Source organism: Ranitomeya imitator, chromosome 2 (assembly GCF_032444005.1).
Source record: "Ranitomeya imitator isolate aRanImi1 chromosome 2, aRanImi1.pri, whole genome shotgun sequence".
In the NCBI taxonomy this organism is placed as follows: domain Eukaryota; kingdom Metazoa; phylum Chordata; class Amphibia; order Anura; family Dendrobatidae; genus Ranitomeya; species Ranitomeya imitator.
The window spans coordinates 420174434-420245210 of NC_091283.1; the positions used below are offsets into that span (position 1 = coordinate 420174434).

At 45.9% G+C, this 70777-nt stretch overlaps 3 non-coding genes and 5 pseudogenes across 3 annotated transcripts; all 8 read left to right on the top strand.

The window, feature by feature from the left end:
* The first annotated feature begins 4453 nt into the window (after positions 1-4453).
* Positions 4454-4648, top strand: LOC138668070 (U2 spliceosomal RNA). The gene has a single exon (XR_011319066.1). It is a non-coding gene; the product is annotated as a U2 spliceosomal RNA (small nuclear RNA).
* Positions 4649-10866: 6218 nt separating this feature from the next.
* LOC138668096 (U2 spliceosomal RNA) lies at positions 10867-11055 on the top strand. The gene has a single exon (XR_011319079.1). It is a non-coding gene; the product is annotated as a U2 spliceosomal RNA (small nuclear RNA).
* A 6693-nt stretch (positions 11056-17748) lies between these two features.
* On the top strand, positions 17749-17921 carry LOC138668068 (U2 spliceosomal RNA; annotated as a pseudogene).
* Positions 17922-24522: 6601 nt separating this feature from the next.
* Positions 24523-24744, top strand: LOC138668137 (U2 spliceosomal RNA; annotated as a pseudogene).
* Positions 24745-31218: 6474 nt separating this feature from the next.
* Positions 31219-31436, top strand: LOC138668024 (U2 spliceosomal RNA; annotated as a pseudogene).
* Positions 31437-37673: 6237 nt separating this feature from the next.
* LOC138668078 (U2 spliceosomal RNA) lies at positions 37674-37854 on the top strand (annotated as a pseudogene).
* A 6125-nt stretch (positions 37855-43979) lies between these two features.
* LOC138668132 (U2 spliceosomal RNA) lies at positions 43980-44195 on the top strand (annotated as a pseudogene).
* Positions 44196-50520: 6325 nt separating this feature from the next.
* On the top strand, positions 50521-50710 carry LOC138668116 (U2 spliceosomal RNA). Its single transcript, XR_011319089.1, has one exon. It is a non-coding gene; the product is annotated as a U2 spliceosomal RNA (small nuclear RNA).
* The last annotated feature ends 20067 nt before the right edge of the window (positions 50711-70777 follow it).

Consider the following 70777-nt stretch of genomic DNA (forward strand, 5'->3'; position numbering starts at 1 on the left):
TTTTCTCAATTGGTGGGGAGAGAGGTTTTTGTTTTTATGAGGGGCAGCTTGAATTTTGCAGGAACTGTAACAAGTATGGACATGAGCGGAGTTGTTGTCCTCAGGAGGGGGAGGTGTGTAAAAATTGTGGTAGGACAGGACATAAAGTGAATGAATGTGCTGCAAAGAAGGTTTGTGATTTATGTGGAAGGGAGGGCCACTTTGCCAAGAAATGTGTGCTCTGGAAGACGGACAGATCCTTTGCTGATGTGGTGGGAGTTGGTCGGGAGTTTACACGTGCAAAAGGGGTTTATAGGGGCAGTATGAATAAGTCTGAGGGGAAACCAGGCGGGAGTGAGGTTAACAAAGCTGAGGGGGTTAAAACTCAGACTCTGACTCCCAGTGTGATTGTTGAGAATGTGGTGAAAGGTTTGGAGGAGGATGGGAGTGGTAGTAAGGCTAAAGAGGAAGACTGGCAGGTGGTGGGGAATAAAAAGTCAAGAAGGAGTCAGGGTGGAGCACAAAAAGGGTCTTCGGTGGCTTCTCAGAAGGTTGGGAGTGATAGTGTGACTGAGACAATATTTGGGGAAGTTTTGAATAGCTTCAATGATGGGGGTGATTGTCCTGACCCTGTTTCTAATGCAGATGAGATGGAATGCCAGGGGGAGGAAGATTCAGATGATGACCACACAATTACACCTGGACAAAGAGGAGATTCTAGTGAGGAGTGTTCAGATATGGAAGAAGTGTCTGAGTGGGATGATGTGGAGTCTTCCTCCAGTAAAAAATGCAAATGGGAAGAGGGAGATGTAGGTGCCCTGGGGAATTCTGGGACACCTGCTGATTTGCATGTTAACAGGGATTCTGGTGCAGAATCGCCTGACGTTGGTTTGGTATTGCAGAGAAAGGTGCTGGGTAGTCAAGGACAATCATAGGTTATTATGATGGCGTGTCTAAGTGTACTGCACCTTTTTGTGCTGATGAGTGTAATAGTTGCATCATGTAATGTGAGAGGAATTGGGTCAGTAGTAAGAAGAGCAGCAGTATTGGATGAGCTGAGGTCTGTGAAGGCTGATGTCATTTGTTTGCAGGAATGTGCAATAAAGTCAGCACCTTGTGAGGAGGAGTGGGCAGTGGGAAAAGCTTTTTGGTCTGTTTGCGCTGATAATAAGAATGAGGGGATTGGAATTTTACTTAAAAATAGTTATTTTAATGTCATAGAGTGTAAAGTTTTAGTTCCTGGCAGATGCATGGTTTTAGTCCTGGAGTTCCTGGGACACAGGATAAGAGTTTTTAATGTGTATGCTCCAAGTGAGAGGCGGGCACGTGTAACCTTTTTAGAAACTCTTAAGTTTTTAATGCCGGGGCGAGATTTTACAGTGGTGGCCGGGGATTTTAACTGTATTAGGAATGTCAAGGATCGTGAGAGCTCTTCAGACGTCAAGTTGGATGTTACTTCCAATATGATAAATGAGATTGTGAAGGATTTGCATTTTACTGACGCGGGACTTATGGTGAACGCTGATGAACGTTTCACATATGTAGCGGATAGTGGGCGGTGGCAGTCCCGTTTGGATTATGTTTTTGTGTCCGAGGGAATGAAGGTGGTCCAGTGTGAACATGTGAGGAGGAGTTTCTCTGATCATAAGATGGTCATAACAGAGGTGAGCGTCACGGATTCAGTGAGTTTTGGTAGAGGAGTATGGAAGCTAAATATAAGCTTACTGGAGGATGAGGAAGTGACTGAGGGCTTTAAAAAATTGTTTGGAGATTGTGTGGCAAAACAAAATGGCTTTAAGAATATTCTGGAGTGGTGGGACTGGGCAAAGGAAAGGTTTGCTGTTTTTTTTAAGCATATTTGCTATCAGAAAGTGCGTGAAAGGAAGGAAAGAGAAGCCAAGATGTTGAGTAGGTTGAATGTATTGTATAAATTTAAGAAAGCAGGGATGGAGGTGGAGGAGGAAATATGTAGGCTGAAAGAGGAACATAGGAAGTCATTATTGGAGAAGGGCAGAGCTATTGTGTATAATGCTAAAATTAAGCATATGGAGGAAGATGAAAAATGCACACGGTATTTTTTTAAAAAAGTTTTTTCTTCAAAAGGTTTTTTTAAATCTGTTTTAACGCCTGATGGGAGTGAGGTGGAGGGTACTGAAATGATGGAACAGATCTGTGACTTTTATAAAAATCTTTTCAATAATGATAGTAGAGCCACACAAGAAGAGATGGTGGATTATTGCAGGGTTCTAAGTAATGACATTCCTGAATGCAATGCTGGTTTTTTATCTGATGATGTTAAGGTGGAGGAAGTCAAATGTGCGATGGATGGTATGGCAAAAGGGAAAACTCCAGGGGGAGATGGGCTGCCTGTCGAGTTTTACATGGTGTATTGGCACATTCTATGTAAAGAATTTTTTCGGGTTGTGCAATATGTTTTTGATACTGGGATCTTGTCTCCCTCTATGTGTAAAGGGGTGGTAACTCTGATACACAAGAAGGGGGATAGACGAGATATTAAGAATTGGCGGCCGATTTCTTTGTTGAATGTTGATTACAAAATAATTGCAAAAATAGTTGCTAAACGGTTGAGTGAAGTAATTGGTTTTATGGTGGGTGACTATCAGGTCTGTGCAGTTCCTGGACGTAAAATCTCAGATAATTTAATTTTGTTGAGAGATCTGATTTTTTATGCTAATCTAAATAAGCAGGCATTGTTTGTAGAGTCAGTGGACTTTGAGAAGGCCTATGACAAGATCTCGCATCGTTACATGTTTTTAGTACTTGAGAGGCTGGGGGTTCCTAAGAAAATATTGAGAGTAATTAAAGGACTGTACACTGGGGCAAGTAGTCAGATTCTGGTGAATGGTCATGTGAGCCCTGGGTTTGGTATCCATTCGGGGGTTAGGCAGGGTTGTCCTCTCTCCCCATTGATTTTTATTTGTATGATTGAGCCTCTGCTGAAGTATGTACAGAAGGACAAACATGTGAGTGGAGCCTTTGTGCCTGGTGGAAATGGGAAGAATGTGAAGTCCTTAGGCTACATGGACGACGTGGCCTTTGTCTGTAGTTCTCAAGTGGATTTGAGAAGGAATAACTTGCACCTTAGAATTTTTTGTAGTATATCAGGGATGAGTATAAACTGGAACAAGTGCCAGCTATGCAATTTTGGAAGACAAGAAGATGTGGTGGTGGATGGAATCCGGGAAACAGAATGTGTGGAAATATTGGGGATGATTTTTGAGAAGGATCTGAGAGGAAAGGCGAGCTACAAAAAATTGGATGAAAGAGTGGAGACAAAGTTGAATTTTTGGAAGCTGAGGAGACTGTCTTTAAAAGGGAAAATTTTAATAATCAAGTCCGTTGTACTTCCATTGCTACTATACACCACAGTGATTTTTCCCCCTGGAGTTTTGTGGATTAGGAGGATGACAAGGAAGCTTTTTGTTTTCTTTTGGGGATCCAAGATGGAGAAGATAAGGAGGACGGTTGTCATGAGTAAAAAAGGCCTTGGAGGATATGACTTCCCCAATATTGAGACTTTTATTCGTTTACAGTATTTTTTAACAGTTTTTAAGATTTTACAGTGTAATAACCGGACAGCTGACATGTGCAGATATTTTGCAGGTTGGATGTTTGTCAAATGGGGCTGGTGTGAAAAAGACCTGAGGAGACCAGTGTCACAGATATTACCTTCATTTTATGTGTTTTTGAGGTCTTTTTATGATCAGAATAATTTGGGCCCTTTAGGCAAGCCTGATAAAAAGAGGATTATGCAGCATTTGAGAGACAAAGAAGTTTTAAGTGATGTGCCATATTGCACTTCTGCGCAGTCGCTGGAAGTATGGGAATTTTTTTGTGTACCTGGAGTTACTAATAGGCAAAAGGACATTGTGTGGCTCTCATTGCATCGTGTTTTACCTACAAAGTCTTTTTTGTGTGGAAGGGGGATTAAAGTGACGGAGCGGTGCCCAAGAGAAGGATGTGGAGGAAATGAAAATATTTGCCATGTTTTTTGGGAATGTTTTTTTGCAAAAGAAATTTTTATGCGTTTAAAGCGTTTTTTTTCTACACTGTGCGGGTTTAATGGCTTTGATTTTGAGCAAGCTTTTTTGGGACGAAATTTTAATGGACCCTCTAATGAGCGAATAACTTGGATACTGTGTGCGGTTTTTAAAGAAGTTTTATGGGATGTGAGGAACTTACTTATTTTTAAGACTGTTATTATTACTCCTGAAGAAGCTAAAAAGATTTTTTTATCCAGAGTTTTTTTGTGTTATCTGTGGGATAAGGATCGGTTGGGAGAAGAAGATGCTGAACGTTTTTGGTTTTTTCAAGATGGCAACAGCTGATGTAAGTACCCTCACTTGTTTTATTAGGTTTTGGTTTTGTTTTTGAGGTTTTTCCGCATGATGATTAATTGATCCTTGTGAGTCACAATACGTGAAATGATTAAGTATTACGCTTGTATATAAGGATCTTTTATCTGAGGAAAAAGAAAAAAAAAAAAAAAAAAAAATCTGTTCTTATCAGTTTAATATCTGATACGTCCCCTATTTGGGGACCATATATTAAATGGATTTTTAGAACAGGGAGCTGGAAATGGAGCTTGCTCTGTCCACTCCACGCATTGACCCGTTATTGCAGTATCTCCGGGAACAGTGCACCCCTTCTCTGATCCGGTTTCCAAAAACAGATTGAATTGAAATCAGCCCAGCAAGTTGTCATTTAACACTTTCTGAGAATTCTTTTCAGGGTCAAAGAAGCACGTTTCAGGTGGCAAATGTAGCAATTTGCTCAATTTCACTGGACCGTTTGCAACATTTCCTGTGCCTTGCTTTCACCTGTGCATGTTCAGCATTGGATTGCATCCAATATGCAATCAATCAAGCAATCAAGCAATCAATCAAGCAATCTTTGCTGGTTGCAACAGGTGTGTTAAGATGTAGGCCCGAATGAGGCCTTTGTAACAGTGTTGCTAATATATTGTGCCATCTACAAAATTAGGCCCCTGCCTGCTGTCTGTCAGCATGAAGTGTTTAAATTGAAGTATCCTACGAGTAGTTCGGCCATACATACTACATTTGTGACCGCATGCACAAATTCCTTTGTAAAACATTGGCTCCCTCTTGTGGACCACTACTGACTTTTAATTATGTGGTGTATGATATGTATTTCAATAAAGAAGGAAAAATGGTGTCTGTGATGGATGATCTTGAATGTGCTAGTCTTGTCTATTTTGTCTTGTACTGTGTGAGTAGTATTCTAATGCTTTTGACCAACTAGGTGCGCTGCTGCTGCCTGCCTGCCTGCCTGCCTGCCTGCCTGCAGTAGATAGAATCTGTGCACGGAACCTTCACCTGCTGCTGCTGTCACAATGGGGCCTTCAGCCATTGACTCCGGAACTCTCACGTGTCACAATGGGCTCTGGACCTATCTAAGGCAGAGAAAAATGGCGCCGTCTTCAGTCTGCTGCTGGAACAGCAGCAGACCACATGGTAGGGGGATTGTCTTTTTTTTAAAGGGGCAATTTGCAGACTTGCACTAATAGTTGCACTCTGGAGCGCCAAAGGGATGGAGGGTGTGTTCAGATGGGCGGAGTTATGCAGATCAGGCGGAGTTATGCAGATTAGGCGGAGTTAGGCAGATTTTTTAAAAACGCGTTGGGCCCAACTTGAACACACCCCCACACACCCCCACACACCCCCCACACACCCCCACACACACCAGAACTGCCATTTGAGAAGGTATCCAGAGTTTAGAAAAAAAATGTCTTCCCCTGGGCAATCATCTTTTGGGCTCTCTCCACAGTGGGTCCTGGTTGTAGGCCATGGGGCGTCCGGAGTGGCAAACCATTTCAGGCTATCGCTTCTCGGCCTTTTGGCACGATCTGTAGTGGGTCTGTCGGATGGCTGTCTGAGCGTTGACTCTTGGCCTTGTGGCATCGCCGTTTTACGGCTTAAGCCACATGCTGCTTTAGGGAGTTGACCAGAGGACACGACCAGCGATCATGGGACGTTTACGTTACGCAGGGCCCGGTGAGGCTCGTGTGAAATTTGGAATCCAAATCGATGTGGAGGAAGGAAAAGAAGATATCGTCAATCTCAGCTTTGTGGTGTGGAAGGTCCTGTTCGAAGTTCTCAACGTGAGGAAGGAGGAGATTCTGTGCCTGCAGCAGTTCAAGCGCAAGTATAATCTTGTTTTGACTTCCATGGCGGCATGTAATAATTTGTATGAATCCCTGAAAAGGAATCTGGAGCATTCATATCTGGATGGGCTGACCTTTGTCATTTTGTATGCTGCTAAGGAGATACCTCTGACAATTTTCATGTACAATCCCCATGTACAGCTGGAATTGATTTATGCCTTTTTAAGAAGGCATTGTTACATCTGTAAAGCTGGCGTTAAAGTTATGAATGAGGAGGATATATGGTCTGGAAAATACCGGCTAATGGTCACGTTTCGTGAGAGCCCTGATGAGCCAGGGGGTATCCACTATCCTCCTTTAAATTTTTCAATTGGTCGGGAGAGAGGTTATCTTTTCTTCCCTAATGCACCAATGTTTTGCCGGCATTGCAGGAGGTACGGGCATACACAAGAAGCCTGTAAAATAGATGTTATATGCAGGAAATGCAATGAGGAGGGTCATCTCTCCTCTGAGTGTAAAAACACCATTGTCTGCAACCTCTGTGGAGAGAAGGGGCACTCTTTCAGAGACTGTAAGTCACGTCCAGGTTCCTATGCAGCTGCAGCGGGGAGGAGGAGAGCACAGTCTCCGGCTCGAGCAGGTACATCAGCGTCTGCACCACTGTCCACTGCGGCCTTCCTGGATGAAGAGGAGGCACAGGTTTGTTTTCCTGAACAGGTTCGTGTAAACGAACGAGGAAATATGGAGTTGGCGCCTGAGCCTTTGGTACAGAAGGCTGTCTCTGTTGCCTCAGACGACAGCGATACTGAGACTGTAACTGGAGAAGGAGGTATGGAGGTATCCCTGGTGGGGGATTTTGATCCTGAAATGCTTGGCATGGCAGTCACATTGCAAGGGGAAGAGGAGATTGATTTGTCAAAAACACCAGGTGTTGATTGGGGTGCGGAGGTGTCAGACCCTGAGATGGAGGGAGGTCAGGGGGACTTTGACTTTCGGCGGAAAGACAGTAGCTCTGATGAGGAGGGAGGTTCTTCTAAGAAGAAAAAAAAAGTGGAGCTATCTTTTTCTCCATTGAGTGACTCCAGTATGAGTCCAGCTCGGGTGTACCCTACTGCATCTGTTCCCCAAGGTGACTCTTTTTTAGGGGAAGGTGCGATTCTCGACTTCTGCACATCAAGCGCCCTGCCTCCAGAAGGGCTAGGATAATGCATAAGTGGTTATGTTGTCGCACTTTGGGTCCCCAAATTGACAAATGGTGTCTCTACATTCTCTCAGCGTATTGTCACTGAATGTAAGGCAAATTAAGTCTGTGCCTAGGAGAGTGGCAATATTGGACTATCTGAGCAATCTGAATGCGGATGTGTATTGCATTCAGGAATGTGGGATTTCTGATCCCTTAAGTGACAACGTTTGGCCTTTGGGTCAGAGTGTGTGGTCTGGGTCGGTAGGTAATAAAAATTCTGGGGTGGGAGTTTTGGTGAATGGTAGAGGGGTTAAGGTGGAGAGTTACACCGTGGTGGAAGCAGGAAGGTGTGTAATATGTGAGCTCAATTGTAAGGGTTGGAGGGTGAGGGTGGTTAACATGTATGCACCGGTAGATAAGGGGGAGAGGCTGGAGATTTTTGAGAAACTGAGTTATTTTTTATCTGGGAAAATGCCAGTAATTTTTGTTGGAGATTTTAATTGTGTGACGGAGGGGGATAAGATGGATATTACAGGTAAAAGACTCAAGAGTCTTGTATCAGATTTTTCTTTTCAGGATGCTGCGGAGGTTATCCTTGGTAAGCCTCCTGCGACCTATAAGGCTGACAGGGGTGGTATAGAGTCTAGAATAGACCGTATTTTTTTCTCTCCAAATATTGTTTGTTGGGATTTCCAGCAGGAAGATGTCCCTTTTTCTGATCATGTGTATTTGAGAGCACGGTTGGAAGGTAAGTGTGATTTTGTGTATGGTGGAGGTGTGTGGAAGCTTAATGTGCGTTTGTTGGAAGATAAAAGAATTATGCGTGACTTTAAAAGGATGTATGTAAGATGGAGGAGTAAAAAAAGTGATTTCGTGAATGTGCTTGAGTGGTGGGATTGGTTGAAGTGTGAGATTGGTATTTTCTTTAAAAAGTGGGGTAGGCGGAATGCTGCTATGAATAGGGCAAAATTTAATGAGTTAAGTGTCAGATTGGAGTGGTTACGAAAGTTGAGGATAATTGGAGTGGATGTGGATGATTTGATGTGTCAGGTGAAAGATGAAATTAAGAAATTTATTGAAGTAAAAGGTAAAGAAATAATTTTTCGTTCTAAAATTGAACATTTGGAAAAAAATGAGAAATGTACAAGGTTTTTTTTCAAAAAAGTGCTTGGTAAGAAAATGGATATGCATGAGGTGGTGAATGGTGAAGGTGTGTGTGTAAGTGGTAAAGATGTGATGGATGAGGTTGTGCTGTTCTATAAGGAGTTGTATGGGGAAAAATGGTTTGATGATCAGATGCTGAAGGATGTGTTGGGGTGTTTAAATGGCCGATTGGGAGAGGATGAGTGTGGAATATTGGATGATGAAATTGTTTTGGATGAAGTTAAAAAAGTGGTTATGTCTGCTAGTAAGAATAAAACTCCGGGAAAAGATGGTTTGCCTGTGGAATTGTATGTGAAAGAATGGGATACGATTGGGGTCGACTTAGTGGAAGTGTGTCAGTATATGTTTAGGGAGAATGTGTTGAGTGATTCAATGAGAGAAGGAGTGGTGGTTCTGGTCTATAAGAAAGGTGATAGGAAGGATCTGGGCAATTGGAGGCCTATCACGCTTTTAAACGCTGATTACAAGGTTTTTAGTAAGTTGTTGGCTAATCGAATGAGGGAAGTGGTTGGTGGTGTGGTGGATGAAGATCAAGTGTGTTCGGTGCCGGGGAGAAGTATGACTGAGAATTTGGTTTTGCTGCGTGATGTGATTGGAGATTGTATGAGTCGTAAACAGAAATGTCTGGTTTTGTCAGTTGATTTTGAGAAAGCCTTTGACCGTGTGTCGCATAGTTTTATGTTTCATGTGTTGGCTAAGATGGGCTATTCGAGGAATTTTGTGAGCTGTGTTAGGAGTTTGTATAGTAATGTGACGAGTGAATTTTTGGTGAATGGGTGTTTGAGTGATAAAGTGAGAATTAAGTCTGGAGTACGTCAGGGGTGCCCTATGTCCCCTATTTTGTTTATTAGCGTGATTGAGGTGTTGATGTGTATGGTTAGGAAGGATAAGGTTATGAGAGGTGTGTTGATTCCTGGGAGTGGTGGGAGGGATGTTAGGATTTTGGGTTATATGGATGATGTGATGATAGTGAATGAGAGTATGGCTGCAATGAGTAGGGCAAGGTTGATATTAAGTCTGTTTTGTAGTGTGTCAGCCTTTAAGGTTAATTGGGCTAAGAGTTCTTTTAAATGTTTTGGTGATAGGAATGTTAGGATGGATGGTGTGAAATGTGAGGATGGTCCAATGAAGGTGCTTGGGATTAAGTTCAATGATGACTTGAAGGGAAATGAAAGTTGGGATGAGTGTGGGGAGAGAGTGGTGCGTAAATTGAATTTTTGGAGGTTAAGAGAATTGACTTTAACTGGGAAGGTCTTGATTATTAAGGCGGTTATTTTTCCTATTTTGTTATTTGTTGGGAATGTGTATCCTACTGCGTTTGTGAAAATGAGGAAAACTGAGAAATTGATTTTTAATTTTCTCTGGGGAAGTCGCATGGAGAAATTGAAGCGGGAGTCTGTGTATAAGTTATGTGTGAATGGTGGCTTGAATTTTTTGAGTGTTGAGTTCTTTTTGGGGATTAGTTATGTGAAAATGTTTGTAGTATGTTTTGGGAAAGGTAATAAGTGTGCTTATATGATGAAGTATTCAGCCGGATGGATGTTGTATGGTTTGAAGTGGGTGAAAATGGATGCAAGTGTGCCAGTTGCTTTTAAGTGTCCGATGTGGTATGCTTGTGTCGAGAAATTTGTTAGAAAGTATGATTTGTTGTCTGTTAGTATGAATGATTTTAGACAAAAAGGGAAAGTTGTTAGGATGGTGCGTGAGCGTGAGATTGCATGTGATATTAATGGATTGAGAGGTGAAGAGGTGCCAGAGATGTGGAAGAAATTAAGTATACAAGGTGTGACGAATAGACAGAGAGATATTGTTTGGATGATGTGGCATGATATTTTGCCTGTTAGGGATGTGCAAAAGAGGAGGGATTTAATTAAATCCGAGGTGTGTCCGAGGGATGGATGTGGTGCGAGAGAGCATGTTAGACATCTGGTTTGGGACTGTGATTTTGCGTATGCTGTATGGAAAGGTATAGGTGGTCTTTGTAAGGAATTGGCTGGTGTATCGTATCTTAATTGGAAGCTTGCTATGTTTGGAATGGGTGCATGTAGTAGGGTGAAGGATAGGATTTTATGGCTGTTGGTTGTATGTGTAATTGAAAGTATATGGGATGCGAGGAATTTGTTAGTTTTTAAAAGGAAGAAGATGTCTGTTAATGAATGTTTGAGTTTGATTCTGTCACGTATGTATGTGATTTACCTGTGGGACCAGAAACGAGGAAGTTTTATTGATGCTGAAGGGGTCTGGAAATTCAAGAAGTGGAGGTTTCTTGTGAAATTTAATTAGTGCCTTGTTGGTGTATTTGTGTTTTTATTTTGTATATATACCATGCATGATGAAGGCTGAGTATCATTTGAAGCTTTTTTAAGCGGATTTGATCGAGCATTGTGCTCTGCCTATCTGATTTGGTAAAAAAAAAAAAAAAAAAAAAAAATCTGTTCTTATCAGTTTAATATCTGATACGTCCCCTATTTGGGGACCATATATTAAATGGATTTTTAGAACAGGGAGCTGGAAATGGAGCTTGCTCTGTCCACTCCACGCATTGACCCGTTATTGCAGTATCTCCGGGAACAGTGCACCCCTTCTCTGATCCGGTTTCCAAAAACAGATTGAATTGAAATCAGCCCAGCAAGTTGTCATTTAACACTTTCTGAGAATTCTTTTCAGGGTCAAAGAAGCACGTTTCAGGTGGCAAATGTAGCAATTTGCTCAATTTCACTGGACCGTTTGCAACATTTCCTGTGCCTTGCTTTCACCTGTGCATGTTCAGCATTGGATTGCATCCAATATGCAATCAATCAAGCAATCAAGCAATCAATCAAGCAATCTTTGCTGGTTGCAACAGGTATGTTAAGATGTAGGCCCGAATGAGGCCTTTGTAACAGTGTTGCTAATATATTGTGCCATCTACAAAATTAGGCCCCTGCCTGCTGTCTGTCAGCATGAAGTGTTTAAATTGAAGTATCCTACGAGTAGTTCGGCCATACATACTACATTTGTGACCGCATGCACAAATTCCTTTGTAAAACATTGGCTCCCTCTTGTGGACCACTACTGACTTTTAATTATGTGGTGTATGATATGTATTTCAATAAAGAAGGAAAAATGGTGTCTGTGATGGATGATCTTGAATGTGCTAGTCTTGTCTATTTTGTCTTGTACTGTGTGAGTAGTATTCTAATGCTTTTGACCAACTAGGTGCGCTGCTGCTGCCTGCCTGCCTGCCTGCCTGCCTGCAGTAGATAGAATCTGTGCACGGAACCTTCACCTGCTGCTGCTGTCACAATGGGGCCTTCAGCCATTGACTCCGGAACTCTCACGTGTCACAATGGGCTCTGGACCTATCTAAGGCAGAGAAAAATGGCGCCGTCTTCAGTCTGCTGCTGGAACAGCAGCAGACCACATGGTAGGGGGATTGTCTTTTTTTTAAAGGGGCAATTTGCAGACTTGCACTAATAGTTGCACTCTGGAGCGCCAAAGGGATGGAGGGTGTGTTCAGATGGGCGGAGTTATGCAGATCAGGCGGAGTTATGCAGATTAGGCGGAGTTAGGCAGATTTTTTAAAAACGGGCCCAACTTGAACACACCCCCACACACCCCCACACACCCCCCACACACCCCCACACACACCAGAACTGCCATTTGAGAAGGTATCCAGAGTTTAGAAAAAAAATGTCTTCCCCTGGGCAATCATCTTTTGGGCTCTCTCCACAGTGGGTCCTGGTTGTAGGCCATGGGGCGTCCGGAGTGGCAAACCATTTCAGGCTATCGCTTCTCGGCCTTTTGGCTAAGATCAAGTGTAGTGACCATATAGTTGCTGCCTTGGTCTTGACTGGAAGGTGCCTGGGGTACCCGGCTCCTTGGCCTGGGGGGATTGTCTCACTTATGGTGGGACTTCACCCCCCTGCTGCTATTAGGGAGCTGGATTAGTCCCCAGGCAACGAGTTGCGATCCCCCGGCGAAAGGCCGAGCCCGTCTTCACGGCAAGCCTTAGCCAAAACTGCTGCGATGCCATGCGAATGGCAATTCTTGTCTGGCGCCGGCCAGATAAGGAACTCGATTAAAATCGAGGTTCCAGAAAACCATGTCGGGTACGACAACCCCCGAGAGTTCTACTTACAGGTTCTAAGGAATCTACTGGGCGTGAAGGAGAGTGACGTTTACTGCCTGCAGGAGAAGGGGCAGAACTCGTATGTCCTAACGCTGGCAACTAAGATTGTTTGCCAAAACTTCTATGAGCGAGTTAAGGGCGAGCGTTTCAGCAAGCTGTTGGATGGAGTGGTCTTCACGGCTCTGTATGGCGAGCTTGACGTACCCCTCGTAGTACATATGTTCAACCCTCATGTGTCCCGAGAGGATATTGAGCTCTACCTGAACAGATACTGCACGTCTGTAAGGTACACGGGGAACGTCAAAGGGAGAAGCGGTTTCTGGAACGGGAAACGGCGCTTTATGGTACGCTTTAGAGCTGACCCTGGGGGTGTAGAAGGCCTTATGCACCCCCCCTCCACAGTGGTGCTGGGGAGAGACCACGGCTATCTGTTTTACAACGGACAGCCGCTCAGATGCCGAAAGTGTGGCGACCTTGGTCACTTGCAAAGTGACTGTAAAAATGAGCGGATGAGTCAGTGCCACAACTGTGGTAAATGGGGTCATGCCTCAAAGGACTGCACAAACGAAAAGACCTGCAGTAGTTGCGGACGGGCTGATCACCTGTTCAGCAATTGTCCTATGCGGACAAGGTCTCGTGGTGGCTATGGGGCGTCTGCGGCTAGTTCCACAGGGGCCCCAGCTGATGCAAGCAGGGCAGGCTCAGTGGTCACCGGTGTGAGCTTTGCGGACATCACTGCGGGTCTAAAGCGGTCTGACTCAGTTGAAGCTCGGACGGTACCCAAGTCTAATGACTCGGCTCTCACAGCCGTAGCGGTACCCGTGCCTACTTCTGCAGGTGTCCAGGTTCCGCCTGGCGGAGAGGGGGCACTTCCTCAGAGGAGATCTGAGAAAGATCAAAAAAAGAGGCGTGTATCCAGAGCGGTTGGTGCCATTCCTGATGTCCATCCGGAGGTCCCTGCTGATGACCATGCTGACGGTGGATCGGATGTCTGTCCTGAAACCTGTCCAGAGGCCCAACCAGATGCCAATCCAGAGGGATGTCCTGATGTTTGTCCAAAGGATGGAGGCCATGAGTCAACTGGTGATCCTGGTGCCGGACCTGCTCGTCACCCTGTTCTTGGGGATACATCTGTCGGAGGCCCTGACGGGGTTATGGACATTCCACCAGCTGCAGAGCCTGGAAAGAACCCTGCGGACCAGATGGATCTCAGCATCTGTGGTAAGAGGAGCCGTGAGGAGACTCGGGAGGAGGGAGGCCCACCTGAGTCATCTCGTAAAATCTTTCTGGCTGTTGCTCCACCTCTCCTCAGCCCAGAAAGGACTAATGTAATAGAGGAATATACGGACTCCGAGGATACTGCCAGTTTAGTGACTGTGGCATCTTTATCACCTGCCGTATCACAGATTATCGAGTCTGATGCTGAGAGCCAAGAATCATCATAAAAAGACTTAACATGGCAGACATCCACATTGCCTCACTGAATGTGAGAAGTTTAAAGAGCCCCACTAGGAGGGCTGCTTTGTTTACATGGATAATGACTTTGAGTTTTGAGGTCTTTTTCCTGCAGGAATGCGGTATTGATCATGGACTTTCATATTCCAACCTAATTAAAGACTGGACAGCAGGACCCTCTGTCTGGTCAGGGTCAAATGAAAATAAAGCTGCTGGGGTTGGGATTTTATTCAAAGGCCAAAATGTAAATATCTTATCTGTCACTGAAATTATTCCAGGCCGTGCCTTATTAGCCCACGTTGTTTTAAATGGTTTTACCTGTCGTCTTATGAATATTTATGCATCCCCCGAGAAAAATGAACGTGCCTCCCTTTTTAATGACATATCTTTGTTTTTAACAGGTCCATCTCCAATAATAGTGGGAGGGGATTTTAATTGTGTCATGCTGGGAGAGGGGCGGAGTGGTGGTGATGGGGCTGGTAGAACAGACAAAACATCTAGTCTGTTAAAACACCTAGTGACAGATCTTAAATTACTAGATACATGGAGGAAGTCCCACCCTTCTGACCCAGGATATACGTGGAAGGGTAGAGGGCTGTCTTCTCGCATTGATTTTATTTTTTGTTCTAATGATGTTTTTAAATCCAGTAACGCAGGGCTAATGGAAAACATCTTTTCTGATCATGCATTGCTACATACCAACCTGCAGGTTCCTGGGGATGCAAATGTAGGGAAAGGTATGTGGAAACTTAATACTCTCCTTTTAGAAGACGAGTTGGTAAGGGCAGACTTTATAGCCAAATATAAATCTTGGAGGGGGCGGAAACACCCAAAACAGAGTATGCTGGGATGGTGGGAGTGTGTTAAAACCCATATTAAAGTGTTTTTTTATCAAAGTTGGCAAAAGAAAGGCACGGGAAAAAAGAAAATGTTTTAGAGATTTTAATGTCAGGTTGCAAACTCTCCATAGGCTTAAGGAATGGGGAGTGCCTGGTGTGGATGGCGAGATGGCCAAAATCCAGACTGAAATCCACAAATTCCTGGACCAAAAAGGTAAAGAGGTCATCTTTAGTGCCCGTGTAAAATACTTGGAAGAGGGTGAGTCATGCTCGAGGTTTTTCTTTAAAAAAGTGAATGACAAAAAACAAATGATTGTGGAATTGGAAGGAGAGACCTCCATTGGGTGCATTTTAGAGAAAACTTTTAATTTTTATAATGATCTTTTTAGCATTAAAAATATTGATGAGACCATGCTTTTAGGAAATCTTAATGTTTTATCCCAGTTTTTAAATAAGGAGGACCAGGAGTTTTTAGAAAACAATGTTTTAACAACTGAAGTTGAAGCGGCCCTAAAGAGTTTTGCTAATGGCAAGGCTCCTGGATCAGACGGCCTCCCTATTGAATTTTATATTTGTTTTTGGGATACTATTAAAACTGATTTTTTACAAGTGGTTAGTGAAGCTTTTATGGCCGACTCTTTACCGTACTCATGGCGTAAAAGCATGATCACCCTCATTTTTAAAAAAGGCGATAGAACAAAACTGGAAAATTGGAGGCCCATTTCACTATTAAATACTGATTATAAAATCCTTGCAAAAATTATTTCTGGTCGTCTAAAGGTTGTTATAAAAAATGTGATCCATCCTGATCAGGTATGTGGGGTCCCCGGGAGATCAATCTGGGAGCACCTTAATTTAATTCGGGATCTGATCTGGTACCAGAAGGAGAGAATACAACCATTAGCGATTTTATCCTTGGATTTTATGAAGGCCTTTGATAGGGTCTCCCACTTTTATCTTTTTAAAGTTTTAGAAAGGATGGGGTTCCCTATGTCTTTTATCCAGAAAATATCGCTTTTATACAAACAGTCATTTGCACAGGTTTTAATTAATGGGTTTTTAACTAAAGAGGTGGCACTCCATTCTGGAGTAAAACAAGGCTGTCCCATGTCCCCACTTTTATTCGTCTGTTCTATTGAGCCACTGTTGTGCCTGCTGCGTCAGGACAAAGTGATCAGAGGGATTTTTATTCCAGGTGGGGGTGGGCAGCAAGTTAAGGCTCTGGGTTATATGGATGATGTATCAGTGTATGGCACCAGCTCTGCATCCATTAATAGAGCAATTTTAATCACGGGAATTTTTAGTGCGGGTTCTGGTTTTAAGCTAAACATAAATAAATGTGACTGTTTTATAATGGGCCAATGGGAATCAGACCTCCCCCGGGTCCCAACACAATCAGTTGGAATTAAGATTCTAGGCATCTTGTTCAATCAGGCAAATGATGGTAAGGAAAACTGGGACCTGGTACTTAATAAATTGCACCAAAAGATTTCCCTGTGGCAAATCCGCAAAATGTCAATGGAGGGTAAGATCCTGGTGATCAAGATGATATTGCTTCCCATCATTTTGTATGCCGCCATGGTCTTCCCTCCAAACTCCTTTTACCTAAAAAAGCTTATGAAACCCATGTTTTACTTTCTTTGGGGGTCCAATATGGAAAAATTAAGGAGGGAGGTGGTTTGTAAAAGTAAAAAGAATGGTGGTAAGGCGTTTCCCAACCTAAAACTGTTCATTTTTATAAAGTTTTTTGTATTTTGTTATAAAAATTTGTACAATGTTGGGGCTTTCTCGTGTTTCCTGAGGTATGCAACAGGATTCACTTTCAGGAAGCTAGATTTCAGCATGAACGCTAACTCTCCTTTTCTCCTATCACCTCCCGAACAATACAGAGTCCTGGAAAGCACAATTTCTGAGTATGATTTAGCTCACGTTGACCGTCAGTTTCTTCTTGACCAGCGGAAACTGACAATTATTTGCAAGGGTCATGAAGAGATGCAGGACGTGTCCAATTTTTCCATTTCCAAAAGCAGGATAGTATGGAATAATGTTGCCTGTCCAGCCCTTAGTAATTCCCAAAAGGATCTGGCTTGGCAGGTAGTCCATCAATGCCTCCCAACAAGGGCCTTCCAGCACCATAGGGGTTTGGTTGCCAGTGCCAGATGCCCTAGAGACAGGTGTGCGCCAGACGAGTCAGTCTTCCACTTATTTTGGGAATGTTCCTATGCTCAGGAGCTCTGGCAAACAGTGGGCACCCTATTAAAATGGATATGTGGGATACAATCCCTAACCTGCGACACAGTTATTTATGGTATCATTAACTGCCCTACCATGAAACAAGCACGAGTGGCATGGCTAATGATCAATTGTTTTAAAGAATCCCTATGGAAAGTACGAAATATATTCCTGTTTAAGCGTGATTTTATTTCTGTAAATGACTGCATTGGGTTGGCACTATGTGAGATGTATACATACTACCTGCGAGATTGTAAAAAAATGGGAGTTAAAGAAGCAAAAAAGTTATGGTGTTTACAAATTTGGAACATGTATTTACATATGTAAATTATATGCATATTAATTGTTTTAATTCGTGTTCTTAATTGTATTTTTAATCAGATTTTGTTTTAAGCCATGTTTTATTCAAGTGTGAATTTTTATTGTACTTGGATTATTTTAACAACAATGGTTTTAAAAATCTGAAAGAATTGTAAATGTGTCTCAGCAAAAGAAAAGAACACAGTTTTATATGCATATGTATTGTACTGTTTTATATGTTTTTTTACCGTTTTAAAATCAGATTTGTATTTGTTTTTATGTCATATTTTATTCAAGTCTTTGATTTGTTTGAAATTTATGATGTATGTCTGATTTAAATAAAGCTAATTTGAAAAGTGATCTGTTCTTATCAGTTTAATATCTGATACGTCCCCTATTTGGGGACCATATATTAAATGGATTTTTAGAACAGGGAGCTGAAAATGGAGCTTGCTCTGTCCACTCCACGCATTGACCCGTTATTGCAGTATCTCCGGGAACAGTGCACCCCTTCTCTGATCCGGTTTCCAAAAACAGATTGAATTGAAATCAGCCCAGCAAGTTGTCATTTAACACTTTCTGAGAATTCTTTTCAGGGTCAAAGAAGCACGTTTCAGGTGGCAAATGTAGCAATTTGCTCAATTTCACTGGACCGTTTGCAACATTTCCTGTGCCTTGCTTTCACCTGTGCATGTTCAGCATTGGATTGCATCCAATATGCAATCAATCAAGCAATCAAGCAATCAATCAAGCAATCTTTGCTGGTTGCAACAGGTGTGTTAAGATGTAGGCCCGAATGAGGCCTTTGTAACAGTGTTGCTAATATATTGTGCCATCTACAAAATTAGGCCCCTGCCTGCTGTCTGTCAGCATGAAGTGTTTAAATTGAAGTATCCTACAAGTAGTTCGGCCATACATACTACATTTGTGACCGCATGCACAAATTCCTTTGTAAAACATTGGCTCCCTCTTGTGGACCACTACTGACTTTTAATTATGTGGTGTATGATATGTATTTCAATAAAGAAGGAAAAATGGTGTCTGTGATGGATGATCTTGAATGTGCTAGTCTTGTCTATTTTGTCTTGTACTGTGTGAGTAGTATTCTAATGCTTTTGACCAACTAGGTGCGCTGCTGCTGCCTGCCTGCCTGCCTGCCTGCCTGCCTGCAGTAGATAGAATCTGTGCACGGAACCTTCACCTGCTGCTGCTGTCACAATGGGGCCTTCAGCCATTGACTCCGGAACTCTCACGTGTCACAATGGGCTCTGGACCTATCTAAGGCAGAGAAAAATGGCGCCGTCTTCAGTCTGCTGCTGGAGCAGCAGCAGACCACATGGTAGGGGGATTGTCTGTCTGTGCCCAGCTTCAGGGCAGCAGGCAAGACAACTGCTAGCCCGTCTGGTGTTTGAATTACACACTCGCTCTGCCCGTTTCTTGAATAGCCCTCTTTACCTTGACAAGTCAGCTGGTATGTCACTCTCCATCCATCAGGAGGAACGTTACCCCTTAGACCCCAGTCCAGTGCCTCTCACTTAGCCAAATCAGTTCTCTTGCTTCGCACTGACGAGGGCCAAGAGCCCTAAACACCGTGTCTGCGAATTGAGATGCTGTTGTTTTTTGTTTTTTTTGTAAAGGGGCAATTTGTAGACCTGCACTAATAGTTGCACTCTTTAGCGCAAAAGGGATGGAGGGTGTGTTCAAATGGGCGGAGTTATGCAGATTAGGCGGAGTTAAGCAGATTTCAAAAACGCGTTGGGCCCAACTTGAACACACCCCCACACACCCCCCACACACCCCCACACACACCAGAACTGCCATTTGAGAAGGCATCCAGAGTTTAGAAAAAAATGTCTTCCCCTGGGCAATCATCTTTTGGCCTCTCTCCACAGTGGGTCTTGGTTGCAGGCCATGGGGCGTCCGGAGTGGCAAACCATTTCAGGCTATCGCTTCTCGGCCTTTTGGCTAAGATCAGGGTTTATTGCCCTGGTCTTGGCTGAGAGGTGCTTGGGGTACCCGGCTCCTTGGCCTGGGGGGATCGTCTCACCTCTGGTGGGACTTCACCCCCCTGCTGCTATTGGGGAGTCGGCTTAGTCCCCTTGCATCCGGTTGTGATCCCCCGGCTATAGGCCGTGTCCGAGTGACGTCCCTCGTGGGAAGTTTTCTTCTTTCTGCTGTGGTAGAATATACCGACGGTCCATCGCTATGAATTTTGTCAAGAACACCATCCGGTTGACCGTGGACCCGAGCAATGGAGCCAAGAACAACGTGGTATTCATCATCCGGGATCTCATCGAGGAAAAGGCTGGAGCAAAGCGTACGGAGATCTTCAGTTGCAACGAATTTCCTCGTCAAGGTAATTACGACGTGACTTTTGTGGACCAAAACGTTTGCCTGAATGTGTTTGAGTGGCTACGGGCTAATGCTGAGGATCCTCTTCTGGAAGGAGTTGGCTGGATACCACTGTTTGGGTTACAAGAAAAAGAGGTAACTGTGACTGTGTATAACCCCTTCACGGACCCGGCTTTGTTGCAGAGCTTTCTCTCGCAATATTGTGAGTATGTAAAGTTAGGAGAACGGCAGGTGAATATCTTGGGCATCTTCAACTGTAAATATACGTTTCGTGTTAAATTGAAGAGGGACCCTGATAGTGTGGGTGGTTTCAGGCACCCTCCTGCAAATTTCTCTGTGGCAGGTCACAGAGGCTTTTTGACGTACCCAGGACAGCCTCGTTTCTGTAGAAAATGTTTTTGTTTCGGACATGTACAGACAGAGTGTACTAAAGGACAGTGTTGCCGAAATTGCAGGAAAGAGGGGCATGCTGCTAACCAATGTCCTTCGCCTAAAACCTGTGATGTCTGTGGGAGTAGTACACATATGTATAAAGACTGTCCCAATAGTGCACCTAGGCGGTCCGACAAAGAGCAAATGGAGGAAGAGTTGGCCAGGAGGGAAAGGGCAAGAATTGTAAAAGAAGTTGCAAGGATTGAGAGGGAGGAGGAAGAGAGAAGGAGGCGGAGTGCGAGTAGAGCCATGCCCCCTCCAGATTCAGAGAGTGTGAGTCTGAGGCCATGTTCTAGGGCAGAGAAAGATGAGAAAAAGGAGGAAAAGAAGAAGAAAAAGAAGGAAAAAGAGTGGAGGAGGGAAGAGAAGGAGTTTTGGAGGGCAGCTGCAGAGGTGGAGGCGCATCTTCCTGAAATGGAAGTGCAGGGGCAGTTGCCTGAAATAATGACTTTTAGTGAGGCAATGGACGCCGCGGAGAGCGATGCGCAAATTTCGGAGGTGGATAGCCCTGAGCATTTGTCTAATCCCGAACATATTGAGGAGTTTGAGTCAGATGACGATAGAGCTGCAAAAAAGAGTCGGCGGGAGGATGATGGAGATGATGAGGAGGTGGAGAGTAGTACTCCTCAGAGAAAGATTGGCCCTGCAAGAAGGAGGACTGAGGGTGGTGAGATCAGTGGGTCAGACACTTGTTGTTCAATTCAGATGGTGGAGGAGGATAGTGGTGATGCTGGATAGTGTTGCCATATACTGCACTAAATGTGTTGTTTTTTTCTCTTGTGAGCTTTGGCTTAGGCCAAAGGCTTTTATTTTCTGTGTAGTTAGTTGAAGTGTGGATTTTGTAAATATGGGGTTTACCATAATTTCACAAAATGTTAGAGTCTTTAAAAGTAAAGTTAGGAGAGCTGCAATTTTTGAGTTTTTAGCTATGCAAAATGCATCTATTTTTTGTTTACAAGAGTGTGGGGTAGTGGATGGTGTGAAAGGGGATGAATGGTCTTATGGTGCGTCTGTGTGGTCAGGGAGTGCATGTAATAAGAATGATGGGGTGGGAATATTGGTTAAAGGGAGAGAGGTGGTTTTGAATGATTATCTGGTGATTGAGGTAGGGAGGTGTATTTTGGCTAATTTTGAGTATAGGAATGTAAAGTTTTGTGTTATTAATATTTATGCGCCGGTTGATAAGAATGAGCGTAAAGCTTTATTTGAAAAAGTTAAGCTTTTTGTTCCAGGGAGGATGCCTGTAGTGGTTGTGGGGGATATGAATTGTGATGTGGGGAAAGTGAATGTGGATGTGTCAGGGAAGGCTTTGTTGGAGTTAGTGAGTGACTTTGATCTGGGTGATATGCAGCGTGTGTGTAGTGTGAGTCCTGTGTTGAATACTTTTTTTTCTGAGAGTGGAAGGGTGCAATCTAGGTTGGATTATTGCTTTATTTCAAAAAATATAACTGCTGTTGATTATAAGCAAGAAAATGTTTTGTTTTCTGATCATGTGTGTATGAAGTGTGAGGTGGATATAAAGGTTGGTGGAGTGTTTGGGAAAGGGTTGTGGAAGTTAAATGTGAAGTTGTTAGAGAGTGAAGAGGTGAGAAAGGAGTATGCAAGACGGTATGAAGGGTGGTGTAAGCGTAAAAATGGTTTTGGGAATGTTTGTGTTTGGTGGGATTGGGTGAAGAGACAAACAAAAATATTCTTTAAAAGTTTAGGGTATAAGTGTGCAGCTATTAAAAGAGAGAATTTTGTTAAATTGAATGCACGTTTGAGTGTATTGTATAAGTTGAGGGAAGGAGGAATGGAAGTGGAAGAAGAGATATTACAGGTGAAAAAGGAAATTAATGACTTTTTGTTAGAGAAAGGGAGGAGTATAGTTTTTAGAGCAAAAATTGACAAAATGGAACATGATGAGAAATGTTCACGTTTTTTCTTTAAAAAGGTGTTTGGGAAGAAACAGAGTATGAGTGTGCTGAATGGGGAGGATGGAAGAGAAGTGAGTGGTGAGGATATGTGTGAAGAGGTGGCTAAGTTCTATGAGGAGTTGTATGCAGTGAAGTGGAGGGATGAGGGTTTGGAGAGTGATGTGTTAAATATGTTAGAAAGTAAGTTGTCTGAGACGGAAAGGGAGAGTGTGATGTGTGAGGTGACTAGTGATGAGGTGTGGAAGGTGATGAATAGTATGGCGCTAAATAAGACGCCAGGGGAGGATGGTCTCCCAGTAGAGTTTTATCGAGTGATGTGGGATGTGATTGGTAATGACTTTGTGGAGGTGTGTAAGTATATGTGGTTAAATATGGAGGTGGCTGAGAGTATGCGTGCGGGAATGGTTGTGTTGATACCTAAAAAGGGGGATTTGAAGAGTTTGAGGAATTGGAGGCCGATAACGTTATTAAACTGTGATTATAAAATCTATGCAAAATTAATGGCGAATAGGATGCGTGATGTGATAGAGAGTGTGATTGGGGATGAACAGTGTTGTGCGGTACCTGGGAGGCGTATACATGATTGTGTGTGTATGCTAAGAGATTGTCTATGGGACTGTATGGGGCGAAAGAAGAGTGCGTTTTTGTTGAGTTTAGATTTTGAGAAGGCGTATGATAGATTATCGCATGGGTTTTTGTTTAGTGTGTTGCTAAGAATGGGTTTTCCAGCTGATTTTGTTGGGAGAGTGAGGAGTTTATATAAGGATATTTACAGTTGTGTTTTGATGAATGGTTATGTGGGAAGGAGAGTGAATGTCTTTTCAGGGGTTCGTCAAGGGTGTCCTTTGTCACCTGTGGCCTTTATTTGTGCAATTGAGCCTTTGTTGTGTATGCTGAGGAAAGATAAGGTGGTTAGGGGCGTGCAAGTGCCAGGAGGAGGGGGTAGAGAGTGGAAAGTTAGTGGTTATATGGATGATGTGTGTGTATTGTGCGATTCAGAATGTTCGGTGAGGCGGGTGAAGTTATTAGTGTCCTTTTTTTGTGGTGCGTCTGCATTTAAGGTTAATTGGGAAAAGAGTGAGTGTAAGGTATTTGGAAATGGTGTTTTAAGTAGGGATGTTGGAGTGAATGTGGTTAATGGGCCTATTAAAATATTGGGTGTGAAGTTTTCAGAGAAGTTGGATGGGAAGGAAAGTTGGAATGATGCGAAAGAGAAGGTTGAGCGGAAGCTGTGTTTTTGGAGGTTGAGAAACCTTACGTTTTTTGGAAAGATCTTAGTTATAAAGAGTGTGGTGTTGCCGATTTTTTTGTATGTAGCAGTAGTGTTTCCACCAGGGTATATGTGTGTGAGGAGTTTGAATAGGATTCTGTTTGTGTTTTTATGGAATTCAAAGATGGAGAGGGCTAGGAGAGAAATTTTGGTGAAGAGATTGGAGAAAGGTGGGTTGGGTTTTCCAAATTTGGAAGTTTTTTTTGGTGTGAATATTGTTGTGTATGTGCTGAAAGTGATAAGGGCGGATGGGAAATTTTCATCTATGTGTAGGTATTTATTTGGAGCGTATCTGTTTAAGTTAAAATGGAGAGAAAGGGATTTGAGGTGTACGGTTGCTTTTGAGGTTCCTGTATGGTATGTGTGGGTTTATAAGTTTTTGGTGAAGTATGAGTTGTGTGATGTGGATGTAAGACTAGTGGAAAAGAAGAAGGCTGTGTATAGAATGATTGAGTGTAGAGAGATAGAGTGTGATATCAATATGGTTAGAGGAGCTGATGTACAAAAGGTGTGGAAGAAAGTACGGATGGATGGTATGACAAACAGACAGAGTGAGATTGTGTGGCAGTCATTGCATGGAGTGTTACCAGTAAGAGAGTTTCAGAGAAATAGGGGTTTAGTGAGGAGTGAGAGGTGTCCGAGAGAAGGTTGTGGTGGGTGTGAAAGTGTAATACATGTGTTCTGGAATTGTCAGTATGCTAGAGATGTGATTGGAAGAATGGGTCCTTTGTGCAAAGAACTGTGTGGTGTGAATTTTTTATCCTTTGAGTTGTTCATGTTTGGTTTAGGGTTGTGTGATGGAGTGAAGGAGAGAGTGTTGTGGTTAATGCTTGCATGTATAAAGGAAGTGTTATGGGATGTGAGAAATGTGCATGTGTTCAAGAGGAAGAATATTGAGGTTAGAAATACCGTGAAGGTGATTTTGGGGAAGATATATGTTTGTTTTTTGTGGGATAAGAAAAGGAAGGGGGAGGTGGATGCGGAAGGAATTTGGAAGGTTAAAAAGTGGAGATATTTTGTTAATACTTCTTGATTTGTTCTTTTGTTATGTAAATATGTATTTTGAAAAAAGAAAGATTTTTCCGATGATGATGGGAACGGCTTTTTGTGTTTCAATTTTGACACAGCTGTTTGGGTATGTTTCTTCGGTTTTGGATTTCTAGACCGTGAAATTCCCCATCTGAGGGAGAAAAAAAAAAAAAAAAAAAAAAAATCTGTTCTTATCAGTTTAATATCTGATACGTCCCCTATTTGGGGACCATATATTAAATGGATTTTTAGAACAGGGAGCTGGAAATGGAGCTTGCTCTGTCCACTCCACGCATTGACCCGTTATTGCAGTATCTCCGGGAACAGTGCACCCCTTCTCTGATCCGGTTTCCAAAAACAGATTGAATTGAAATCAGCCCAGCAAGTTGTCATTTAACACTTTCTGAGAATTCTTTTCAGGGTCAAAGAAGCACGTTTCAGGTGGCAAATGTAGCAATTTGCTCAATTTCACTGGACCGTTTGCAACATTTCCTGTGCCTTGCTTTCACCTGTGCATGTTCAGCATTGGATTGCATCCAATATGCAATTAATCAATCAATCAATCAATCAAGCAATCTTTGCTGGTTGCAACAGGTGTGTTAAGATGTAGGCCCGAATGAGGCCTTTGTAACAGTGTTGCTAATATATTGTGCCATCTACAAAATTAGGCCCCTGCCTGCTGTCTGTCAGCATGAAGTGTTTAAATTGAAGTATCCTACGAGTAGTTCGGCCATACATACTACATTTGTGACCGCATGCACAAATTCCTTTGTAAAACATTGGCTCCCTCTTGTGGACCACTGACTTTTAATTATGTGGTGTATGATATGTATTTCAATAAAGAAGGAAAAATGGTGTCTGTGATGATCTTGAATGTGCTAGTCTTGTCTATTTTGTCTTGTACTGTGTGAGTAGTATTCTAATGCTTTTGACCAACTGGGTGCGCTGCTGCTGCCTGCCTGAAGTAGATAGAATCTGTGCACGGAACCTTCACCTGCTGCTGTCACAATGGGGCCTTCAGCCATTGACTCCGGAACTCTCACGTGTCACAATGGGCTCTGGACTTATCTAAGGCAGAGAAAAATGGCGCCGTCTTCAGTCTGCTGCTGGAACAGCAGCAGACCACATGGTAGGGGGATTGTCTTTTTTTTTTTAAAGGGGCAATTTGCAGACTTGCACTAATAGTTGCACTCTGGAGCGCCAAAGGGATGGAGGGTGTGTTCAGATGGGCGGAGTTATGCAGATCAGGCGGAGTTATGCAGATTAGGCGGAGTTAGGCAGATTTTTTAAAAACGCGTTGGGTCCAACTTGAACACACCCCCACACACCCCCACACACCCCCCACACACCCCCACACACACCAGAACTGCCATTTGAGAAGGCATCCAGAGTTTAGAAAAAAAATGTCTTCCCCTGGGCAATCATCTTTTGGGCTCTCTCCACAGTGGGTCCTGGTTGTAGGCCATGGGGCGTCCGGAGTGGCAAACCATTTCAGGCTATCGCTTCTCGGCCTTTTGGCTAAGATCAAGTGTAGGATTTTCTTGCATTTGGTCGAAGTCCTTTAGGTGCCTGGGGTACCCCGCCTCTCGGCCTTGGGTGCGGGTCCCACTCTTGTAGTGGGATCCAATCCCTTGTTGCTATAGGGAGGTGGGCTTAGTCCCTAGGCAACGAGTTGCGATCGCCCTAGCCAGGTAGTCTTTGGATTACTTGGTGCCCTTCCTTGTTGCGGAACACCCCCGTTTTTTTTTTCCTTATAACCATGGACCCAGATCCTGGTGATGATCCAACCTATGCTCTGCTAAAGCATACGGTTCGGATTTATTTTGAGAAAGGTGGAGGAGATGGCCGTGGACTAAAATTCGTGGTTGGCAATGTTCTGGAGAAGGCTCTTTCAGTCCGGAAACACGAAATCCTGGCCATCCAGGACTATCCAAGACGCGGTGTCTATGATGTTACTTTTACCGGAGAAGGTATCCATCAGCATGTTTGTAACCAGGTCATCTCCCCTGATGTGATTATCCAGAAAAACCCTGAACTTAAAGGGGTTAAATTTGCTATCCATGATTTAGAAGAGACCAGGCTCTTGATTGTTAAAATTTATTCACCCCATATGCAAGAAAGCGAAATCGGAAGATACCTGTTTGGTTTCTTCAAAAAAGTCAATTGTTTGGGGAAGATTTTGAATGAATGCGGCATTTGGACCTCCAAATGGAGATATGTTGTAACCTGTGTCAAAAATGCCTCAAAACCTGGAGGAGTAGATTTACCACCAGCTCGTTTTAAAATTGGCAAAACGAATGGCGACCTCTATTTTAATGGCATGCCGTCCTTCTGTAGAAAATGTAAACTATATGGGCATTCAAATTGTGACCCGACCTGTGCAAAATGTGGGAGCCAGGAACATAAAACCGAGCAATGCCAGACAGAGAATATGTGTACAAATTGTCTTGCAAAAGAGCATTCTTTTTCCTTTTGTCCTAACAGGAAAAACACAAAAGGAGCACAACCCGAGAAGGAACAGCCTCCGGCCCCCTGCCAACCCTCGGCTGGTTCTGCTGTCCCCGAAACAAAGGAGGATGAGGAGGAGTCGATGGACGAGTCGAATGAGGTACCTGGTACAGGTAAGGATGGCTACACTGAAGTGAGGAACGAGAAAGCGAGACGCAGGAGGGAACGGCAGAAGGAGAGCAGGCAGCAGAAAGAGGACCCCGCAGAGGGTACAGCTGCTTCTGCAAAAAGCCAACCCTTGTCTCTGCGATCTTCCGGGACGGCTCAAGGGCGCGGAAAATCGGATTCAAAAAGGCGGAAAGTCCAGGAGAAAACAGGTGGTGCATCAAGGGAAGTACCCCCACAGGAACCCCCTGATGGAGGTGGGAAACCCGAGGAGATGCCCATGGAGGAGCGGGCAACCCCACCCTCTTCAGAGATGGAGAGGGGGTCTGGGGTGGCTGCCTCAGCCATTCCTGTAACTCCGGTCAGAGGACAGCCGGCACCCGAGCTCGATCTGACCCCTCCGATTGGTCCCCTGGAAGGGGGGCCGGTGGGAGATCAGGAGCAGGGATGGGGGTCGGCCTACCTGACAAGTAAGGTCTTATTTATGGAGAGTGAGCTCGTCCCGGAAAGTGTAATGCCATCCGAAGCCCTGTCTGATGGAGAGTCCTCCGAGATCTCTTCCCTCATGACCGTCGCCGACAAGACCGAACCCTCCGATGAGGACATATAAGCCAGCTGAGGTAAGAGTTTTTGAATTTCGTACCTTTTATTTTCTCTTATGGCGGGGATCTCTGGAATATCCCTCAACGTTAGAGGGATTAAAACAAAACCCAGGAGGTTGGCGCTCTTTGAGTTTTTGTACACTTTGTCGGCATCAGTTATCTTCTTACAGGAATGCAATATTCCACACTCTTTAAATTATAATAAGTATAAAACAGATTGGACACATGGACCCTCAGTGTGGTCAGGATCAAATGAATCCAGGTCAGCAGGGGTCGCCATTCTTTTTAAAGGTAATGTTTTTATTGACTCAGTTCAGGAGGTTTTACCAGGCAGGATTTTATTGGTTAAAGCTTTTATTGATGGTTTTAAATGGCAGTTTTTAAATTTTTATGGATCTACTGAGAAAAATGAAAGAGCAAAAATGTTAGAAATGTTACCCCTTTTTATTAATGATTCTGATCCTCTTATTTTAGCAGGTGATTTTAATTGTATTATGGGTGGGGAGAAAAGATTCTCCAATGCGGTAAGCAGAAACTACGATAAAACCTCTTTTATGCTCAGAAACATTGTGCAGGATTTTAAACTTATCGATTGTTTTAAGGAATGCAATATGAATCTCCCTGCTGAAGAGTGGGTAACCTGGAGCAATGTGAACTGTAGCTCCAGAATTGATTTTATTTTTTGTTCTAATTCCATACTGCCTTTTAAATGTGAGCTTTTAACCAATGTCTTTTCAGACCATAAACTTTTACTTTTTAATGTTAATTATGATGATTTTAAGAAAAAAGGTAAAGGTGCCTGGAAACTAAATGTCTCTCTCTTAGATGATCCAGAAATTTTAACCAGTTTTACGGAATTTTATACAAATTGCAAACAAACTAGAGATCCCCGTACCCCTATTAGTAGGTGGTGGGAAAAAATGAAGAAAAATATTAAAAATTTCTTTATTAAAGCTGGAGTACAAAAAGCTAAAGAAAAGAGAGAGATTTACAACCTCCTAAATACCCGACTGCAAACCCTCTATAAACTACGTGAGCACGACATTGATGTGGATAAAGATATTTGTAATCTTAAAACTGAAATATCAAGATGCTTGGAACAAAGGGGGAAGCAATTAATCTTTCACTCAAAAGTCAAGCATATAGAAGAGAATGAAACCTGTTCCCGTTATTTCTTTAAAAATATGGTCGGAAAAAGGGTATTTATTAATTCTTTGGAGGGAGAAAATGAAATAGAGGGAATTTTAAATAAAGTCCACCAATTTTATGCTGACCTTTTTAATAAAAAAGTTATAGACAATAGTTTTATGGAAAGCTCTATGGAGGAAATCACAACCATTTTAGACCCAGTGTCACAAAACTTTTTATTGCAGGACCTGAGCAAGGAAGAGGTGGCTGAAACAGTGAAAAGTTTTAAACCAGGAAAAGTCCCCGGGCCAGACGGTATCCCCATAGAATTTTATTCCAGTTTTTATGAGCTTTTACAAGAAGATCTTTTAAATATTTTAAGTGAGGTTTTTAATACAAAAACTCTCCCCACCTCTTGGAAAAAGGGTGAGGTTTCCCTTATATACAAAAAAGGGGACAAAACGGACATAAAAAATTGGAGACCAATAACCCTTTTAAACTGTGACTATAAAATAATGGCCAAAATTTGTGCAAACAGACTCAAAAAAGTGGTGGGAAACATAATACATCCTAACCAGGTCTGTGGTATACCAGAGAGAAGCATATGGGAAAACCTAAATTTAATTAAAGACATAATTGATGACACCAAATCAAGGGGAGGTGGAATGGCGGTCTTATCCCTTGATTTTGAGAAAGCTTTTGATAGAGTATCTCACGAGTTCCTTTTTAATGTTTTAAATAAAATGGGTATACCAGAAGGGTTTTTAGAGTCACTTAAGGCATTTTATAAAGATTGCACAAGCAAGATTGTGATAAATGGTTTTAAAACTAAAGACGTTGTTTTAAAATCTGGGGTTAAGCAGGGTTGTCCCCTGTCCCCACTTTTATTTATTTGTGCTCTTGAACCCCTGCTATGTGCCCTGAGGAGGGATAAACAAATCCGGGGAATCCCACTGCCTGGTGGAGGAGGTCTGGAGGCTAAAGTCACAGGGTATATGGATGATGTAGCCATAATATGCAGGGATTCTCCTTCTATACAAAAAGCCTTAAGGCAGGTGGAGTTTTTCTGCTGTGGGTCTGGTTTTAAATTAAATTTTAATAAAAGTTCTATTTTTAAGGTTGGCAATGTGGTTTTAACAGATATCCAAGTTCCTGAGAGGGACTCTGTTCAAGTTTTAGGTGTAATTTTTAATGAAGAAAATAAAGGCACAGAAAGCTGGAATATGGTGGCTCAGAAGGTAAACCAAAAGCTGTGTATGTGGAATTTGAGAAAAATGACTATGGAGGGGAAAATTTTAATTATTAAAATGGTCATATTGCCGCTTTTATTATATTTAAGCCTGGTCTTCCCCCCTCCAAACGGCATTTTTAAAAAAATAATTAAAGCTTGTTTTACCTTTTATTGGAGTTCCAAGATGGAAAAACTAAAAAGAGAGCTGGTGGTAAAATCCAAAGGTAATGGTGGCAAAGACTTCCCAGATTTTAGAGCTTTTGTTTTAATCCGTTTCTTTGTCCTGTGTTTTAATTCCCTTTTTAAAAATAGTTACTGGTCATATTTACGTTTTAACATTGGTTTTTTTATGAGACGCCTTGGGTGGTTTGAAACAGTTTTAAATTCCCCATATGCTTTTAACACACCCGAAAACTATAAAATCTTAGGTACCATTGTTAACACATATGACCTAAAGGGTATAAACACAGAGGCCCTAGGGGATAGCAAAAAGATCCTAAAGGGCCTCAAAGGAAAAGAACAAGTGACGCAGATTGGAAACTTTAATGATCCTAAGTGTTTAGAGATTTGGAAAAATGTTAATGCCTCGTATCTTTTTAATTCCCAGAAGGACCTGGCCTGGAGCTGTGTGCATGATTGTCTTCCATGCCGGGCATTCCAGCACCGAAGAGGACTCGTGAGATCCGCCAAATGCCCGAGAGAGGACTGCCAAAGGGAAGAAACAGTGCTGCACATTCTTTGGACTTGTCAATTCACAAGACAAATATGGACAAAATTTTTCCCTTTACTCCAGAAAATAACTGATTTGAAAGACTTAAGTTTTGAGACTGTTTTGTTTGGATGCATGGAATGCCCCAACGCAACTAAGAGGATCATCGCATGGAAGACAATCAGCACCATCAAAGAAGCTCTATGGAAGGCCAGGAACATCCTTCTTTTTAAACATGATGTTTTATCTGTGAAAGACGTTTTATCATTGGCTTTTAGTGAAATGTATATTTATTATTTATTGGACAAGAAAAAGAATCTTTTATTGTCAAAGCAATGGATGGTAGAAGAGTGGAATACTATAATTTGAACGCTACCATAAATGTAAATTATTGGCCGATGCTTGTATATTACTTGTTTTTTACTGCATGTAACATTGGAAAAAAAAAAAAAAAAAAAAAAATCTGATTGATATGTTATAAATGCTTTAAATATGTAATACACTGTATACATACGTCTTTTATCTGTAATTGCTTTTAAAACTTTAATAAACGGGTGTACCTAAATGTGGGTACTTCCAAGTTAAAAAAAAAATCTGTTCTTATCAGTTTAATATCTGATACGTCCCCTATTTGGGGACCATATATTAAATGGATTTTTAGAACAGGGAGCTGGAAATGGAGCTTGCTCTGTCCACTCCACGCATTGACCCGTTATTGCAGTATCTCCGGGAACAGTGCACCCCTTCTCTGATCCGGTTTCCAAAAACAGATTGAATTGAAATCAGCCCAGCAAGTTGTCATTTAACACTTTCTGAGAATTCTTTTCAGGGTCAAAGAAGCACGTTTCAGGTGGCAAATGTAGCAATTTGCTCAATTTCACTGGACCGTTTGCAACATTTCCTGTGCCTTGCTTTCACCTGTGCATGTTCAGCATTGGATTGCATCCAATATGCAATCAATCAATCAATCAATCAATCAAGCAATCTTTGCTGGTTGCAACAGGTGTGTTAAGATGTAGGCCCGAATGAGGCCTTTGTAACAGTGTTGCTAATATATTGTGCCATCTACAAAATTAGGCCCCTGCCTGCTGTCTGTCAGCATGAAGTGTTTAAATTGAAGTATCCTACGAGTAGTTCGGCCATACATACTACATTTGTGACCGCATGCACAAATTCCTTTGTAAAACATTGGCTCCCTCTTGTGGACCACTGACTTTTAATTATGTGGTGTATGATATGTATTTCAATAAAGAAGGAAAAATGGTGTCTGTGATGATCTTGAATGTGCTAGTCTTGTCTATTTTGTCTTGTACTGTGTGAGTAGTATTCTAATGCTTTTGACCAACTGGGTGCGCTGCTGCTGCCTGCCTGAAGTAGATAGAATCTGTGCACGGAACCTTCACCTGCTGCTGTCACAATGGGGCCTTCAGCCATTGACTCCGGAACTCTCACGTGTCACAATGGGCTCTGGACTTATCTAAGGCAGAGAAAAATGGCGCCGTCTTCAGTCTGCTGCTGGAACAGCAGCAGACCACATGGTAGGGGGATTGTCTTTTTTTTTTTAAAGGGGCAATTTGCAGACTTGCACTAATAGTTGCACTCTGGAGCGCCAAAGGGATGGAGGGTGTGTTCAGATGGGCGGTGTTATGCAGATCAGGCGGAGTTATGCAGATTAGGCGGAGTTAGGCAGATTTTTTAAAAACGCGTTGGGTCCAACTTGAACACACCCCCACACACCCCCACACACCCCCCACACACCCCCACACACACCAGAACTGCCATTTGAGAAGGCATCCAGAGTTTAGAAAAAAAATGTCTTCCCCTGGGCAATCATCTTTTGGGCTCTCTCCACAGTGGGTCCTGGTTGTAGGCCATGGGGCGTCCGGAGTGGCAAACCATTTCAGGCTATCGCTTCTCGGCCTTTTGGCTAAGATCAAGTGCAGTATGTCTTGGTCTGGCCATAAGGCTGTGCTGTAAGGAGTGGAGGAAAGAGAAGGCAATCTTAAGGAAGATGGGAGTGGTAGTCCGCTTCGCAGGGACCGGTGACGCCCGGGTCCGTAATGGATTTCGTATTGATGTCGCGCAGGAGAAGAGGATGCATTTCTCGCTGGGATATTTGGTAAATATGATCCTTTATGACACGCTGAAGGTGAAGAAGGAGGACATTGTCTGCCTGCAAGAATTCAGGAAAGATGGACGGTATGTACTGATTTTCTCATCTGCTGGAGCCTGCCAGAACTTATACAGAGCACTGAGAGACCATGCTGATAATGCCCTACTCACAGGACTGACATTTACTGTCCTTTATTCTAGAGGGGACATACCCCTAGTAGTTTTCATGCACAATCCTTTTGTGCCCCTGGAGGAAATTGTGAAATTTCTGAAAAGACACTGCTCCTATGTCCAGTACGCCCACAGAGTCATCAGCATGGAGTCTGGGCTCTGGACAGGAAAGCATAAATTTTTTGTCCGTTTTGGTGTGGACCCTCAGGGCCCTGGGGGGATCCATTATCCCCCTCTGAACTTCTCTATTGGGAGGGATAGTGGGTATTTGTTTTTCCCTGAAGCCCCCTTCTACTGCAGGAGATGCAATGAATATGGACACATTGTGGATAACTGCCCCACTGCAATGCTCTGCAGAAAATGTAATTTGCCTGGACATTATGCAAAAGACTGCCCTAACCCCATAGTGTGTAATGGCTGTGGGGAGGCAGGACACATGTACAGGGAATGTAGAGCAAACAGTGCTGCTGGAGCCAGGCTGTATGCCCAGGTAGCGTCTGCCAGCCCTACATTCTCTGGTGGCAATGCTCTGCAGGAACGCCGACCTCATGGCATTATTACTGAGAGAAAAATCTCCCCTGCAGCTGCAGGTAATCAGCTTACCTCAGGTAATCAGCAGCCAGCTGTGTGTGACTCACCCAGAGCTCCAGACACTGAGGGGAGAGCGGGGGGCGTGGCTACAGAGGCTGAGGAATCTGTGACTGCACAGGAGGTGTCAAAGGGGGCGGAGCTAGAAACGGAGCTCAGCTCCCAGCTCCCAGGACATCTCTCTGCCTGCGGGGAGGGAGACATGGAGGTGTCACTGAATAAAACACCTCACTGGGACACAATGCAGACAGAGGAGGAGGAGGAGGATGGCAGTGACAGTGAGTGTGAAGTGAAGGAGCAGGGGGACTTCACAGCAGCAGTGAGGCCAGCACATGAAGCCAGTGGCCAAGCTGTGAAGAAGCCCCGCCTGGCATACAATTATGCAGATGAGAACAGTGCAAGTCCCATCAGTGACAGGGAGTACCCTGACATCAGCTTCTCCCCTGACATGGCTTTTTTAGAGGGGGTTCCTTCTCCCAGCTGTTACCAGTCCGCCTGCCTGCCTCCAGAAGGACAAGGCTGACACAGAAGTGGTGGGTATGTAAAAAATTTACATAAAAAAGTGCTGATATGGCTGCCAAAGCTGCACTTAATGTCGTATCCCTGAATGTGAGGCAGATAAAATCTAAAGGACGCAGGTCTACTGTGCTGAAATATATGAAAAATCTGGGAGCCGACATTTACTGCCTGCAGGAGTGCGGATTATCGGAAGTTCCGAATGATCAGGACTGGCCTCATGGACAGCACATATAGTCTGGGTCACATGTAAATAAAAATGATGGTGTGGGGATCCTGCTGGGGAACAAGCAGTACTGTATGGACAGTTATACAGTGGTGGAGGTGGGGCGGTGTATTATAGCTGTAATTAGGTATAGGGGGTGGCGGGTTAGAGTGGTCAATGTATATAGTCCTACTGCAAAGGAAGAGCGTCTTGCTCTTTTAGAGAAATTATCTTTGTTTTTGCCAGGAAAGATTCCTACAATTTTTGTTGGTGACTTTAATTGTGTCACAGATGATACCGGTGATGTAACCGGTAAAAAATTATCTCATTTAATTTCTGATTTTTCCTTTTTAGATGCCGCAATGGTAAGTTCAGACAATCCTCCACCTACGTACAGGGCAGATAGAGGGGGGATTGAGTCAAGAATTGACAGGATGTTTTTTTCCAAAAATTTTGAATGTTTTAAGTTTGAACAAGGTTCAGTCCCCTTTTCAGACCACGAGTACTTGAGGGGTCTGTTCCAAGAGAAGGGGAGGTTTGTGCATGGCAGGGGTGTATGGAAGCTGAATGTGAGGCTGCTGGAGGATGAAAGAGTGATGAGTGATTTTAAGAAGAAGTATGAAAGATGGGGGTACTGTAAAAATAGGTTTGCATGTGTGTTGGAATGGTGGGATTGGGTAAAGCAGGAAATAAAAAAATTCTTCAGAAAATGGGGCTATAAAAAAGCTGCCATGTATAGAAATAAATTCAAAGATTTAAATATGCGGATTGAATGGCTGAGAAAATGCAGTATGTCTGGGATTGATGTGAATGACCTATTAGTGGAAGCAAAAAATGAGCTAAAATGTCTGATTGAGAGAAAGGGAAAAGAAATTATGTACAGGACAAAAATAGAACATCTGGAAAAAAATGAAAAATGTACCAGATATTTCTTCAAAAAAATGAATGGTAAAAAAACGGACATGGATGAGTTATTGGACGAGAATGATAAGAGTGTAACTGGAGAGGGTGTGATGAAGGAGGTAAAGGGTTTCTATGGCAGACTATATGACAAAAAATGGATTGACTCTGGATTGATGATTGAGGTGTTAGGCAGTATGGAGAGAAAATTAGATAAGGATGAATGTGAGGATCTGTGTGATGATGTGATTCTGGATGAGGTAAAAAAGGTGGTGTTTAGTGCTCAGAAAAATAAAACACCAGGAAAAGATGGATTACCAATAGAATTGTATGTGAAAGCGTGGGAGTGCATGGGTGCGGATCTGACTGAAGTATGCAAGTATATGTGGGAGAATGGAGAATTGTGTGAATCAATGAAGGAAGGTGTGGTTGTGCTCATCTATAAAAAAGGGGAAAAGAAAAAATTGGGGAATTGGAGACCAATTACACTGCTAAATTCGGACTATAAAGTGTATAGTAAAATACTAGCGAATCGTATGCGTGAAGTAATTGGTAAAGTTGTGGAAGATGACCAAGTATGTGCTGTGCCTGGGAGATGTATAAATGATAACCTGATGTTGTGGAGAGATATACTGGGTGACTGCAAAGATAGGAAGCAGAAGTGTATGGTGTTGGCTTTGGATTTTGAGAAAGCTTTCGATAGAGTGTCGCATGTGTTTATGTTCGAAGTGCTGAAAAAAATGGGTTTCCCCAAAAAATTCTTAGATGGTGTGAGATGTCTGTATGAGAAGGTGTCGAGTGAAATTTTAGTGAATGGATGGTTGAGTGATAAATTCCTGATCAGATCAGGAGTCAGACAAGGGTGCCCTATGTCCCCTGTACTGTTTATTAGTGTCATTGAACCACTGCTATGTTTGATTAGAAGAGAGAAACTCATAAGAGGAATGTTAATACCTGGAAGTAAAGGAATGAATGCTAAAGTACTGGGATATATGGATGATGTGGTGATTGTGAGTGAAAGTATTGCGTCAATGAGTAGAGTGAAATTATTATTGGATTTTTTCTGTGGTGCGTCTGCTTTTAGGGTAAATTGGGATAAATGTTGTTTTAAATGTTTTGGCGATAGCAGAATTAGGATGGATGGTGTGACATGTATGGAAGGACCAATAAAAGTGCTGGGTGTATGGTTTAATGAGGATCTAAGGGGTACAGAAAGCTGGGATGAGTGTGGTTCACGAATAGAGAAAAAGTTGAATTTTTGGCGTATGCGTGACCTGACATTGAATGGGAAGGTACTCATAATTAAGGCAGTGATACTGCCCATTTTGCTGTATGTGGCTGGAGTTTTTCCATCTCCATACAAAAAAATAAAAAGAGTACAAAAATTAATATTTACATTCTTTTGGGGAAGTAAAATGGAAAAATTAAAAAGAGAACACCTATATAAAACATGTGAGAATGGTGGTATGGATTTCCCAGACATTGAAATTTTTTTGAGCCTCAATTATATTAAAACAGTGGTAGTCTTAATGGGGAAAAGAAACAAAGGGGCGTATATGGTACGATATATGGCTGGATGGATGTTGTATGGGTTATGTTGGGTGAAAAGAGATGGAAGCGTGCCTGTCGCATTTAAGTGTCCTGTGTGGTATGATGTGATTGAGAGGTTTATTAGGAAGAATGATCTGTTGGCTGTGACTATGAATGAGTTTAAGAAACCAAAAGAAGTAAGGAAGAAAATGAGAGCAAATGAGATTGAATGTAACATCAACGATTTGAGGTTCAATGAGGTAACGGATACATGGGAAAAGTTGGGTACAAGTGGAATGTCAAATAAACAGAAGGATGTAGTATGGATGGCCATGCATGATATACTGCCTGTAAGAGAGGTGCAAAAAAGAAGGGATCTGATTAGAACGAATGTATGTCCGAGAGATGGGTGCGGTGCGAGTGAAACTGTGAGACATGTGATGTGGGACTGTGATTATGCGTATAGTGTGTGGAAAGGTGTGGGTGGTCTTTGTAAAGAACTAGCAGGTGTAAATTACATTAATTGGAGGGTAGCAATGTTTGGAATGGGGGCATGTGGTAAGATGAATGAAAGAATTTTATGGCTGATAATGGTATGTGTAATGGAAAGCTTATGGGATGTGAGAAATTTGGGATTATTCAAGAGAAAAATGATCCCTGTAAATGATTGTATAAGGTTAATACTATCTAGACTATATGTGATGTACAAATGGGACAAGAGTAGAGGTGGTGAAGGATTGGACGCTGAAGGCATCTGGAAGGTCATGAAATGGCATTATCTGGTGAAGTACCAGTAACTCTAGTGTGTTCATTGTTTATCATACATGTTATTTCTATCCCTGTTTTTGGAAATATTCTTGAGTTAAAAAAATAAAGAATAACCATGATGATGAGTTATATTTAAGCAACAACAATGAGTTTTTCGGAAGACTTACATACTGTTGTTTATAAAACAACCTGAATGGTTTTAAAAAAAAAAAAAAAAAAAATCTGTTCTTATCAGTTTAATATCTGATACGTCCCCTATTTGGGGACCATATATTAAATGGATTTTTAGAACAGGGAGCTGGAAATGGAGCTTGCTCTGTCCACTCCACGCATTGACCCGTTATTGCAGTATCTCCGGGAACAGTGCACCCCTTCTCTGATCCGGTTTCCAAAAACAGATTGAATTGAAATCAGCCCAGCAAGTTGTCATTTAACACTTTCTGAGAATTCTTTTCAGGGTCAAAGAAGCACGTTTCAGGTGGCAAATGTAGCAATTTGCTCAATTTCACTGGACCGTTTGCAACATTTCCTGTGCCTTGCTTTCACCTGTGCATGTTCAGCATTGGATTGCATCCAATATGCAATCAATCAATCAATCAAGCAATCAATCAAGCAATCAAGCAATCTTTGCTGGTTGCAACAGGTGTGTTAAGATGTAGGCCCGAATGAGGCCTTTGTAACAGTGTTGCTAATATATTGTGCCATCTACAAAATTAGGCCCCTGCCTGCTGTCTGTCAGCATGAAGTGTTTAAATTGAAGTATCCTACGAGTAGTTCGGCCATACATACTACATTTGTGACCGCATGCACAAATTCCTTTGTAAAACATTGGCTCCCTCTTGTGGACCACTACTGACTTTTAATTCTGTGGCGTATGATATGTATTTCAATAAAGAAGGAAAAATGGTGTCTGTGATGATCTTGAATGTGCTAGTCTTGTCTATTTTGTCTTGTACTGTGTGAGTAGTATTCTAATGCTTTTGACCAACTGGGTGCGCTGCTGCTGCCTGCCTGCAGTAGATAGAATCTGTGCACGGAACCTTCACCTGCTGCTGTCACAATGGGGCCTTCAGCCATTGACTCCGGAACTCTCACGTGTCACAATGGGCTCTGGACTTATCTAAGGCAGAGAAAAATGGCGCCGTCTTCAGTCTGCTGCTGGAACAGCAGCAGACCACATGGTTGGGGGATTGTCTTTTTTTAAAGGGGCAATTTGCAGACTTGCACTAATAGTTGCACTCTGGAGCGCCAAAGGGATGGAGGGTGTGTTCAGATGGGCGGAGTTATGCAGATCAGGCGGAGTTATGCAGATTAGGCGGAGTTAGGCAGATTTTTTAAAAACGCGTTGGGCCCAACTTGAACACACCCCCACACACCCCCACACACCCCCCACACACCCCCACACACACCAGAACTGCCATTTGAGAAGGCATCCAGAGTTTAGAAAAAAAATGTCTTCCCCTGGGCAATCATCTTTTGGGCTCTCTCCACAGTGGGTCCTGGTTGTAGGCCATGGGGCGTCCGGAGTGGCAAACCATTTCAGGCTATCGCTTCTCGGCCTTTTGGCTGCGATCATTTTGGTTGCAGCTGAATTTGGTGCGAGTTTTCTGGAGGAATCCAGGCCTTTTTTGCGTCTTCTGTGGTTTATACCGACAGTTATTTGGAAATCATGAATTTTGTCAAGAATACCATCCGAATTGGAGTGGACCCAAGGAGTTCTGAGAGAAATACTGTGAAGTTTGTCGTGCAGGATCTTCTGGAAGGTAAAGCTGGGGCAAGGCGAGGGGATTTCTACAGCGTCAATGAGTTTCCTAGGCAAGGGACTTATGATGTGACTTTTGTAGAGGAAAATGTCTGCCTTAATGTCTTTGAATGGCTGCGGAGTCATTCTGATGATCCCTTCTTGGAAGGAATAGAGTTTGAGCCTTTGTTTGGGCTGCAAGAAAAAACTGTGTGGGTAACGGTGTATAACCCATTTACGGAGCCAGCTTTACTGGAGGGCTTCCTTTCGCGGTATTGCGAATATGTACGGAAAGGAGAGAGGCAGGTGAACTGTCTGGGAATTTTCAACTGCAAGTATAAGTTTCGTGTGAAACTTATGAAGGACCCCGGGAGTGTGGGAGGCTTTAGGCATCCTCCGGCGAACTTCTCCGTGGCGGGGCACAGGGGTTTCCTGTCTTATGCAGGGCAACCCATGTTTTGCAGGAAGTGCTATTCCTTTGGCCATGTGCAGGCTACATGTAAAAAAAGGGCAGTGTTGCCGAAATTGTAAAGAGGAGGGACATGTGGCAGGCAACTGCCCGAAGCCCAAGTCCTGTGATATGTGTGGTAGCGGAGATCACATTTTCAAGGATTGTCCGAGGGCTATGCCCAGGAAAACGGATAGAGAAAGAAAGGAGGAGGAGGAAAGGAGGAGGATGGTGGAGCAAGTGGAGCGTGAGACTGCCAGAATGGAGAGGGAGGAGAGGAGGCAGAGAGAAAGGGAGGATCTTGCCTCTCGGGCTTCTGGTGACGTTCTTCTGGCACCTGCCGGATATAAGAAGAATGTTTTGGAGAAGGAGCTTAGAAGGCAATTGAGGAAAGTGGAAAGAGATCTTGAAAGGCCGGTAGGACGGGAGCGCCCGGACATGTTGCAGTTTCGGGACGCTGAAGATGGTGCGGAATGTATGGAAACCTCCGAACATCTCTCAGATCCAGAGGTTATTGAAGAGTTTTTCTCGGATGATGGTGGAGGGAGTGGAAAGTGTCACAGGGAGGGTGGTGGGAAAAGTGACGAAGAAAATGAAGATGTGGCACCTCGGAGGAAAGCAGGTGCCAAGAAGTCAAGGTGGAGTGAGAGTGGAGAGGCCAGCGGGTCGGAAACTAGCCACTCATTGCAGATGGTGGAGGACGATGGTGGGGGGACTGTTTAAAATTGTCTGGAATTATGTATAGTTTTTTTCTCCCTGTTTTTTAGAGCTTTGACTTAAGTCAAAGGCTTTCTGTTTTTTGTATAGTGCTTGGACTTTTTAAGTATGGTTTTCACTATAATCTCTCAAAATGTGAGAGTGTTTAAAAATAGGTGCAGAAGGGCTGCAATTTTTGATTTTTTGGCTATGAAAAGTGCATCAATTTTTTGTTTGCAAGAGTGTGGGGTGGTGGATGGTGTGAAAGGGGATGAATGGCCTTATGGGGCATCAGTATGGTCTGGGAGTGCATGTAATAAGAATGATGGTGTGGGAATTTTGGTAAAGGGGCGGGAGGTTGTTTTGAATGATTATGTGGTTATTGAGGTGGGTAGGTGTATATTAGCAAATTTTGTGTATAGAAATGTAAAATTTTGCGTTATTAATGTTTATGCGCCGGTGGATAAGAATGAGCGGAAAAATTTATTTGAAAAGATTAAGTTTTTTGTGCCGGGGAGAATGCCTGTGGTGATTGTGGGTGATATGAATTGTGATGTGGGGAAAGTGAATATGGATGTGTCTGGAAAGGTTTTATTAGATTTGGTTGGTGATTTTGGGTTGAGAGATATGCAGCGTTTGTGTAAGGTAAATCCTTTGTTGAATACTTTTTTTTCTGAGAGTGGAAAAATACAATCTAGGTTGGATTATTGTTTTGTTTCAAAAAATATGGCTTCTATTAGTTATAAGCAGGAGAATGTTTTGTTTTCAGATCATGTGTGCGTGTCATGTGAGGTGGATATAGATGTAAATGGGGTGTTTGGTAGGGGTTTATGGAAATTAAATAGTAGTTTGTTGGAGAATGTGGAAGTGAGAAAGATGTATGCAAGACAGTATAAAGAGTGGTGTAAGGGTAAGAGTGGTTTTCGGGATGTGTGTGAGTGGTGGGATTGGGTTAAAAAACAGACAAAAATTTTCTTTAAAGATTTAGGTTATAGGGTTGCTGCAATTAAGAGAGAAAAATTTGTAGTTCTAAATGCGCGTTTAAATTTATTATGTAAATTGAGGGAAGGAGGAATGGCGGTGGAGGAGGAGATTTTGTTGGTAAAGAAGGGAATTTATGAATTTTTGATGGAGAGGGGAAGGAGTATTGTGTTTAGGTCTAAGGTTGATAGATTGGAGCATGATGAGAAATGCTCACGTTTTTTTTTCAAGAAGGTCTTTGGGGAGAAACAAAGTATGAATGTGCTGTGTGGGGCTGATGGGAAAGAAGTATGTGGGGAGGATATGTGTGAGGAGGTAGCAAAGTTTTATGAGGATTTGTATGCGGTGAAGTGGAGGGATGGAAATTTGGAAGATGAAGTGTTGTGTATGTTAGAGAATAAGTTGAGTGAGGTAGAGAAAGGAAGTGTGATGAGTGAGGTGACAGATGATGAGGTTTGGAAGGTGATGAATAGTATGGCGTTAAATAAAACACCGGGGGAAGATGGTCTTCCGGTAGAGTTTTATCGGGTGATGTGGGAGGTGATTGGTAAGGATTTTGTGGAGGTTTGTAAATATATGTGGGTAAATATGGAAGTGGCTGAGAGTATGCGTGCGGGTATGGTTGTGTTAATACCAAAGAAAGGTGATTTGAGAAACATTAAGAATTGGAGACCGATAACATTATTAAACTGCGATTATAAGATCTATGCAAAGGTAATGGCAAATAGAATGCGTGATGTGATAGGGAGTGTGATTGGGGATGAACAGTGTTGTGCGGTGCCTGGAAGGCGTATACATGAGTGTGTGTGTATGTTGAGGGAATGTTTGTGGGATTGTAAGAGTCGCAAGAGAGGTGTGTTTTTGTTAAGTCTGGATTTTGAAAAAGCGTATGATAGGTTGTCGCATAGTTTTTTGTTTAGAGTGTTGTTAAAAATGGGTTTTCCGGCTGAGTTTGTTGGTAGAGTGAGAAGTCTATATAGGGATATTTATAGCTGTGTTTTGATGAATGGTTATGTTGGGAGGAGAGTGAATGTTTTTTCGGGTGTGCGTCAGGGGTGTCCTTTGTCTCCTGTGGCATTTATTTGTGCTATTGAACCGTTGCTTTGTATGTTAAGAAAGGATAAGGTGATTCGGGGTGTACAAGTGCCGGGTGGAGGGGGTAGGGAATGGAAGGTTAGTGGTTATATGGATGACGTGTGTGTATTATGTGATTCGGAATGTTCAGTGGGACGGGTAAAGTTATTAGTGTCTATTTTTTGTGGTGCGTCTGCTTTTAAAGTTAATTGGGAGAAGAGTGAATGTAAGAGTTTTGGGGGAGGATCTTTGAGTAAGTATGTTGGTGTGAATGAAGTAAAGGGGCCTATTAAGGTGTTAGGTGTTAAGTTTTCTGAGAGGCTGGATGGGAAGGAAAGTTGGGATGATGCGAAAGAGAAAGTTGAGAGGAAGTTGTGTTTTTGGAGGTTGAGAAGTCTTACTTTTTTTGGGAAAATTTTGATTATAAAGAGTATAGTGTTGCCTATTTTTTTGTATATTGCGTTGGTTTTTCCGCCAGGGTATATGTGTCTGAGAGGGTTAAATAGGGTATTGTTTGTTTTTTTATGGAATTCTAGAATGGAGAGGGCAAAGAGAGAAACTGTGGTAAAGCGTTTGGAAAAGGGTGGTTTGAATTTTCCTAACCTTGAAGTTTTTTTTGGTGTAAATAGTGTGTTGTATGTTTTGAGGATGATTAGGGCGGGTGGAAAATATTCATGTATGTGTAGGTATTTGTTTGGGGCTTATTTGTTTCGTTTAAAGTGGTGGGAGAGAGATTTGCGGTGTCCGGTGGCGTTTGAGGTGCCTGTATGGTATGTGTGGGTTTATAAATTTTTGGTGAAGTATGAGTTGTGTGATGTGGATATTCGGTTGTTGAGTAATAAGAAGGCTGTGTATAGGATGATTGAGTGTAGAGAGACAGAGTGTGATATCAATATGGTTAGAGGGTTGGATGTGCAGAAAGTGTGGAAGAAGGTACGAATGGATGGTATGACAAATAGACAGAGTGAGATTGTGTGGCAGTCATTGCATGGAGTATTACCTGTTAGAGAATTTCAAAGGAACCGTGGTTTGGTGAGAAGTGAGATATGTCCGAGAGAGGGTTGTGGTGGAAGTGAGAGTGTGATACATGTTTTCTGGAATTGTAAGTATGCTAGGAATGTGATTGCAAGAATGGGGCCTTTATGTAAAGAATTGGGTGGTGTGAGTTTGTTATCTTTTGAGGTGTTTATGTTTGGTTTGGGAATGTGTGATGGGGAGAGAGGAAGAGTGTTGTGGTTGATGCTTGCATGTATAAAGGAAGTGTTGTGGGATGTAAGGAATGTGTATGTTTTCAAGAGGAAGAATATTTTAGTTAAGGATTGTGTAAGGGTGATTTTGGGGAAATTGTATGTTTGTTATTTGTGGGAGGTGAAGAGGAGAGGGGAGTTTGATGCAGAGGGGATTTGGAAGGTAAAGAAGTGGAGATATTTTGTTAATACTTCTTGATTGTTTTCTTGTTATGTAAATATGTATTTTGAAAAAAGAATTTTCCGATGATGATGGGAACGGCTTTTTGTGTTTTAATTTTGACACAGCTGTTTGGGTATGTTTCTTCGGTTATGGTTTTCTAGACCGTGAAATTCCCCATCTGAGGGAATAAAAAAAAAAAAAAAAAAAAAAAATCTGTTCTTATCAGTTTAATATCTGATACGTCCCCTATTTGGGGACCATATATTAAATGGATTTTTAGAACAGGGAGCTGGAAATGGAGCTTGCTCTGTCCACTCCACGCATTGACCCGTTATTGCAGTATCTCCGGGAACAGTGCACCCCTTCTCTGATCCGGTTTCCAAAAACAGATTGAATTGAAATCAGCCCAGCAAGTTGTCATTTAACACTTTCTGAGAATTCTTTTCAGGGTCAAAGAAGCACGTTTCAGGTGGCAAATGTAGCAATTTGCTCAATTTCACTGGACCGTTTGCAACATTTCCTGTGCCTTGCTTTCACCTGTGCATGTTCAGCATTGGATTGCATCCAATATGCAATCAATCAATCAATCAAGCAATCAAGCAATCTTTGCTGGTTGCAACAGGTGTGTTAAGATGTAGGCCCGAATGAGGCCTTTGTAACAGTGTTGCTAATATATTGTGCCATCTACAAAATTAGGCCCCTGCCTGCTGTCTGTCAGCATGAAGTGTTTAAATTGAAGTATCCTACGAGTAGTTCGGCCATACATACTACATTTGTGACCGCATGCACAAATTCCTTTGTAAAACATTGGCTCCCTCTTGTGGACCACTACTGACTTTTAATTCTGTGGCGTATGATATGTATTTCAATAAAGAAGGAAAAATGGTGTCTGTGATGATCTTGAATGTGCTAGTCTTGTCTATTTTGTCTTGTACTGTGTGAGTAGTATTCTAATGCTTTTGACCAACTGGGTGCGCTGCTGCTGCCTGCCTGCAGTAGATAGAATCTGTGCACGGAACCTTCACCTGCTGCTGTCACAATGGGGCCTTCAGCCATTGACTCCGGAACTCTCACGTGTCACAATGGGCTCTGGACTTATCTAAGGCAGAGAAAAATGGCGCCGTCTTCAGTCTGCTGCTGGAACAGCAGCAGACCACATGGTTGGGGGATTGTCTTTTTTTAAAGGGGCAATTTGCAGACTTGCACTAATAGTTGCACTCTGGAGCGCCAAAGGGATGGAGGGTGTGTTCAGATGGGCGGAGTTATGCAGATCAGGCGGAGTTATGCAGATTAGGCGGAGTTAGGCAGATTTTTTAAAAACGCGTTGGGCCCAACTTGAACACACCCCCACACACCCCCACACACCCCCCACACACCCCCACACACACCAGAACTGCCATTTGAGAAGGCATCCAGAGTTTAGAAAAAAAATGTCTTCCCCTGGGCAATCATCTTTTGGGCTCTCTCCACAGTGGGTCCTGGTTGTAGGCCATGGGGCGTCCGGAGTGGCAAACCATTTCAGGCTATCGCTTCTCGGCCTTTTGGCTGCGATCTTGTGTCGCGTTCAGGGGGTGCGAGTGATTCCTGGCAGCGTGCTGCTGATTTGCTACTGCGGTCTTTGTACCGGCAGAGAAGACTGAAGAGGTGAAGATGTTCATCAAGAATACCATTCGTGTGGTCGTGGAAGGAAGTGCCAGAAATAATGTGGTTTTCGTGGTTCGTGACCTGCTGGAGGAAAAGGCTGGAGCTCACCGGACGGACATTTTCAGCGTTAACGAGTTCCGGAATCAAGGTACATATGATGTTACCTTTGTGAGTGAGTCAGTTTGCTTAACTATCTTTGAGTGGCTCAGAAGTCATGATGGTGATCCATGCCTGGAGGGAGTGCGGGTGGAGCCTTTGTTTGGGCTAATGGAGAAAGTTGTAACTGTGACGGTGTATAACCCTTACACTGAAGTAAGTTTGCTGGAGCAGTTCCTGGCTCGTTATTGCGAGTATGTGAAGGGTGGAGAGAAGCAAAAAAATTGCTTGGGGATCTTTAACTGTAAATACGTGTTTCGTGTGAAACTGAGGAGAGACCCAAGTTGTTTGGGAGGTTTCGCCCATCCCCCGGCGAACTTTTCGGTAGCAGGGCAAAGGGGCTTCCTGACATATGCAGGGCAGCCTCTATACTGTAGGAAGTGTTTTCAGTTTGGGCACCTACAGAGTACCTGTGAGAAAAGTATGGTTTGCCGCAATTGTAAACAGGAGGGCCATATGGCGGCTCAGTGTCCAATGCCACGTGAGTGTGACCAGTGTGGAGACATAGGGCACCTGTATAGGGACTGTCCATATGCTGGGCCGAGGAGGCCAACCAGAGAGGAGAAGAGGCGGGAGGAGGAAGAAAAAAAGCGTGAGGAGCGGAGGCAGGAGGAGGAGAAAAAGAGAGAGGAGGAGGTAAAGAAACGGGAAGAGGAGAGGAGGCGGGAGGAAAGCAAGTCTTCTGCGCAGCAGAGCGCTGAAATAATTCCGCCCTCTATGGTTGAGAGACGGCGGGATAGAAGGCAGGAGGACAAGGAGGCTGAAAGGAGGAAGGAGGAGCTGGAGGACAAATTATTTTGGAGAGCCGCAAAGCAGGAAGAGCGTGCTATGACTAATAAAAGTAAGAAAAAAAAGGAGGTTCCAGTTATTAATACAGAGGAGTTGGGTGCGCTGATGGATTTTGATACTTCTGGGGCGGAGGAGATGGTTGATCCTGTGATTCCGGAATCTGACCCAAGAAATATAGGTGGTTTTTCCTCACAAGAGGAGCCTGGAGGTCGAAAGTGTCCCAGGGAGGGTGGTGGGGAAAATTTTGACTTTGAGGTTCCAGAAGCAGGAGTGCCCCAGAGGAAGGTTGGGCGGAAGAAGTCACGTGTGGAGGAGTGTATGGAGGTCAGCGGCTCTGAAAGCTGCGCGGCGCAGATGGTGGAGGAGGACAGTGGCGACACTGCTTAGCTATGTGGTTTTTTTTTCAGTAGCTAAGCGTTTTTGTACATAGCTTTTGCCGTTAAAATGTGTTTTGTATATTGCAGTTGCTTTAAAATGTTTTTTTTTTTTTTTTTTTTTTTTCATATAAGTTGTTTAATGTCCTTTTTGTAGGTTGTTTGCTTTAGTGTTTTTGTTTCTGTGTATTATGGGTTTTGTAATTATATCTCAAAATGTGAGGGTCTTTAAAAATAGGTTGCGGCGGGCGGCTATTTTGGATTTTTTTGCAACACAAAATGCAGGAATTTTTTGTTTGCAGGAGTGTGGGATTGTGGATGATGTGAAGGGGAGTGAATGGCCTCATGGTGCGTCTGTGTGGTCAGGGAGTGCTTGTAATAAAAATGATGGTGTGGGTTTTTTAGTGAAGGGAAATGATGTGAGTTTGTGTGACTATATGGTGATTGAGGTTGGAAGGTGTGTGTTGGCTAATTTTGAGTTTAGAAATGTTCGTTTTTGTGTTATTAATGTATATGCGCCTGTGGAAAAACAGGAGCGTAAAGTTTTATTTGAAAAAATTAAGTTTTTTATTCCTGGGAGAGTGCCTGTAGTGTTAGTGGGTGATATGAACTGTGATGTGGGAAGTGTGAATGTGGATGTGGCAGGGAAAGTGTTAATGGATATGGTGAGTGATTTTGGTTTAAAAGATATGCAGTGTGCATGCAAGATAGCGCCGTTGTTAAATACGTTTTTTTCTGATAGTGGGAGGGTGGCGTCTAGACTGGATTTTTGTTTTGTGTCTAAAAATCTGATTCCTGTTAGTTATGCACAGGAGAGTGTGGTTTTTTCGGACCATGTGTGTATGAAGTGTGAATTGGATTTGCATGTTAATGAGGTGGCTGGGAAAGGTGTGTGGAAGCTGAATGTGAGTTTGCTGGAAGGAGGGGGTGTGAGAGAGGAGTATAAAAGAATTTATGCAGATTGGTGTGGATGCAGGAGTGATTTCAGAAGCGTGTGTGAATGGTGGGATTGGGTTAAATGGAAAACCAAGAGTTTTTTTAAAAAACTCGGGTACAAGTGTGCGGCTGCAAAGAGGAAAAGGTTTGTTTTTTTAAATGCAAGATTGAGCGTGTTGTATAAGTTGAGGGCCGGAGGGATGGATGTGAGTGAAGATTTAGTGAAAGTGAAAAAAGAAGTGGATGATTTTTTGTTAGAAAGAGGGAGGAGTATTGTGTATAGGGCCAAGATAGAGAATTTGGAGAAGAATGAGAAGTGTTCGCGTTTTTTCTTTAAAAAAGTTTTTGGGAAAAGACAGAGTATGAGTGTTTTGAATGGGATGGATGGAAATGAAGTGAGTGGTGTGGACTTGTGTGAGGAAGTGGCAAAGTTTTATGATGATTTGTATGCTGTGAAATGGAGGGATGAAGGTTTGGAGAGTGAGGTGCTGAGTGGTTTGGAAAATAGTTTGAATAAGATAGAAAGGGAAAGTTTGATGGGCGATGTGACAGATGAAGAAGTATGGAAGGTGGTGTGTAGTATGGCGTTGAATAAAACACCGGGGGAGGATGGTTTACCGGTGGAATTTTATCGTGTGATGTGGGATGTGATTGGGAAGGATTTTGTGGATGTATGTAAGTATATGTGGGCGAATGCAGAGGTGGCAAATGGTATGCGTGCAGGGGTGGTTGTGTTATTGCCAAAAAAGGGTGATTTGAAAAATCTTAAAAACTGGAGGCCGATCACATTGTTGAATTGTGATTATAAGATTTATGCGAAGCTTTTGGCCAACAGGATGCGTGGTGTGGTTGGGAGTGTGGTGGGTGAGGAGCAATGTTGTGCGGTGCCTGGAAGACGAATACATGGAAGTTTGTGTATGTTGAGAGATTGTTTATGGGACTGCATGAGTCGTAAGAAGGGGGTGTATGTGTTGAGTTTGGATTTTGAGAAGGCGTATGATAGGTTGGCGCATGGTTTTTTGTTTAGTGTGTTGGTGAGGATGGGATTTCCTTCTGAGTTTGTTGAGAGAGTGAGAAGTTTGTATAAGAATATTTATAGTTGTGTGTTGTTGAATGGAAATGTGGGGAGGAGAGTAAATGTGTTTTCGGGTGTTCGGCAGGGGTGCCCTTTGTCCCCTATCGTATTTATTTGTGCAATTGAGCCATTGTTATGTCTGTTGAGAAAAGATAAGGTGATTCAGGGTGTGCAAGTACCGGGGGGTGGGGGGAGAGAGTGGAAGATGAGTGGTTATATGGATGATGTGTGTGTGTTGTGTGATTCAGAGTGTTCGGTACGGCGTGTGAAGTTGTTGGTTTCTATTTTTTGTGGAGCTTCTGCTTTTAAAGTGAATTGGGAGAAGAGTGAGTGTAAGAATTTTGGGGGGAGGAGTCTGAGCGATGATGTTGGAGTGAATGTGGTGAGTGGACCGATAAAGGTTTTGGGCGTGAAATTTTCGGAGAAACTGGATGGAGAGGAAAGCTGGGTGGATGTGAGAGAGAGAGTGGAGCGTAAGTTAAATTTTTGGAATTTGAGGGATCTTACGTTTTTTGGTAAAATTTTAGTTATTAAGAGTGTTGTGTTACCTATTTTTTTGTATGTTGCGATGGTTTTTCCACCAAGCTACATGTGTGTTAGAAGATTAAATAGGGTTTTGTTTGTCTTTTTTTGGGGTTCATGTATGGAGCGTGCTAGGAGAGAAATTGTTATGAAGAGTTTGGATAAGGGGGGACTGGGTTTCCCAAATTTGAATGTATTTTTTGGCGTGAATACTATGGTGTTTGTATTAGGTGTGATTAGGATGGATGGGAAGTATGCATGTATGTGCAGGTTTTTGTTTGGAAATTACTTGTTTCGTTTGAAATGGCGTGAAAGAGATCTTAGGAGCCCAGTGGCTTTTGAGGTTCCTGTGTGGTATGTGTGGGTTTACAAATTTTTAGTGAAGTATGAACTCTGTGATGTGGATGTGAGATTGTTAGAAAAGAAGAAAGCTGTATATAAGATGATTGAGTGTAGAGAGATGGAATGTGACATTGGACAAGTTTACAGGCTGTCCTTACCAGATCTTAAAGTGGTAAGAGGGGATGATGTGCAGAAAGTATGGAAGAAGGTACGGATGAATGGTATGACAAACAGGCAGAGTGAGATTGTATGGCAGTCATTGCATGGGGTGTTACCGGTGAGGGAGTTTCAGAAAAATCGGGGTTTAGTGAGGAGTGAGAAGTGTCCGAGGAGTGGATGTGGTGGAAGTGAGAGCGTGGTGCATTTGTTTTGGAATTGTCAGTACGCTAGAAGTGTGATTGCAGGGTTGGGTCGTTTGTGTAAGGAGCTGTGTGAGGTGAATCTGTTGTCTTTTGAGCTTTTTATGTTTGGATTGGGTATGTGTGGGGAAAAGGAGAGAGTATTGTGGTTAATGATGGCATGTATAAAAGAGGTTTTGTGGGATGTGAGGAATATATATGTGTTTAAAAGGAAGGATATTGAAGTTAAAAATTGCATAAAAATTATTTTGGGAAAATTGTATTTTTGTTTTGTGTGTGATCAGAGGAGGAGAGGGGAGGTGGATGCAGAGGGAGTTTGGAAAACCAAAAAGTGGAAACATTTTGTTTAATGTATCTTGAGTTTTTTTCTGTTGTTAACAAATATATTTTGTTATGTTTTCCAGTGATGATGGGAATGGCGGTTACATTGTGTATGTGGCTTGCTGTTTTGGGAGATGAGTTCCATAAAGTTGTGGAGTCTTGACTGTGGAACTTCCCATCTGAGGGAAAAAAAAAAAAAAAAAAAAAAATCTGTTCTTATCAGTTTAATATCTGATACGTCCCCTATTTGGGGACCATATATTAAATGGATTTTTAGAACAGGGAGCTGGAAATGGAGCTTGCTCTGTCCACTCCACGCATTGACCCGTTATTGCAGTATCTCCGGGAACAGTGCACCCCTTCTCTGATCCGGTTTCCAAAAACAGATTGAATTGAAATCAGCCCAGCAAGTTGTCATTTAACACTTTCTGAGAATTCTTTTCAGGGTCAAAGAAGCACGTTTCAGGTGGCAAATGTAGCAATTTGCTCAATTTCACTGGACCGTTTGCAACATTTCCTGTGCCTTGCTTTCACCTGTGCATGTTCAGCATTGGATTGCATCCAATATGCAATCAATCAATCAATCAAGCAATCAATCAAGCAATCAAGCAATCTTTGCTGGTTGCAACAGGTGTGTTAAGATGTAGGCCCGAATGAGGCCTTTGTAACAGTGTTGCTAATATATTGTGCCATCTACAAAATTAGGCCCCTGCCTGCTGTCTGTCAGCATGAAGTGTTTAAATTGAAGTATCCTACGAGTAGTTCGGCCATACATACTACATTTGTGACCGCATGCACAAATTCCTTTGTAAAACATTGGCTCCCTCTTGTGGACCACTACTGACTTTTAATTCTGTGGCGTATGATATGTATTTCAATAAAGAAGGAAAAATGGTGTCTGTGATGATCTTGAATGTGCTAGTCTTGTCTATTTTGTCTTGTACTGTGTGAGTAGTATTCTAATGCTTTTGACCAACTGGGTGCGCTGCTGCTGCCTGCCTGCAGTAGATAGAATCTGTGCACGGAACCTTCACCTGCTGCTGTCACAATGGGGCCTTCAGCCATTGACTCCGGAACTCTCACGTGTCACAATGGGCTCTGGACTTATCTAAGGCAGAGAAAAATGGCGCCGTCTTCAGTCTGCTGCTGGAACAGCAGCAGACCACATGGTTGGGGGATTGTCTTTTTTTAAAGGGGTAATTTGCAGACTTGCACTAATAGTTGCACTCTGGAGCGCCAAAGGGATGGAGGGTGTGTTCAGATGGGCGGAGTTATGCAGATCAGGCGGAGTTATGCAGATTAGGCGGAGTTAGGCAGATTTTTTAAAAACGCGTTGGGCCCAACTTGAACACACCCCCACACACCCCCACACACCCCCCACACACCCCCACACACACCAGAACTGCCATTTGAGAAGGCATCCAGAGTTTAGAAAAAAAATGTCTTCCCCTGGGCAATCATCTTTTGGGCTCTCTCCACAGTGGGTCCTGGTTGTAGGCCATGGGGCGTCCGGAGTGGCAAACCATTTCAGGCTATCGCTTCTCGGCCTTTTGGCTGCGATCGATCAGTTTAACTGTGAGATTGTAGTCAGGTCGGGTGCTTTCGGTACCCTCTCTCTCGGCCTGGGGGGATCGCTCCTCTTCGGAGGGGCTTCACCCCCCTGCTGCTATAGGGAGAGAGGATTAGTCCGGAGCAACGAGTTGCGATCGCCTTAAAAGGGCGCTAGCCTTTTTTTGTGTTTACAGCTGGAGTTCTTTCTCGGAAGGATGCCGGCTGCACTTACCTTTGCATCGGGTGAACCCCGGATGAGGAACACGGTCCGTATCGAGGTCTTGGAGAGATTCCGGAAGGAGATAGAAATCCGCTACGTTTGCAACACCGTCCTTCTTGGGATCCTGGAGTTCGGCAGAGAGGACATCTTCTGTTTTCAGGACAATGAGCAGAAAGGTACTTATACTATTACCTTTAGGAGCCATGGTTGTTGTCAGCAGTTGGTCCAAAAGGTGAATGACAACATCTTTGCTGATGAACTGGAGGGCCTGGTCTTCTCCCTGCTTTTCGTCCAAGAGGAGGTACAAATGATTGTTTTCTTTCCAAATCCTTTTGTGGAAGTACTGGACATTTTAACCTGTTTGCGTCGCTATTGCGATGAAGTAACCTTTCAAGGGAATGTTAAAAACGCCGTTGGTTTCTGGTGTGGCAAGCGGAAATTCCTGGTGCGGCTGAAGAAAAATCCGGAGGGCTTTGGAGGAACAGAACATCCCCCCTCTACCATCACCATTGGGAAGAGCCGTGGCTACTTATTCTACACAGGTATGCCTATGTATTGCAGGAACTGTGGCAAGATGGGGCATACCCAAGGGAATTGTGTGGAAAGAAGGGCATTCCGCTGCAGCAATTGTGGTCAATTCGGACACTTCATGAAGGATTGCCCTCAAAAGAAGGCTTGTAACCTATGCGGGGAGGTTGGACATATGTTCCGAGGATGCCCACATAGGACTAAAGTCCGTACGTATGCAGAGGCGGCTGAGAGACCCGTGCCAAGGCAGGAACCAGCTATTGTCCCGGTCCATGCTGAGCTGAGTATCCCGGAGACCGGAGTAAGGCCTGAGCAAAGTCCCACTGTTCCTACAGCAGGGGAGGCGGCTGAGAAGGCCAAGGGCGCAGAGGAGAAGGTGGGGACGGAGCAGGAGTGTGGTGGCCCTCAGGGAGGCCCTCCTGTGTCGAAGTCCCGGAAAAAGGGCGGAGGGCGGACCACCCAGAGACTGGAGCAGGGGGACTCTCCCGTTGGGGGGGTAACCCTTGTGTCGAAGGTCTCGAATGAGGCTGGTGTGTTGGAGCAGAGCGCCCCCACTATGTTGGCGGTGGGGGGCACTGTGGCGAAGACCCCAGTCATTCCCAGGGACTCGAGCCAGCAGACCGCAGTTTTTTCTCCTACAGGTGATGGTGTGGATGAGGTCATTGTGCCAGATCCGGAGGCCCCCCAGGAAGTAAGAGGCCATGTAGCTATCACAGAGGACGACTGTACGAGTGAGCTGCCTGAGCCTTCTGGAAAGAAGCTGCGAGGGGATACTCTTCTGGAGGCCAATCCAGAGTCTCCGGATGTGTGTTTTCCCAGCGGAGACATGTGGCTGAACACGGACTCTTCTGGGTATCCATTACCGGGTTCCTCGGATCCCCAGAACATTGACTCTTTTTCCACACTGCCAGATGTGATTGAGGAGTTTATGGAAGTCATTGAGGATATCTCTCCTCCCTCATGACTCGTGTTGAGCATTCCGATACCGCAAGTATCGGGTATCGGCCGATATTTGCGGTATCGGAATTCCGATACTGAATTCCGATACTTCCCGCGTATCGGATACCGGAATCGGAAGTTCCCAGAATTCAAATTGAACGCAGCAGCCAATGAGGAATGAATGAAAGTGTGGGCACATCCTGTTTAGCATGGTGGGCATGTAAGTACTGGCAAGGCTTGGATTGGCTGCTGAAATGATGTCACTCTGCACTATAAAAAAGCGCTGCCGCCATTTTGCGCTCACTCTGCTGTGATTTCAGTTAGGGACAGGACGCTGTGTTCTAACTGAGGGCCAGTTGAGCTAGCTAATTGCTTTATTTTCCTTTCCAAAGGCTAATTTAGCAAAACGCTGTGTGTTCTTCACTGTTCACCTTGCTCTTGCCTTGCAGCGCTGTTTTAACAGCGTTCTGCAAGGTCTCTGTGTGTGTGTGTGTGTGTGCAGCTCACTCTGTAGTCTGTGTGCAGCCATATACCCGGTTGTATTCAGCTCAGGGGGGGTTCACACTGCCTCACACAGTTGTTCTTTTTTGCTCTTAGTGCAGCCTGCTGCACATTTTTTCTCAAATTTCCTATTAGTGTTTTTCCACCAGTCTCCAGCTCTATTGTGGAAAAACACTACATAGGATAACCTAGAGGGGGGTTTTTGGGCCTTGCAGCGCCGTTTACGGCTGTCTGCACGGTCTCCGTGTGAGCCCAGCTCGCCCTGTAGTCTGTGTGCAGCCATAGCCGGTTGGATTCAGCTCAGGGTTCGTTACTGGCTCATACCTTGAGAAAAATTTTCCTTTTTTTCAAATAGTGCAGCCTGTTTAAAATTTGAAAAAAAAAATTCCTATTAGTGTCTTTCCACTCGTATCCAGCTAAATAGTGGAAAAACACTATATAGGATAACCTAGAGGAGGGTTTTTTGGCCTTGCAGCGCCGTTTACGGCTGTCTGCACGGTCTCCGTGTGAGCCCAGCTCGCCCTGTAGTCTGTGTGCAGCCATAGCCGGTTGGATTCAGCTCAGGGTTCGTTACTGGCTCATACCTTGAGAAAAATTTTCCTTTTTTTCAAATAGTGCAGCCTGTTTAAAATTTGAAAAAAAAAAAAATTCCTATTAGTGTCTTTCCACCAGTCTCCAGCTCAATTGTGGAAAAACACTACATAGGATAACCTAGAGGTTTTTTTGGGGGCCTTGCAGCGCCGTTTACGGCTGTCTGCACGGTCTCTGTGTGAGCGCAGCTCGCCCTGTAGTCTGTGTGCAGCCATAGCCGGTTGGATTCAGCTCAGGGTGCGTTACTGCCTCATACCTTGAAAAACAATTTCCTTTTTTTCAAATAGTGCAGCCAGTTTAAAATTTGAAAAAAAAAATTCCTATTAGTGTCTTTCCACTTGTATCCAGCTAAATAGTGGAAAAACACTATATAGGATAACCTAGAGGAGGGTTTCTTGGCCTTGCAGCGCCGTTTACGGCTGTCTGCACGGTCTCCGTGTGATTTAAACTAGCTCTGTAGCCCGATCTGCACCAAAAAAAAGGTTAAGTTCACCAAACACAACTTACACTTGTGTAGGCCACATTTGAAAAATAATAAAGTTTAGTCCACAATTTACAACATTAGTGTTTCTTACACCTGTTAGGAGGAGCATTACAGGAATAAGCACACTAAGGCCTTAGTACTTTTCTGCTTATCTTTATCTGTCAACCAAGATGAAGAGGGCAGGGAGTAAGGCACGTGGGCGTGGGCGCGGAGCAGGGAGAGGAGCAGGGAGAGGACGTGGTGATTCTGTGCCTGCTGCGGGCGCCGGTGACTCGTCGTCACTCAGTTTCAGCAGGGAACAGTCCTTCATGCGCAGCTTTGTCGGAGAGCGCCGTGCACCGCTGCTGCGTGAAGACCAAATTGAAGCCGTTGTCGGGTGGATGGCAGCTAACGCCTCGGCATCGACTTCAGTTAGTGCCACATCCTCTCAGGCACAGAGCACTGGAGAGCAGCCATCTGTCTCTTCACCACCTGCCAAATTGGCCAGGCAGTCAGAGAGCCCAGGACAGGAGCCGTCTCTACTTCTGTTCTCTGAATCTCTTGGCTTGGAAACAGGGGGCCAGCCAAGCAGCATTGGAGAAATGGAAGAAGAGGCAGTGTGCAGTGATGCCCAACACCTTTTTCTCTCTGACTCTGAAGAGGCAGGTGGGCCAGTGCCTCCGGTGACCACAGCGCAGTACGCATCTGATGATGAAACTCAGGTGCCGCTTTCTCGTGCGTACTGTGCTGCTGAGACTACCCAGGAGGAGCAGTTGGTGGCAGAGGGTAGTGGAGATGATGAGGTCCTTGACCCATCGTGGCGTGAGGAACAGGAAGGTGGTGGGAGCAGCTCAGAGGAAGAGCTTCCTCTTACGGGCCAAAGAGGGAGAGGGAGGGGGAAGACTGCGGAGCCTGTAGCCTCCACTTTGGCACCCGTTAGGAGCCTGTCTCTTTCCAAAGCCAAAAAGGGCGCTCCCAAGACTTGCAGTGCCTGGTCCTTTTTTGACACAGTTGCAGATGACATTTGTTTTGTCAAATGCAAGCTGTGTCATCATAAAGTAAAAAGAGGGAAAAATGTCAGCAACCTCAATACCACAAATATGTGGAAACATGTGCGGACCAGGCACGCGGTGGAGTTACAGAAACACACTGAAGATGTAGGCCAACCAACAGCGGCAGCTACCACCTCTTCAGCTCGTGTTGCCTCTTCCTCCAGCTCACGCACAGCTGGTTTGGCTTCCTCCCAGAGACCTTGTGTAATTCCACCCACAGCACCACCTTCCCAGTCATCCTCACACTCCCAGTCTACTCTACAGCCATCGGTAGTACAGGCATGGGAGAAAAGGCGGGCATTCTCGGCCAACCACCCCCGAGCATAGGCTCTGAATGCAGGCATTGCCAAACTGTTGTCCCTGGAAATGCTCTCGTTCAGGCTGGTGGAGACTGACAGCTTCCGTGACTTGATGGCATTGGCAGTCCCACAGTACAAGGTGCCCAGCCGCTTTTACTTCAGCAGGCAGGCTGTCCCTGCCCTGCACAGGCATGTTGAGGCAAACATAAAACATGCGCTACTGAACGCCGTCAGTAGCAAGGTCCACCTCACCACCGATGCGTGGACCAGTCAGCATGGACAGGGGCGATATGTTTCCCTCACTGCCCATTGGGTTAATGTTGTTGAGCCAGGTACAGATCGTGCGAGTGGCGCAGGACGTGTCCTGCCCACTCCAAGGATTGCAGGAATCCAGTCTGTACGCATCGACTCCTCCTCTTACACCAGTTCCTCTGATTCCTCTCTGCAGGATCCGTCACAGTCCACCCCCACATGGACCCGTGAACGTTTACCTATGACCGACATGAGCACAGCCGTGGCCAAACGTCAGCAGGCCGTCTTGAAACTAGTTTCATTGGGGCATCGAAGCCACACAGCGCAGGAGCTCTGGAATGCCATAAAGCAGGAGAGCGATGTGTGGTTACTGCCAGCGAATCTCCAGCCAGGCATGGTAGTGTGTGACAATGGCCGAAATCTGGTGGCAGCTTTGGCCCTTGGCAACCTCACTCACATCCCATGTCTGGCACATGTGCTCAATTTGGTTGTGCAGAGTTTTCTGAGGGACTATCCGGATCTTGATGCCCTGCTGCACAAGGTCCGCCTAGAGTGTGCTCACTTGCGGCGTTCCAGCTTGGCCAGATCCCGCATTGCTGCTCTGCAGCGCCGATTCCGCCTTCCGGAACACCGCATCATATGTGACCTACCTACCCGGTGGAATTCCACGTTACATATGTTGGAGCGGTTGTGTGAGCAGCAGCAAGCAGTTATGGAGTACCAGCTGCATCAGGCGCAAAGAAGTCGCAGTCAGCGCCGATCAGACTTCACAACCACAGAGTGGGCCACTATGAAGGACGTCTGCCAGGTTTTGCGTCCTTTTGATTATTCCACGCGGATGGCAAGTGCAGATGATGCACTAGTCAGCATGACTGTCCCCCTTATCTGCCTGCTTCAGCAAACTTTGCAAGGGTTAAGGGATGATGTGGTGGAAGAGGTGGAGGATGAGGAGTCACCTTTTCCATCAGCTTCTGGAGAGTCAGCGCCACGTGGTTCCTCACAAAGGGGTACGCAGGGGCCAATTTGTGAGGAGGATGAGGAGGAGTCAATGGAGGAGGAAGAGCTCCGTCCAGAGGAGGGAGCGACACAATTGTCCAGTGGTCAGTGTGTACAGCGAGGGTGGGGTGATGACGAGCGGGCAGAGATCATGTCTCAAGCAGGGGACAGCGTTTCTGGGCCGGTTGGCACTCTGCAGCACATGGTGGATTTCATGCTGCAGTGCCTGAGAAACGACCGCCGCATCGACCACATTCTCAACATGCCTGATTATTGGGTGTTCACCCTCCTCGATCCTCGCTACCGGGACAACGTCCAAAACCTCATCCCTGCGTTGACCCGGGAGCGTAAATTGCGGGAGTACCACGACACACTGGTGAATTCCATCATCTTCTCCTGTCCAACTGAGAGGAGTGCTGCTAGTGCTTTACAAAGCAGCTCAGTGCGTCGAGGCAGTGGGGGAGGCTCTGCCCAAAGAGGGAGCAGAAGCAGTGCCTCTGCCCAAGGCAAGCCCAGTATGGCACAACTCTGGCACACTTTTGTGTGCCCGCCCCAAATGTCTACACCATCACCGGCGGCTCCAGTCAGCAGGAGGCAACGGTTCCGTCAGATGGTGACAGACTACATGGCTTGCCCTCTTACTGTACTCCCAGACGGCTCTTCCCCGTTCAAGTTTTGGGTCTCTAAGCTGGATACATGGCCAGAGCTAAGCCAGTATGCATTGGAGGTGCTGGCTTGCCCTGCGGCTAGTGTCTTATCGGAACGTGTCTTTAGTGCCGCAGGTGGTGTACTAACAGACCGTCGCATGCGACTATCCTCCGATAACGTTGACCGGCTTACTTTCCTGAAAATGAACCAGGCCTGGATCTCGCAGGAATTTGCCACTCCTCTGCCTGATTAAGTAATTGGGTGTCATCCAGGTCTCCTGCTGTGTTCATCTTTCTACCACCTGAACTGCTATTCCTGGGCTCCAACACCGCCAGTTGCGGCTCAGAAGTGCAGGCTGCACAGTAAAAACATACGACCCAGTGTTATTGGGTTTCAGTAACGTCAGCTGATCCCCAGCTGTGTAGCCGGCAATGTGTCCTGCGACCGCCACGCTGGCACAACAACCTAAATGTAAGGGAACCTCTCCCCCCCCCCCCCGTCGTTTGTTACTGAAAGAGCCATCTTGTGCAGCAGTAATGCTGCGCAAGGAAAAGGTAGCTCTTTTTTTTTAGCTCTTTGCACACGCAGAACTTAACACTTATAAAATGTGTTCACTGATACCGTTATACCGTCCCGGAGCTGGGACTTTCCTTCGTAATGTGACGCAGCACAGCCGTCATTCCTACCCCCTTGGTGCCATGCGCTGCCTCCTCAGCGTTGTTTTAAGCTGTCACGGAGCCTGCGCTGTTCTGTTATCCCTTGGGCATGCCCTATTTGCGCTGCCTGTCTTCTGACATAATTTGGTGTCAGGCTGGCTGCGCCTGTGCGGCCGCGGTGCCCGAGATCCCGCCTCGCAGTGTCTTCTGATTGAGTCACACTGCGGGCCTGGGATCCATGGGCATGCGCAGTGCATATCTTCCCCTCGGGCTCTCGCTCATTTCCCTCCGCCTTCTTTAGACTGTGCGCCGTCAGCTGATCCCTAGCATGCCACGGCCGTGACACCGCACAGTCTGAAGAAGAGGGAAGGAGGGGAGTGAGAGTCGAGGTTATGCACTGTGCATGCCCATGGTTCCAAGGCCCGCAGTGGGATTACGTTAGATGAGACTGCGAGGTGGGATCTGGAGCAGCGTGGACGCACAGGCACTGACAGCCTGACACCAAATTATGTCAGAAGACAGGCAGCGCTAATTGGGCATGGCCAAGGGCTAACAGAACAGCGCAGGCTCCGTGGCAGCTTAAAACAACGCTGAGGAGGCAGCGCACGGCATCAAGGGGATAGGAATGACAGCTGTGCTGTGTCCCATTACGAAGGAAATTCGCACCTCCGGAACGGTTTAACGGTATAAAGGGACACATTTTTAGTGTTTACTTCGGTGTTTGCAAGGAGCATAATTAAAAGAGCAACCTTTTCCTTTTGCATCCTTAGTGCTGCACAACATGGCTCTTTCAGCTACAAACGTCTTGGGGGGGGGGGGTTAAAGGTTTCCTTTCAACTTGCTCCAATCAGGCTTCGGCCTACACTCTGTTCCTCTGCTCCTCCTGCTGTCCCTGGGCTCTAACACCGCCAGTTGGTGCCTGGAAGTGCTGTGTGCACAGTCAACAGTCGCTCCTCTGTTATTGGGGTTCAGTAACGTCAGCTGATCCCCAGCTGTGTGTGCGGCAATACCTCCAATCTGCTCCTCCTGCTGTCCCTGGGCTCTAACACCGCCAGTTGGTGCCTGGAAGTGCTGTGTGCACAGTCAACAGTCGCTCCTCTGTTATTGGGGTTCAGTAACGTCAGCTGATCCCCAGCTGTGTGTGCGGCAATACCTCCAATCTGCTCCTCCTGCTGTCCCTGGGCTCTAACACCGCCAGTTGGTGCCTGGAAGTGCTGTGTGCACAGTCAACAGTCGCTCCTCTGTTATTGGGGTTCAGTAACGTCAGCTGATCCCCAGCTGTGTATCCGGCAACGTGTCATGCGACCGCCACGCTGGCACAACTAAAATGTAAGGGGACCTGTCCCCCCCCCCCCCCTAGGCGTTTGTTACTGAAAGAGCCACCATGTGCAGCACTAATACTGCACAAGGGAAAGGTCGCTCTTGAAATTATGCTCCTTGCAAACGCTGAACTACACACTCATGTAATGTGTCCCCTCACACCGTCCAACCGTCCCGGAGGTGGGACTTTCCTTTGTAATGTGACGCAGCACAGCCGTCATTGCTACCCCCTTGGCACCGTGCGCTGCCTCCTTAGCGTTGTTTGATTCCGTCATGGACCCTGCGCTGTTATGTTATCCCTTGGCCATGCACAGTTTGCGCTGCCCGTCCTCTGACATCATTTGTTGTCGTCCTGGCTGCGCCTGTGCGTCCACGCTGCCCGAAATCACACCTCGCAGTGTCGTCTAATGTGATCCCACAGTGGGCCTGGTATCCATGGCCATGCGCAGTGCATATACTAGCCTCTCACTCCCCTTCTTCACGCTTCTTCAGACTAGGCGGCGTCAGCTGATCCCTAATAGCATGCCACGGCCGTGACGCCGCACAGTCTGAAGAAGCAGGAAGGAGGTGAGTGAGAGGCGATGATATGCACTGCGCATGCCCATGGATCCCTGGCCCGCAGTGGGACTACATTAGATGACACTGCAAGGTTGGATCTCGGGCAGCTTGGACGCACAGGCACTGCCAGCCTGACACCTACATGATGTCAGAAGACGGGCACCGCTAACTGTGCATGGCCAAGGGATAACATTACAGTGCGGGCTCCGTGACAGAACCAAACAACGTTGAGGAGGTGGTGCCCGGCACCAAGGGGGTTGGAATGACGGCTGTGCTGTGTCACATTACAAAGGAAAGTCCCACTTCCGGGATGGTTTGACGGTGTGAGGGGACACATTATATGAGTGTGTACTTCAGCGTTTGCAAGGAGCATAATTTTCGGAGCCACCATTTTCCATGTGCAGTATTACTGCTGTACAAGATGGCTCTTTCAGCAACAAATGCCTGGGGGGGGGGGGTTAAAGGTTCCCTTTCAACTTGCTCCACTGCAGGCTTCGGCCTACACTCTGCTCCTCTTTGATTCCCTGGGTTTCAACACTGTCAGTTGCCACCTGGAAGTGTTGTCTACACAGAAAAAAACACTAGGTGATGTGTCAGTGGGGTTCAGCACCGCCAGCTGTTCCCCTGCTGTGTAGTCGGCAACGTGTCCAGCACAAGCCACGCTGGCACAACAGAACAAAAGCTGCCACCAGTGCAGGCTTCGGCCTACACTCTGCTCCTCTCCTCCTCCTGCTGACCCTGGGCTCAAACACCGCTAGTTTTTGCCCGGAAGTGCTAGCTGCACAGAGAAAAACACCAGCCAATGTGTTAGTGGGGTTCAGCAACGCCAGCTGTTCCCCTGCTGTGTAGCCGGCAACGTGACCTGCAAACGCCATGCAGGCACAGGAACTGAAATTAAAAGGGAACCTGGCCCCACCCCCCCAGGTGTTTCTATGTATAACAGCCACCTAGTACAGCAGTACTGCTGCATTTGTACAAGGTGGCTGACTTTTTCTCCTTGCCCACGTGGAACTCAACACGTACAAAATGTGTCTCATTGAGACCATTCCACTGTCCCTGAGGTGTGACTTTCCTTTGTAATGATACGCAGCACCCCCCTTGGTAGCGTTTCCCGTCTTTTGTCATCATGGTTAGCTGGCTGCGCCTGTGCATCCGCCCTGCTAGAAACAACGCCCCTCGTTGTCATATTTATTTTGTCAGCGAGGGTGTGGTTTATGGGCACGAGCAGTGCATATGTTCGCCTGTCTTAACTCATCTCCTTCCGCCTTCTTCAGACTGTGCGGCCTCCTGGCCGTGGTAGGCGATAAGGGATCAGCTGAGGCCGCCCAGTCTGGAGCAGGTGTAAGGACATGTGTAAGCGGCAAACCTATTTACTGCACAAGGCCACGAATCCCAGCCACGCAGTGTGATTTTTTGAAAACACACTGTGGGTCTGGGATTCATGTCCATCGCTAACCGCAACGGCCGACATGAAATGAGGTCAGAAGACAGGAAGCGCTCACAGCGCATGGCCAAGGGATCACAATAGCGCAGACTCCTGTACAGCAAATAACAACGCTCAGGAATCTGCGCCCAGTACCTAGGTGCAAATTTTGACACCTGTGCTGCGTCTCGTTAAAAAGACAAGTCACGCCTCCACAACTGTTTGACAGTATAATGGGCTAAATAGTGTACGTGTTTTAGTCAGCGTGTGCAAGGAGCAAAACAAATAGAGCAACCTTTTACTTGTGCAGCATTAATGCTGCACAAGGTGTGGCTCTTGTACCTTGCAACACCTGAGGGGGGGGTTAAAGGTAACCTTTGAAATTGGTTCAACTAGGCTTCGGCCTACACTCTGCTCCTCTACTCCTCCTGCTGACCCTGGGCTCAAACACCGCTAGTTTTTGCCCGGAAATGCTAGCTGCACAGAGAAAAACACCAGCCAATGTGTTAGTGGGGTTCAGCACCGCCAGCTGTTCCCCTGCTGTGTAGTCGGCAACGTGTCCAGCACAAGCCACGCTGGCACAACAGAACAAAAGCTGCCACCAGTGCAGGCTTCGGCCTACACTTTGCTCCTCTCCTCCTCCTGCTGACCCTGGGCTCAAACAACGCCAGTTTCTGCCCGGACATGCTAGCTGCACAGAGAAAAACACCAGCCAATGTGTTAGTGGGGTTCAGCACCGCCAGCTGTTCCCCTGCTGTGTAGTCGGCATCGTGTCCAGCACAAGCCACGCTGGCACAACTGACCAAAAGCTGCCACCAGTGCAGGCTTCGGCCTACACTTTGCTCCTCTCCTCCTCCTGCTGACCCTGGGCTCAAACAACGCCAGTTTCTGCCCGGACATGCTAGCTGCACAGAGAAAAACACCAGCCAATGTGTTAGTGGGGTTCAGCACCGCCAGCTGTTCCCCTGCTGTGTAGCTGGCAACGTGTCCTGCAAACGCCACGCAGGCACATGAACTGAAATTGAAGGGAGCCTGCCCCCCACCCCCCCAGGTGTTTCTATGTATAACAGCCACCTTGTACAGCAGTACTGCTGCATTTGTACAAGGTGGCTGACTTTTTCTCCTTGCACACGTGGAACTCAACAAGTACAAAATGTGTCTCATTACAGACCATTACAATGTCCCTGAGGTGTGACTTTCCTTTTTAATGACACGCAGCACCCCCATTGTTAGCGCTGCCCGTCTCCTGACATCATTGGTTGGCTGGCTGTGCCTGTGCGTCCCCCCTGCCCGACACAACGCCCCCCGTTGTCTCATATATTTTGACTGCGAGGGTGTGATTGATGGGCACGAGCAGTGCATATGTTCCCCTGTTTTCACTCCCCTCCTTCCGCCTTCTTCTGACTGTGCGGCCTCATGGCCGCGGCATGCGATAAGGGATCAGCTGAGGCCGCCCAGTCTGAAGCAGGTGTAAGGACATGTGTGAGCGGCGAACATATTTACTGCACAAGGCCACGAATCCCAGCACCGCAGTGTGACTTTAGGAAAAGCCACTGTGGGTCTGGGATTTATGGCCATCGTTAACCGCACCGGCCAACATGAAATGAGGTCATGAGACGGCCTGCACTAACAGGGTATTGCCAAGGGATAACACAAGAGCGCAGTTTCCTGTACTGCAAATAACAACGGTAAGGAATCTGCGCACAGCACCTAGGTGTAAATTTGTACACCTGTGCTGCGTCTCCTTAAAAAGACTAGTAGTCACGCCTCCACTACTGTTTGACAGTATAATGGGCTAAATAGTGTACGTGTTTAATTCAGCGTGTGCAAGGAGCAAAATTAAATAGAGCAACCTTTGACTTGTGCATCATTAATGCTGTTCAAGGTGTGGCTCTTGTACCTTGCAACACCTGAGGGGGGGGTTAAAGGTAACCTTTGAAATTGGTTCAACTAGGCTTCGGCCTACACTCTGCTCCTCTACTCCTCCTGCTGACCCTGGGCTCAAACACCGCTAGTTTTTGCCCGGAAATGCTAGCTGCACAGAGAAAAACACCAGCCAATGTGTTAGTGGGGTTCAGCACCGCCAGCTGTTCCCCTGCTGTGTAGTGGGCAACGTGTCCAGCACAAGCCACGCTGGCACAACAGAACAAAAGCTGCCACCAGTGCAGGCTTCGGCCTACACTTTGCTCCTCTCCTCCTCCTGCTGACCCTGGGCTCAAACAACGCCAGTTTCTGCCCGGACATGCTAGCTGCACAGAGAAAAACACCAGCCAATGTGTTAGTGGGGTTCAGCACCGCCAGCTGTTCCCCCGCTGTGTAGCCGGCATCGTGTCCAGCACAAGCCACGCTGGCACAACCGACCAAAAGCTGCCACCAGTGCAGGCTTCGTCCTACACTTTGCTCCTCTCCTCCTCCTCCTGCTGACCCTGGGCTCTAACACCGCTAGTTTTTGCCCGGACATGCAATCTGCACAGAGAAAAACACCAGTCAATGTGTCAGTGGGGTTCAGCAACGCCAGCTGTTCCCCTGCTGTGTAGCTTGCAACGTGACCTGCAAACGCCACGCAGGCACATGAACTGAAATTGAAGGGAGCCTGCCCCCCACCCCCCCAGGTGTTTCTATGTATAACAGCCACCTTGTACAGCAGTACTGCTGCATTTGTACAAGGTGGCTGACTTTTTCTCCTTGCACACGTGGAACTCAACAAGTACAAAATGTGTCTCATTACAGACCATTACAATGTCCCTGAGGTGTGACTTTCCTTTTTAATGACACGCAGCACCCCCATTGTTAGCGCTGCCCGTCTCCTGACATCATTGGTTGGCTGGCTGTGCCTGTGCGTCCCCCCTGCCCGACACAACGCCCCCCGTTGTCTCATATATTTTGACTGCGAGGGTGTGATTGATGGGCACGAGCAGTGCATATGTTCCCCTGTTTTCACTCCCCTCCTTCCGCCTTCTTCTGACTGTGCGGCCTCATGGCCGCGGCATGCGATAAGGGATCAGCTGAGGCCGCCCAGTCTGAAGCAGGTGTAAGGACATGTGTGAGCGGCGAACATATTTACTGCACAAGGCCACGAATCCCAGCACCGCAGTGTGACTTTAGGAAAAGCCACTGTGGGTCTGGGATTTATGGCCATCGTTAACCGCACCGGCCAACATGAAATGAGGTCATGAGACGGCCTGCACTAACAGGGTATTGCCAAGGGATAACACAAGAGCGCAGTTTCCTGTACTGCAAATAACAACGGTAAGGAATCTGCGCACAGCACCTAGGTGTAAATTTGTACACCTGTGCTGCGTCTCCTTAAAAAGACTAGTAGTCACGCCTCCACTACTGTTTGACAGTATAATGGGCTAAATAGTGTACGTGTTTAATTCAGCGTGTGCAAGGAGCAAAATTAAATAGAGCAACCTTTGACTTGTGCATCAATAATGCTGTTCAAGGTGTGGCTCTTGTACCTTGCAACACCTGAGGGGGGGGTTAAAGGTAACCTTTGAAATTGGTTCAACTAGGCTTTGGCCAACACTCTGCTCCTCTACTCCTCCTGCTGACCCTGGGCTCAAACACCGCTAGTTTTTGCCCGGAAATGCTAGCTGCACAGAGAAAAACACCAGCCAATGTGTTAGTGGGGTTCAGCACCGCCAGCTGTTCCCCTGCTGTGCAGCTTGCAACGTGACCTGCAAACGCCACGCAGGCACATGAACTGAAATTGAAGGGAGCCTGGCCCCCACCCCCAGGTGTTTCTATGTATAACAGCCACCTTGTACAGCAGTACTGCTGCATTTGTACAAGGTGGCTGATGTTTTCTCCTTGCCCACGTGGAACTCAACACGTACAAAATGTGTCTCTTTGAGACCATTCCACTGTCCCTGAGGTGTGACTTTCCTTTCTAATGATACGCAGCACCCCCCTTGGTAGCGCTTCCCGTCTTCTGACATCATTGGTTGGCTACTTGCGCCTGTTCGTCCGCCCTGCCTGAATAAAATGCTCCTCGTTGTCTTAATTATTTTGACTGCGAGGGTGTGATTGATGGGCACGAGCAGTGCATATCTTCGCCTGTCTTAACTCATCTCCTTCCGCCTTCTTCAGACTGTGCAGCCTCATGGCCGCGGCATGCGAGAAGGGATCAGCAGAGGCCGCCCAGTCTGAAGCAGGTGTAAGGACGTGTGTGAGCGGCCAAAATATTTACTGCTCAAGGCCACGAATCCCAGCACCGCAGTGTGGCTTTATGAAAAGACACTGTGGGTCTGGGATTTATGGGCATCGTTAACCGCACCGGCCAACATGAAATGAGGTCATAAGATGGGCAGCGCTAACAGGGCATTGCCAAGGGATAACACAAGAGCGCAGACTCCTGTACAGCAAATAACAACGCTCAGGAAGCTGCGCCAAGCACCAAGGCGTTATTTTGGACACCTGTGCTGCGTCTCATCAAAAAACCAAGTCACGCATCCACTACAGTTTGACTGTAGAATGGGGTAAATTGTGTATGTCTTTCATTCAGCGTGTGCAAGTAGACAAATTAATAGAGCAACCTTTCACTTGTGCAGCATTAATACTGCACAAGGTGTGTCTCTTGTACTTTGTAACACCTGAGGGGGGGGTTAAAGGTTTCCTTTGAAATTGGTTCAACTAGGCTTCGGCCTACACTCTGCTCCTCTCCTCCTCCTCCTGCTTCAACACGGGCTCTAACATCGCTAGTTTTTGCCCGCAAGTGCTAGCTGCACAGATAAAAACACACGCCATTGTGTTAGTGGGGTTCAGCAACGCCAGCTGTTCCCCCAGTGTGTAGCCGGCAAAGTGTCCTGCAAACGCAACGCAGACACAAAGCTGCCTCCAGTGCAGGCTTCGGCCTACACTCATCTCCCCCTGCTTACCCTTTGCTCCAACACCGCTAGTTGGGGCTCTAGGAAGACAATCTTTAATAGGCAAGGCAACGCATCCGGGTTCCAGCACCGCCAGCTGGTTCTCGGCAGTGTTCTTGTCACAGGTACTCCCTCGTGCCAAGCCTGGTTTCAGCACCGTCAGCTGTTTCCGGGTTGTGTCAACTTCACTGAGACGCCTATGCTTGCCCCGTCGTGGGGCGGTCGAGTTAGCCAACTCCAGGGTGCCTCCAGTTTAGGAGCTTCCTATGTGGGCTGCGTGAACTGGTAGTCAAGGCTGGTTCTGTAGTGCCAGTAGGCCCAGCTCCCCCTGTAGGACTGTTGGGGTTCGGTAACTGCGGCTGCCTCGCGGCCTAGCTGTTCTCTCCTCTCCTGTGGGCCTTGGGGTCCACCACCTGGTTCCAGCACCGTCAGCTGGTTCCGGGCCGAGCCTTTGGCTTAGGTGCCTCCTCCTGGGTATCCGAGTTCCGCCAACGCCAGGCGGTCCTTGGTAGTGCTTTTAAGCGCGGGCACCTACAGCTTAGTAACCGGGTTCCAGCACCGTCAGCTGGTCCTCGGTCGTGCCATTGGCTCTTGCACACTGGGGCAACGCATCCGGGTTCCAGCACCGCCAGCTGGTTCTCGGCAGTGTTCTTGTCACAGGTACTCCCTCGTGCCAAGCCTGGTTTCAGCACCGTCAGCTGTTTCCGGGTTGTGTCAACTTCACTGAGACGCCTATGCTTGCCCCGTCGTGGGGCGGTCGAGTTAGCCAACTCCAGGGTGCCTCCAGTTTAGGAGCTTCCTATGTGGGCTGCGTGAACTGGTAGTCAAGGCTGGTTCTGTAGTGCCAGTAGGCCCAGCTCCCCCTGTAGGACTGTTGGGGTTCGGTAACTGCGGCTGCCTCGCGGCCTAGCTGTTCTCTCCTCTCCTGTGGGCCTTGGGGTCCACCACCTGGTTCCAGCACCGTCAGCTGGTTCCGGGCCGAGCCTTTGGCTTAGGTGCCTCCTCCTGGGTATCCGAGTTCCGCCAACGCCAGGCGGTCCTTGGTAGTGCTTTTAAGCGCGGGCACCTACAGCTTAGTAACCGGGTTCCAGCACCGTCAGCTGGTCCTCGGTCGTGCCATTGGCTCTTGCACACTGGGGCAACGCATCCGGGTTCCAGCACCGCCAGCTGGTTCTCGGCAGTGTTCTTGTCACAGGTACTCCCTCGTGCCAAGCCTGGTTTCAGCACCGTCAGCTGTTTCCGGGTTGTGTCAACTTCACTGAGACGCCTATGCTTGCCCCGTCGTGGGGCGGTCGAGTTAGCCAACTCCAGGGTGCCTCCAGTTTAGGAGCTTCCTATGTGGGCTGCGTGAACTGGTAGTCAAGGCTGGTTCTGTAGTGCCAGTAGGCCCAGCTCCCCCTGTAGGACTGTTGGGGTTCGGTAACTGCGGCTGCCTCGCGGCCTAGCTGTTCTCTCCTCTCCTGTGGGCCTTGGGGTCCACCACCTGGTTCCAGCACCGTCAGCTGGTTCCGGGCCGAGCCTTTGGCTTAGGTGCCTCCTCCTGGGTATCCGAGTTCCGCCAACGCCAGGCGGTCCTTGGTAGTGCTTTTAAGCGCGGGCACCTACAGCTTAGTAACCGGGTTCCAGCACCGTCAGCTGGTCCTCGGTCGTGCCATTGGCTCTTGCACACTGGGGCAACGCATCCGGGTTCCAGCACCGCCAGCTGGTTCTCGGCAGTGTTCTTGTCACAGGTACTCCCTCGTGCCAAGCCTGGTTTCAGCACCGTCAGCTGTTTCCGGGTTGTGTCAACTTCACTGAGACGCCTATGCTTGCCCCGTCGTGGGGCGGTCGAGTTAGCCAACTCCAGGGTGCCTCCAGTTTAGGAGCTTCCTATGTGGGCTGCGTGAACTGGTAGTCAAGGCTGGTTCTGTAGTGCCAGTAGGCCCAGCTCCCCCTGTAGGACTGTTGGGGTTCGGTAACTGCGGCTGCCTCGCGGCCTAGCTGTTCTCTCCTCTCCTGTGGGCCTTGGGGTCCACCACCTGGTTCCAGCACCGTCAGCTGGTTCCGGGCCGAGCCTTTGGCTTAGGTGCCTCCTCCTGGGTATCCGAGTTCCGCCAACGCCAGGCGGTCCTTGGTAGTGCTTTTAAGCGCGGGCACCTACAGCTTAGTAACCGGGTTCCAGCACCGTCAGCTGGTCCTCGGTCGTGCCATTGGCTCTTGCACACTGGGGCAACGCATCCGGGTTCCAGCACCGCCAGCTGGTTCTCGGCAGTGTTCTTGTCACAGGTACTCCCTCGTGCCAAGCCTGGTTTCAGCACCGTCAGCTGTTTCCGGGTTGTGTCAACTTCACTGAGACGCCTATGCTTGCCCCGTCGTGGGGCGGTCGAGTTAGCCAACTCCAGGGTGCCTCCAGTTTAGGAGCTTCCTATGTGGGCTGCGTGAACTGGTAGTCAAGGCTGGTTCTGTAGTGCCAGTAGGCCCAGCTCCCCCTGTAGGACTGTTGGGGTTCAGTAACTGCGGCTGCCTCGCGGCCTAGCTGTTCTCTCCTCTCCTGTGGGCCTTGGGGTCCACCACCTGGTTCCAGCACCGTCAGCTGGTTCCGGGCCGAGCCTTTGGCTTAGGTGCCTCCTCCTGGGTATCCGAGTTCCGCCAACGCCAGGCGGTCCTTGGTAGTGCTTTTAAGCGCGGGCACCTACAGCTTAGTAACCGGGTTCCAGCACCGTCAGCTGGTCCTCGGTCGTGCCATTGGCTCTTGCACACTGGGGCAACGCATCCGGGTTCCAGCACCGCCAGCTGGTTCTCGGCAGTGTTCTTGTCACAGGTACTCCCTCGTGCCAAGCCTGGTTTCAGCACCGTCAGCTGTTTCCGGGTTGTGTCAACTTCACTGAGACGCCTATGCTTGCCCCGTCGTGGGGCGGTCGAGTTAGCCAACTCCAGGGTGCCTCCAGTTTAGGAGCTTCCTATGTGGGCTGCGTGAACTGGTAGTCAAGGCTGGTTCTGTAGTGCCAGTAGGCCCAGCTCCCCCTGTAGGACTGTTGGGGTTCGGTAACTGCGGCTGCCTCGCGGCCTAGCTGTTCTCTCCTCTCCTGTGGGCCTTCGGGTCCACCACCTGGTTCCAGCACCGTCAGCTGGTTCCGGGCCGAGCCTTTGGCTTAGGTGCCTCCTCCTGGGTATCCGAGTTCCGCCAACGCCAGGCGGTCCTTGGTAGTGCTTTTAAGCGCGGGCACCTACAGCTTAGTAACCGGGTTCCAGCACCGTCAGCTGGTCCTCGGTCGTGCCATTGGCTCTTGCACACTGGGGCAACGCATCCGGGTTCCAGCACCGCCAGCTGGTTCTCGGCAGTGTTCTTGTCACAGGTACTCCCTCGTGCCAAGCCTGGTTTCAGCACCGTCAGCTGTTTCCGGGTTGTGTCAACTTCACTGAGACGCCTATGCTTGCCCCGTCGTGGGGCGGTCGAGTTAGCCAACTCCAGGGTGCCTCCAGTTTAGGAGCTTCCTATGTGGGCTGCGTGAACTGGTAGTCAAGGCTGGTTCTGTAGTGCCAGTAGGCCCAGCTCCCCCTGTAGGACTGTTGGGGTTCGGTAAC